We start from the raw sequence: 72089 nt of genomic DNA on the forward strand, positions 1-72089 counted from the left end.
ATGGTTATTTATATGATTGTTTCTTTAAGGCTTATGTATATTGTCCATTATATGCTATAAAATAATTTGAAAGTAAATTTAAGGTATGTTTTACATAGTTTATTTTTTGGAAAAAAATATTGAAATGACTTATGAAATTCAGTATACGCTCAACATTATTTTTTTCTGAAATTTACAAATTGTCTACTGAACCTATTATATGGCAGATATTTTCCAAAGTGGTGGTATCATGATATATGCCAACAACAGTTTAGATTTTTTGTTGCTTCTCAATCTAGCTCAGACGAAGTACAATTAGCCTTTATAATTTTAGCCATTCTAATAGATATGTAAGCATGTCTCATTATGATTTTAATTTGTATTTCTTTAATGTCTAAATGTTGAGAAATTTGTCATGTGCTTATAAGCCATCCATATCCTTTTGGTGACATGTCTCTGCAATAATTTTCTTCACATGTAAAATTGGATACTCAGTTTGGTTATTAGTAAGGTTTTTTATTTTTAGTCATTTTTTAATAATCAGAGTAGATGTCCATTATCACATATATAATTTGCAAATCCCTTTTCCATCTTTACGGTTTCTGAATGGAGCTTTGATAGCTGTGTCTTTCAAGAAAGTGCTACTTCTTTCCTGGTACACGGATGCAGACTAGAACATTATCAATGTTGACCTTTGCAAAGAAAATCATGGCTTAAGATATATGTAGTATGCGGTTGTTGGGAGTGTTCCGTAATATCAAGCATATCTAGTTAGTTGATAATTTTGTTCATGTCTTACATATCTTACCAATTTGATGACCATTTGTCTATATAATCTTAAAATAAAGGTGTTGTAATTTTTTTCCATTTCTCTTCTAAACTAGAAGTTATGATTTTTGTTCTTAGTTTTTCCCTATATATCCCCAAATCTGTTATTAAGTATTAAAAGTCAAGAATTATTATACTCCCTGAGGAATTCATCCTTTTACTCTTCTGTGTTTTTGACTTGATCTTTATGTCTGATAATGAAATTTGCTTTAAAATCACTTTTCATTATCTTGATATAACCACCAAAGTTATAGTGTGATTAGTGTTTATATAGCATATTTTTTCTTTTACTTTTTAAAGCACTTCAATATTTAATCCTGACAAAAAAAAACAAAACAGCTTTTTAGCTCTGGAAGCACATTTCTAAATTATCTTTTTTTTTTTAAATGAAGCAGTAGCAATTTTTGTTAAGGGACCTAAAGTGAAAGTAGGTTTAGAAATTTATTTATTTATTTATTTATTTAGGAAAAGATTTTATTTTGTTTATTGACAGCAAGAGAGAGAAAGAGAGAGAGAGAGAGTGGAAGCGCACAAGCAGGGGGAATCACGTGCAAAGGGAGAGGAAGAAGCAAGCTCCTTGGGGTGCAAGTAGTCCCATGCAGGGCTGGAGCCCTGTACACTGGAATCATGACCTCAGCCAAAGGCAAACATCTGCTTAAACAACTGAGTCATCCAGGCACCCCTAGAAAATTAAAAAAAAAAAAAGACCTTTTAAAAACATTTTGTTTCTTTCTTTTTTTAAAAATATTTTATTTATTTGACAGACAGAGAGATAGCAAGAGGAACTCTAAGCAGGGCAGAGGGAAAAGGAGAAGCAGGTTTCCCACTGAGCAGAGAGCCTGATGTGGGGCTCCATCCCAGGACCCTGGGATCATGACCTGAAAAGAAGGGACACTTATAGGGGAAGCCACCCAGACACCTCTTTTCTTTGTTTTATTAAAAAACTGATTTATTAAAAACTGGCAACTGATGCTTCCCAGCCACGAGGAGCATATTATCCATTGATTAAATCTTTGATAACAACCTATTTAAAAAGGTGTGTAAATATATACTTACTCAGATTTATACACTTTGTGTTTTCTTCATAGTTTTCGGCTGGACCCCATGGTGACAACACTGCTTTCAGCCTTTGCCTTCCCATCTTTTGATACCAGGTATTTGGTCAGCAAAGCAAATTAATATCAAAATTAATAAGCCCTTGGCACCATTATCGCTGGAGCAGGGGTTGCTCTTAGCCAAGGCCCAGAGCAGTTGACCTCCCCTCGCTAGTGCTATAGCCCCAGGGACTAGGTCCCTGCCACCAGAATTCAGTCTTACATGTTATGCTAAGCAGACAAAACCAAAACAGGAAAGCTCCGACACCTTTCACTGGCATTCCTCATTTCCCACTCCCAACGACGTCCAGGCAGTACCAGATGCCAGGGAGGGGTCTTGGTTCAACATATGGGCGGGAAGGAAGTAGCCACGAGCAAGTACCTTCCTCTCTGTGCCTTTCTTTCATGAGCAGGTTGTAAGGAGGAGGAAGAGGAAGGGGAAGAGAGGTGAACTTCAAGGGGTGAAGGCCTCAGGTAGGCAGCTGGCTCCTGCCAGTAGGAAAGGGACAAAGGAGAAGGCAGTGAGTCTTGCAGGGAGGGTGGGGGGTAAGGGTTACAGCTTATGACGGAATCTGGACAGGAGTAATAGGGATACTAGTCATTTGAGTCCACCATTGGCAAGCTGGGCTGGGTGTCAGGGCAGATAGGCCTCCCTGGGCAACGGCACATGAGAGAAGGTGGAATTCTTCTCTGAGGAGCAGGTTGAGCTTCAGGTGTTGGGAAAGCATAGACAGTATTGTTCCAGGGCCAAGGACAGGTCCAGGTACTCCTGGTTGGAGGTCAAGGCCACAGTATGATCCAGGTCTTCTACCAGCAGCTTGAAGGAACCACATGCCAGCCACCCCTCATTATTGTGTATAACTCTCTGGTGCACTTATTGGCTTATCCATCAAATGACTCCTTCAGCAGCTTGAAAACCACCTCCACAGGCACTCTAGGATATGGGAGGCTTCCAGATTGAAGATTTTGCACAGGATCACCCCAAAAGACCAGAAGTCACTCTGGTGGATGTAGCTCTGGTCAAACATGGCCTTAGGGACCATCCACTTCACAGGCAGTCCACTGTTGGTTGTCTTTTTATAGTTACTGATGTGGTGATATCTCTGGCAAGGCTGAAGTCTGAGATCTTCATCATGTTGTCCTTTGTCACCAGCACTTCCCTGGTGGCCAGGTCTTGGTGTATGCACTTCTTGGAGGCAAGGTACTCCATGCCTCAGGCTACCTGATAGGCACAGGATACCAGGTCCTTGGAGGAGAGTTGCTCTGCTGCATTGTGGCTGATATTGTAACAGTACTCCAGGTCAGGAGGCCTCTGGGCCTGCAGGTACTCCTGTATGTTGTCTTTGGAGGCCTATTCCATGAGAGTGTACGAAGGACCATCCTGTGTGCAGAACCCAGCAGGTTGATGGTGTCCTTGTGCTGTCCAATCATCTTCATCATCTCCATTTCTGAGATTAGGTTAACAGGTCTTTCTCTGTTGCATCTGACTTCAACATCTTCACAGACACTTTAGTCAAATGGTTGGATTTGTCTTTGTCCAACCCAAAGGCCTCCTCCAACACCACCTGCCCAAAGTAGGCCTGTCTTAGGGGTCTGCCTAAACTGCCTACAACCAGCCTGCCTCAAGGCAGTTATGAACTCTAGATTATCCTCAAAAACTTTAAACCACAAGCTAAGAATTCTCTTCACTAGGTCTCTGTCGCAGGTCTAATTTTCTTATCTTTCATTATTTATCTTTTTCCTAATTCTTATTTTCAGTATAGTTTATTTTGCTTCCAGGTGTTTCCCCTGGTTTCTGTATGCTGTTTCATAGGGAAGAATTATCCTGTCATAAAATTATTTCTTGAGCATTCATTATATCTCTCAGTTAAAATGGGTTCTTTTATGGTATTGATTCATTTGAGTTTTCTCAAAATGGGAAGAATTTTCAAAATGGTGTTTTCCTCAAGGTTCAGAGTATGTTTTCGCCTCATCATTACTCTTTTTGAAATTCACTTTACAAATTCTTGTCCCTCTTTTTATCTTTTTAAAATAAAATGTTTTATTTTTACTATTTTTTTATTTGAGTATAGTGATATTCAGTGTTACATTGGTTTCAGGTTTTCAATATCTCCATACATTATTCTATGATCACTATAAATACAGCCACCATCTGTCACCATATAACACTATTATAATATCATTGATTATATTCTCTATACTGTCCCAGATCTCTTTTTAAAACATCTAATTTTTATGTTTTCTGTTATTCCAATTTTCAACCATCATTTTACATGGCTACTTTAATAAAATATGCCTGATTACACACTTTTTGCTGAAAACCATAGCATTTGATTTATAGTCGTCTTCTTCTTCCTCTTTTTTTTAAATTAACATATAATGTATTATTAGCCCCAGGGGTACAGGTCTGTGAATCGCCAGGTTTACACATTTCACAGCACTCACCACAGCACATACCCTCCCCAATGTTCATAACCCCACCACCCTCTCCCTACCCTCCCCACCCCCCAGCAACTCTCAGTTCGTTTTGTGAGATTAAGAGTCTCCTATGGTTTGTCTCCCTCCTGATCCCATCTTGTTTCATTTACTCTTTTCCTGTCCCCCAAGCACCCACATTGCACCTCCATTTCCTCATATCAGAGAGATCATATGATAGTGTCTTTCTCTGGTTGAATTATTTTGCTAAGCATAATACCCTCTAGTTCCATCCATGTCATCGCAAATGGCAAGATTTCATTTCTTTTGATGGCTGCATAGTATTCCATCGTATATAGATATATATACCATTCATTTGTTGATGGACATCTAGGTTCTTTCCATAGTTTGCTATTGTGGATATTGCTGCTATAAACATTTGGTGCACATGCCCCTTTGGATCATATACTAGTCTTCTTTACCTCTATCAGAAACCCAGGAAGCTTTATTTATTTATTTACTCACATAAACACATGATTCAACACAACGTTTTTTGTTGTTCAAATGTATTATAATGTCTTACCGCTTAACACTATGCTTACTGTTCTCTTTCACTGTCTGACTAAATCCTCATCATCACTATGCCATTTAATGACAAAGAACAATTGAACTCAGAGTTCTCTCCATATCAGGGAATGAAGACTCCACCCTTCTGTTTGTGCAGGTAAAATACATGTTGATATTGTCTGTCCTGCACATACCCCATCCTGTTCACCGGAATATTCACCATCAAAATATATACAAAATAAAAACCATACCTCACCACTTCTATTACCACCCAGCATGCTAAAAACACCATCATATGTTCCTGAATTATTGACTTGATTGATAGCCCCACTTCCACACATACTGCACTCCTTTCTCCCTGCAAATTTATTTTGGTACAGCAACTTAACCTAAAAATCAAGTCAGATGGTTTTATTCTGCTGTTGAAAGTCTTTTGGTATCTTCCCCTTTCATATTAAATAAAAACTGAAGGCGTTTCAATGTACTAGAAGGTCATACATCAATACGTTCTTCCTCTCTCCACCACTATGAACTCCTCATTGGCCTCCTTGCTTTTCCTCAAAAGTAACAGACAAGCTGTTCACCCAAAGTCTATATACTTACTTGCTCTGCCTAGAGCAATCTTTTCCTTTAATATTTGTATAACACCCTCCTTCACTTCCTGGGTCTTTGTGCAAATAACATCTCCTAAATGAGATATAACCACCCAACACAAAATAAAATTAACTTTCATCCCAGCATTCTCCAATGGCTTTTACCTTTCTTGTATTTCTTTGTAACACTTATCACCATCAACCATCAATCATTATTCTATTACTGGTTTATTTCCTTATTTGAGACAGAGAGAGAGAGAATTGGGAGGGTGCGCAGAGGAAGAAGAAAACACCCCACTGCCTAGAAAGCCTGCTGCAGAGTTACATCCCAGGACCCTGAGATCATGACCCAAGCCAGAGGCAGTCACTCAATGGACTGAGCCACCGAAGCGCCCCTCTATTATTGGTTTATTTCACTATTATATTTCAAAAGAATGTAAGCTCTTTGTGGTCAGCTATTTTATATGTTTTATTAATTGAAGTATTCTCAGAAAGGTAGCTGGCAGATTGTAAGGGCTCACTAAACTGTATTTTGTTGTTATTATTGGGCTCCTTTATGGGCTTTACCTCTTACGCTAGAAGTCTATCCTTCAGATGTAAGCAATAAGAATAGAACCCTGCTGCCGGGTTCAAATGAGTAAAAAGCCTGTATTAAGTGGATATTTTAAAAGCTAAATGAATGGCTTAATAGTTGTATATAGGGAGAAAGGGAACATATTTTCCACAGTTTAGAAGTGGAGTTCTTTTATAGAGTTCTTGTACAAGCCTACACTCTTGAACGATAATGGGCAGTTGTACATTACAATTATACAAACACTTTGGTATTTATATCATTTTTTTGTAATTCATGACTGGATCATTTGATTCCTTAGGAGCATTACAGCATTTCAACTTTTCACGTTCAATAAACTTATTGGGGTTGCTACCTTTTTTATTCAAATGGAGAAATAGTCATGATTTAATCTAAATAAAGTGTTACTGATTGTGTTGTTTTCTAGGAATGAGTCGCACATGCTAGTTTAAAACTTTTGTTAAATTCCCAAGTCTGTCACACCCATCTTAACTCCATTTAAGACAAGTTATCGACAGATGGCTTTCTGGCATTGGTTGCATGATATGAAATCTAGTATAACTAAAAGTTTTTGGTTTTAGTAGCATATAAATCAATTTAGAAAAATATATGTATTTGAATATAAGATAAAGTTTTAAATTATTTGGCAATAGTAAACTAAACTTTTTTTTGTAAATTTTTATTTTCTAAAATTTCATTGAGCTCTTTTGCATATTGAAACAAGTTACAAAAAGTTAAGGTTTATTTACCGCAATTCAAAATTATTAGGAATATAATCATAGAGGTTGAAGTATTTAAAATATTGAACCCAAAATATTTTATTAGGTAAATTCATGAATGCTGAGCATTCACTGTTAAAATATACTAATACTATTGATAGACTGGTAGAAGCCTAAAATCAAATATTTATTAAATATTTATATCCATATCTTTTCATGGCTTGGTAATTCATTTCTCTAGCATTAAATAATATTCCATTGTTTGCATGTACTATACTTTATTTGACCTTTCACCTGTGGAATGATATCTTGGTTGCTTCCAAGCTTTTGTCAGTTATGAATAAAACTACTATAGATCTCTTTGTGGGTATAGATTTCATCTTCTTTGGATAAATACCAAGAACTGCTACTGCTGAATCATCTGGCAAGAAAATGTTTAGTTTTGTAAAAAACTGCCAAGTTGTTTTCCATTCTTTATTCTCAATAGACATGGAAGAACATTCCTGTTGCTCCACATCCTCACCAACATTTCATGTTCTGTTTTCAGTGTTCGGAATTCTGGGTATGTACGGGAGTCTCTTTTTTGTTTTAATTTGCATTTTCCTAATGACCTATGATGTGAAGCATCTTTTTATATGCTTATTTGCCTTCTGTAATATTTTCTTTTGTGAGGTATCTGCTAAGGTCTTTGGCTCATTTTTACTCAGGTTTTTCCCCCATTGTTGAGGTTTAAGGGGTCTTTGTGTATTTTTGATTAACAGTCCTTTGCCAGATGCGTATTTTGCAAATTTTTTCTCATAGTCTGTGCTTTGCCTTTTCATTCTCTTGGCATTGTGTTTCACAGAGTAGACATTTTAAAATTCAGTGCTTGTGCTTTTGTAGCTAAAGTTATTGCCAAAACCAATGTTATTTAAATTTTCTTCTATATTACCTTCTACATGTTTTATGTTTAGGTTTATAATCCAATCTGAGTTAATTTTTGTGAAGAGTGTATGATATCTGCCTGGATTTATTTTATTTTATTATTTTATTTTATTTTATTTTAATTTTATATTTTTACATTTAGTTTCACCATTACTCCAGAACCATTTGTTTAAAAGATTGTATTTTGCTCTCTTGTATTGCTTTTGCTTTTATATTAAATATAAAATATAATTGATAATATATATTCTGTTCCTTTAATCTAGTCTTTCTGTGGTATTACAATATCTTGCTTACAATTATCGTTATGATCAACTTTTTTTAAAAGATTTTATTTATTTATTTGACAGAGAGGGATCACAAATAGGCAGAGAGACAGACAGAGAGAGAGATGAGGAGAAGCAGGCTCCCTGCTGAGCAGAGAGCCCAATGCAGGACTCGATCCCAGGCCCCTGGGAACATGACCTGAGCCGAAGGTAGAGGCTTAGCCCACTGAGCCACCCAGGCGCCCCATCGTTATGGTAAACTTTGAAGTCAGTCCTCAGTCTTTGTTCTCCTTCAACACTATGTTGACTATTGTGAGTCTTTGCCTCTTCATATAAACTTTAAAGTAAGTTTGTTAATATTAAAAAACAAAGAACTTGCTGGAATGCATTAATTGTATAGATAAACTTGGAAACCAGTGACCTCTTGAGCTTAGCAGGAGATAGACCATGGTCATCAGTTGTCACAGTGGTGCCTCTGGCAGAGCCTTTTGCAAATCCCTAGGTAAAATGAGACCTCAAGGATCTGAGAGATGTCTAAGAAGTACTTGATACATCCCTTGGGTATGGTTTATTGAAGTGTCCACCTGTCTGAAAGCTCGGGAATCTAGATAAAGGAGGGAAAATTAGTGATGATAAAACATATCACCAAACATGAATAAATTTTGTAAAACTAATTGTCATGGCTCATATACAGTATGACCAACAGAGGGACAATCAAAAGGAAAGCATCAGTTATGTTTATTTTGAAATTTTTTTATTCAAAATAAAGCAATGTGAGGGGAACACACTATGAGAAAATTACCATTTTTTAAATAGTAAATATCTTACCAAATGGAATAGGTTTTATATTCTAAGTAGTATATTGAACAGTAAAACATTGGGGCGCCTGGGTGGCTCAGTGGTTTGGGCTGCTGCCTTTGGCTCGGGTCATGATCTCAGGGTCCTGGGATCGAGCCCCGCATCGGGCTCCCTGCTCCGCAGGAAGCCTGCTTCCCTCTCTCTCTCTGCCTGCCTCTCTGCCTACTTGTGATCTCTGTCTTTCAAAAAAATAAATAAAATTTTTAAAAAAAAAAGAAAAGAAAATTAAAACATTAAAAAATAAAATTTTAATTTTAAAAATTATGTAATTTTTAAAAAAGGTTAAAAATAGCAGAACCATTTTTCTTATAACTGGAAAATACATTGTGTATATATCTATAAAAATAACTTGTCATGGGGGCGCCTGGGTGGTCCAGTGGGTTAAAGCCTCTGCCTTCGGCTCAGGTCATGATCCCAGGATCCTTGGATCGAGTCCCACATTGAGCTCTCAGCTCAGCAGGGTTCCTGCTTCTTCCTCTCTCTCTGCCTGACTCTGCCTACTTGTGATCTCTGTCAAATAAATAAATAAAATCTTTTATAAAAAAATTTAAAAAAATAACTTGTCATGTCTGGAATCAGGAGCATATGGAAAAAAATAATATCTGAGGACAATACTTCTGCCGTTTTGTGCCTTGTTAATATTTTTAAACAGTCAGGCAACTTTTAGCTTTATTGAAATACCTGCTAAGATACCAGCAGTGCCTTTTGGAGCCCTATGACTATAAAAATTAATTGCAAATATTCAAAATGTTTACTATGGTGTCACTATTTAGGGCCACCACCAAGTATGTTTCAGAAGCAAGCATAACTGTTACTCTTCTGTAAGGCAAAAGGGCATATTTTCAGGAGTTCCATCTGCTGTACCAGGAGGTGAATCAAGTAATGATTTTGTCTATAAAATAATTCACTTTTCAATCTAACATTCCTTATTCCACATTATAATAATAAAAACTAGGAGGAGACTAAAACAAACAAACAACTACAACTACAACAACCAGCTTTTCCTTCAGTGGAAAAGTAAATATAACCTTATGAGTAGCCTGAAATTTATTTTTAAATATTTTTAAGATAAACGTTTTTGTTAGAAAACCATATATTTTATATTACTAAGAAATAACAGGCAAAGTTTTATTAACTTCTAAAAGTCTAGTTACTTCTATTTATCTATTAACTCATCTCTTTTTGAAGTAGAACATGATCACACCTATTGTATCTACCCAAGTTTGTATGCTTTGGTTATTTTATGTTTGCTATTTCCTTGATTAATTTTTACAATATTTGATACATAATAGTATCTTTAAGTCCATCTATGGTTTCACAGAATTTGTTTGAATCTCATAAAAATGTACCATACTTTTTGCACTGCCCTTGTTTTACTTCTCTATTAACTTTCCAAGATTTATTCACTTTAGAGTGTGTAGCTATCATTTATTTTTATTCCTCCATAATGCTATGTTTACAAATTTGTATTTATCTGTACTTTTAAAACTATCTTAATTATAAACCATTTCTCATCTCACGTAACACTCATGTTACTTCTACACTTATCAGATATTATGTAACTGAAAACCACAACTCAGCAACAATATAGCACCATTTTTCAAAATTAAATGGCTTACCAGAATTCTTTAATTCTATCCTTTATTTGTATTAGATGACCCTTTATTCTGGTATTTGGCATTTTTCATATGGAGGAAAGCTTATAAATTGATATTCCATAAATAGAAGGAAGAATGGCCATATGCCTATATATCAGGTGTCCTGTTTTCACTCCCTTTGTGGAGCACCTACCCTGGAGGTCATGTAATAACCAATGACCAAAAAACAAACAAAAAACCCAAACATCCAGGTCGAAGTGCCATCCCTGACTGGAGATTAGTAGACTGCTCAACAGTTCCTGGGCAAGCATCTCAGCCCAGGCCTGTGCTGGGGAAGCTGGAGCTGGCTTTGGGCGCAATCAGGAAGCCAGCAAACTGACCGGAGAGTGCAGCCACGGTGAACAGGACTGATGATCTTTTAGCAGCCAGGCCACGCGCGGACACCCGCTCAGGGAGCCAGGCTAGGAGGCTGCCCAGCGCCTGAGCTGGCAATGCTTACAAGCCCCCTGGGGCTTCGCCCCGCGCCCCAGCACCGGCCTGGCCTCAGGAGGGAGGGGGGCGGGGCGGCGCAGAGAAGGGGCTTTGCTAATTGCCAAAACGGGAAGTGAGCTCGCTGAGGACTCAGGAGGGATGGGGGCGGGGGCGGGTCGAGGGCGGCCAGGAGAAGGGACTTTGCTAATTGCTGAAGTGGGAAGTGAGCTCAAGGAGGTTGTGGCGGAGAGTCTGGGAGGAGGTGGAGCGGCTGGAGGAGGAGGGGCGCGCAGCGCCGCGGTGCTGTGCTGCGGCTCAGTTGGGACTGCAGGACCCACCGGACTCGCCGCCCATGCGCTCCCGCGTGAGGTCCTGCTGTCCCGCTCCTGCTGCCTGCTGCCCCTTCCCGCCCCAAGGCTTCTCCTGACCACCCTCTGTGCACAGGTAAAGTGACACCGCGCCTCACCCTCACCTGGAGCAGAAAGCGGGGGACGCGACCTGGGGGCGGGGAGGGGGGTTGTTGTAACCCAGCCTCCCGGGAACACCAGGGCACCGGGACCACCCCGGACGCTGGGCAGAATCCGGGTCCGCATGGGGTCGGGCTGGGGACAGCGCCTTGCGAGGTGCCCCCCGCCAGCGGGCGTGCTAGCCCCCATTATTCGGAACCCCCACAGCGTGTGCTGAGGACCCCCTTCCCTCCCCCGCCGTGGCCCCGCTGCTTTTGTTCTGGACTTGGGATCCCAGGTGGAAACTAGTCCCTCAGACCTCCCTGGCAGCAAGGAGGGCAGGGAGGGATTCTTGGTTTTCTGCCCTGGCTCTTCCTCTCTCCCCATTCAAAAGCCTTCCGGCTTCCCTTTCCTCTCCTCATTGTCAGTTTTATTAAATGGTTTTCGTCTGCATGTTGACCCGAAGAGCTATTTTATGAATGAATATCCAGGAAACTGAGTTGGAGCCCACCTGTGAGAGCCCACCTGTAGAGGCCTTTCATTAGAATGGTCTCTGGTTCTAGCCTCAGTTCAGAATACTGCATGTATCTGAGGACCGAGTCCAGATGTTTCTTTCATCTCTGACTTGAATTTGAAATCCTCCTCAGACTTCAGCTTCCAGGATTTCTCCAGTCCTTGCTCTCCCACTGTCTTGGTGGGGATCCGCCATGAGTGTTGAACCCAGGAATGAATGAATGATATATACCCCAGATCGCTGGGGCTTTGTCTTGTTTTGCTGAGGTTGGAAAGGCTTGGGCGAGACCCCCTGTATGCAGATACAGAGCTGCATGCAATTGCTTAAACGTGTTCCCCACTTAATTGCTTGGGCATTGAACATTTCGCCCTTAACCTGTGGCTTGAGCAGTTAGGAGGAGACAATCTGGAGGTGAATCAGAAGATGGCTGAATCCACATGGTGGTGGTCTGGGTTTGGGAGATTTTCCTGGAGATTCAAACGAAAGATCTAAATTCTTCCAGTGGGGAGTGGTAAACATTTTATGGATGGGAGATTGAAAATAAATGGTCTGGTTAACCTTTCCCTCCCCCTCAAAACCCATGATTTGAAAAAACAAAAAGGGAAGTGAAGGGAGAAATCCTCCCACTCCCATCCCCACTCACCTCCATAGCCACCTCCTCTTCCAAGAACCTAACAGACAAGGTGCCAAGAAGTGTTAGGTACCAGCAGTGGTCTCAGATCTCATTCAAGGATCATGGTGAAAGGCATTCAAAGAGATTGTGGGGGCACAGGGATCCAATTAAGGGGGACAAGTTTAAGGTTTGCCTGGTCCCCTAAAAATTAATGGCACTAGAGAAGATGAGCTTTGGGAACTATAGCTTAATGGATACAATGTGTAAAAAGCTTCAGTGAGTCATGGTGGGAAGAGGCCATGAGGGCAGCAAATACAGTCTTAGATGATGTTATTAATAGCACTACAGGCTCTAGATTTCCTGTGGTGGCAAGACCAGCCCAGCCAAAGTGGATACTCACAACCTGGAACAGAGGGTCTTGGAGATCCCAGCACGTGAGGTATGATGAGAGGGTAAAATGATAGGAGGTGTCCTTTGGAAGGACTGTCTCCTTGACTTTAAAAGGGAGAACCCAAATCTGTAGGTGAAATCTTTTTGGCTACAAAGAGGGCCGAGGCCTCCTAAGGTCAAGGTCTCCTCGTCACTTGCAAAGATGTCGAAGAACATATTCAGACATTTCAAAGATGTCCTCATGTCCATCGGTTCCCACTCTGGAATTCTATCAATAAGGTGAGAGTTCCTCTAGTTGAAAAAAAAGATCTAAAATGACGTCCCTTTCTCATGTAATTTCTGTAACCTCCAGGACACACCCACCTCCCCCTTCCAGCTCTGTAATGAAGCCACAGCTGGTGCCAATTTGTGGAACTCCTTAAAGGCTATTCTCCATTATATACCCCCTGACAAAGTTCCCATGCTCCCTCACCTGATTTCCTGCACTCACCTCCCACCTGGTGTGTTCACACCTGCAAGTGCCTTTTACCAACCCCTTTGCCAAAAGGCAGCCAGAGTGACCTTTCAAAGACCTATCAGTTCCTGGCATTTGTCTCCATAGAAATCTGCACTGATCTTCTAACAAATTCCCAGTCCTCCAAAGGCACCCATAATCCTCCCATCAGTCTCTTCATACCCCTCCAACTGACTGATGCCTGTTCTGCCCCATCTCTCTGCCCTTCAACCACACTGCCTCCCTCTTCCTGTGGAGACCCCTCATGGTGCCTGCCTCCAAGCACAGGTGATTCCCATTGATGGGAAGACCCTCTTCCTCTCCCCCATCTCCCCACTCCAGTTACTCCCACTTATTCGTGAGCTAACTAGCCCCATGGTACACACTCTCCATGCAGCCTGCTCTCTCTTTTCTAGCACTGGCCTCTGTTTCTAGCTGTGGTTGTGTCATGGATGTCCCTCCCCAGCCAGCCTCCAAGCTCTCCTTCCCTTTAGCTCCAACACCTGACACAGTGCCTGGCACGTAGTAAGCCCTGGCTAGCTTCTAAGAGCCTCACTGAGGGACTGAAAGCATTTTAAAAAGGTCACCACGTAGGCTCCAAACTGTAGGCAGAAAAAGCTTTGCCTGGATTGACATTTTAGAGACGTATTCGTCAAGTTGGATGTGTTCACTGACTTTACCTTGTAAAATTAAAAAAAAAAAAAAAGGACCTCTGTATCGCTTCGCATCTAACGAAGGCACATGTATACTATTAGACCACGTTATGAGCTTAATGGAAGGAGACAAGATGTTTTCGCTAAGAAAATGTATAAGACTGTTGAGGTCAAGTGGGAGAAAACAGTCCGTTTGTTGGAGCATTGCTATCTTACTCTATCACAGCCACTCATAAAAATCTGACACGGCGTGAGTCAGAATTGTCTGTTGGAGATGAGTTAGATCTGGCTCATGTTCTTACAGACATGAAAGCCAGGAACGAAGAAGGAGGCTTTGAAAGCCTGGGTTGAGGAGGCGGTTTGGTTCACTGCGATGAGCTAAGTGCCCAGGGCTAGGGGCAGACATGCGGGCCTGTGTCCTTCCTTTGTTCTGGGGTCCCTCTTGCACCATGTGGTGAGGCTGGTGGCTGGGAGCAGCTCAGGACAGGACCCGGTGGCATCTTACCTCTCTCACCCTCCTGTGGGCTCCAGTGGGCTCCAGTAGGTCCCAGGGGAAAGCCTGCCTTCCTTGAAAAGCCCAGTAGCACTGGGAGCAGAAACTGGGACCAAAGAGTGAGCACCCTGTTTGACAAGCTGGACCAGCCACCTCTTCTTCAGATGCAGAGGGAACCCTGGCATGCTGACTCCTCCCTTCTCCCTTTCCCCTTTCCTCTCTTCCTCCCTCTTCCCTTCCCCTCTCTCCTTCCCTGGTGGTGCCCTTTCCCAATGCCCACTTCATCCCTTTTCCTTTCTACATGCCTGACTTCTAGAGTTTCTTCTCTTTCCTCCCCATTACTTCCCTTCATCTGGATCTCCTCTTTGTTCCCTTTGTCCCAGCTCTCTGCTCCTCCTCCCCTTCCCTGGGCCCTGTTCAGCTCCATCCCGACTGCAGGCAGAGCTGGACTAACATGCTCACTTGCTAGCTCAGTCACCCTCCAGAGAAGTCACTCTTCGGTAGCCACCTTCCTGACCCCCTGGTCCCTTCTCCACTTGTTCAGATATTGCTCTGAAGTCTGAGGAGGACAGAGCAGGGCTGCCACAGAATCAGGCCAGAGGAGAAACCAAACCATGTGTCCACACTGTCGCCCAGCACTGCTGCTCTGAGAGTTTTCAGAGTCCTCAACAGGGTTAGGATTTAGGGGCTTCTTCAGAACCGGGAGTGAAAACAACCATAGGTCAAAAGAAAAGCTATGGCCCCCACACAAAAATAATAATCACAAATGAAAACTATGTTAACTCTGAAGTCCCAAAGTCGAAGAATTGCCTTGAATCTGTCACAAGAAAGCACCCAAGGCCTCACTCTCTGGGTTCTGGGTGGCCTGGAATGGCAGGAGGCTCTGACCCGCGCTTGGGGGTGCCAAACAATGGGGGCTAGCCCGCCCCTTTTCGGGGCGGGAATACCTCGTGCAGCGCTGTGCCTGGACCGACCCCTGGGGGTCGGGTGGAGCGCTGCGTCCAAGGTGGTCCCGGTGCCATGGGGTTTGCTGGAGGCTGGGCCCCGCCCCCCCCAGCTCGTGGCCCCCGTTTTCTGCTCCAGGTGAGGGCGCGGCGCGGTGTCACTTTACCTGTGAGCAGAGGGTCTTCTGGAGAAGCCATGGGGCCTGGAGGGGCAGCAGGCGGCGGCGGAACGGGACAGCGGGGCCTCGGGGGCTAGGCTGGAGCAGGGAGCGCACGGGCGGCGAGGGCGGCGGTATGGTGGGTCCTGCAGTCCCGACTGGGCTGCAGCACAGCACCCTGGCGCTGAGCGCCCCTCCTCCACCAGCCCCTCCACCTCCTCCCAGACTCTCCACTGCGTCCTCCCAGAGCTCACATCCTGCCTTGGCAATTAGCAAAGCCCCTTCTCCGGGCTGCTCCCGCCAGGCCCCCGACCCTCCCTCCTGAGTCCTCAGCAAGCTCACTTCCCACTTTGGAAATTAGCAATGCCCCTTCTCTGCGCCGCCCCTGCCCCCCTCCCTCCTGAGGCCCAGGCCTGCCTGGGGTGGGGGGTGAAGCCTTGGCGGGCTGCAAGTGTTGCAAGTGTTGCCAGCGCCAGTGCTGGGCAGCCTCCTAGCCTGGCTCCCTGAGCAGGTGTCTGCGCCCGGCCTGGCTGTGAAAAGGTCATCAGTCCTAAATGCCGGCTGCACACTTGGGTCAGTTTGCTGGCTTCCAGATTGCGCCCAAAGCCAGGAACCAGCTGCCCCAGCACAGGCCTGAGCTGAGATGCCTGCCCAGGATCTGTCTGAGCAGTCTACTCATCTCCAGGGTGGTCAGGAGAAGCCTTGGGGCGGGAAGGGGCAGCAGGCAGCAGGAGCGGGACAGCAGGGCCTCACGCAGGAGCGCATGGGCGGCATGCTCAAGTGTTGGTATAAAGCTATTATGCTTTTCAAAACCCCGAACAATAATTCATGTATCGTGGTCATTATTTATCATATCACACAGTAGAGAGGTGGCAGAAACGCACTTTCAGGTTAATTTTTTTACAAGGAAGATTGACTTATGAACCTACTTTGTTATTCCCTTTCATTCAATTTCCCTGTACCTCCTTTTCTATGAATTGTAACGGTAAAAAAATTTCCCTTCCCATCATTATTTTTATTGTTGGCACGTTCTTTGTGAACCATAAAGTGTATGCTATAAATGGGAGCGCTTTTCTTTTTTGTGTAGTTTACAAAAAACTAATATTTTTAAAATTTATATTTTATTTATTTTCAGCTCCACACCCAGTGCTCCATGCAAGCAGTGCCCTCTATAATACCCAACACCTGGTACCCCAACCTCCCAACCCCCCGCCCCTTCTAAACCCTCAGATTGTTTTTCAGAGTCCATAGTCTCTCATGGTTCAGCTCCCCTTCCAATTTCCCCCACCTCCCTTCTCGTTTCTAACTCCTCATGTCCATGAAAAACTAATTTAAAAACATTCATCCACCAGAGTACCCAAAGGGCTCCCATATAAACTATCTGTCGTTACATTATGTCCCGATGTGGAGCTCAATCCCAGGATCCTGGCATCATGACCTGAACTGAAGGCAGAGGCTTTAACCCACTGAGCCACCAGCCCCAATGTATTCTCTTCAGTACCAGAATTTGTAACCAATTGACAGATGAAAAAGGAGGCAGTCAAGTGAAAAACAATAGGTCTTAGACCTGCAAGAAATTCGAATTTGATGAATTCAGCTACTCAGGCACTGTTTCACATTTTCAGATCTCTGCAGAAAAGGGGTTAACCTTTTTACTGCATGTAAAAGAGAAGACTATAACACATAATATGTGTAAGCATGTAAATATCAAAATATATCCCATTAGTTGCTAAGACACACAGGGCCTATTTTTTCTCTCAAATTCATGAATATATAGGAGCAATAAGTGAGAAGTGAATGTATACTCTTCACTTCGAAGTCTTTTAGAAATCTAAAATATGACTTTCTATGGTTTGTGTCTCCATATTCCTTTATTGCCAGTTTGAACAAATCCACATGCTTTGATTCAAAGGTAATAAATTCCTCTTATTTGGAAAAATGATGTTTATTTTTGTTCTCTCACCCTTCTCAGGTGGTTTCATTTTAGCACACTTCAGAGTTATAATTTCATGATTATTAAAAACATTTAATATGATCTACATAGATGAAAGAAACTTTTGTTTTATTAAATTATTTGACAAAAAAATCTGTTATTTTAAAAATGTAATTCTTTTGAAGGGTCATTTTAGAGCGTTCAGAGAGGATCTAGGAGTGTGGTATTATGCAGTTTTTAAGTAGGTATGAAATGGTTATTTCTATAATTGTTTCTTTAAGGCTTATGTATATTGTCCATTATATGCTATAAAATATTTTGAAAGAAAATTTAAGGTATGTTTTACATAGTTTATTTTTTGGAAAAAATTATTGAAATGACTTATGAAATTCAGTATACTCTCAACATTAATTTATTCTGAAATTTACCAATTGTCTATTGAACCTATTATATGGCAGATATTACTTCAGACTACACTGGTAAATGAAATACTTGGCTTTGTAGAACTTTTATTTTCATGGGTGAGACAATTAAAATCTATAAACCTTAATAAAAATTGCATAGTGCATTCAAAAATGATGAGTAAAATGGGGAAAAAGAAAAATTCGATCAGGGTGAGAAAAATCAAGGTTGCTAGGCAGGGGATGGGGAGTTAAAATTTTTAATAGGAAGATCAGGGTAGTTACAATGAAGCTGACTATTGAACAAAGGTATGGAAAGGTGATGAATTTGCCCAGAACTATCAGCAATAAGGTCACTCCAGAAAAAGAAATTGGCTATCTTGAAGGACATAAGGTTGGATCATGCCTGGCATATCTGAGGAATAGCAAGGAGGCCACTGTGAGTGACTGAAGAGTAGCAGGGAAAGAGGTCACAGAGGTTAAATGAGTCGCTAGATCATGTAAAAGCTTAGAAGTCATTGTAAAACTCTGGCTTTTATATTTGGAAACTTACTGTGTGATAGAATTTCTGCTAATAACTGAGAGTTCAAATGTCCATAAAATTTCAAGGATTCTTATTCTACTAAGACGGAATAAAGAAAAAGAGTTCATATTTTCACATGGTGTAACAAATGCTCGGAGATCCAAGTGTAGGAAGCTATGGGAGCACAGAAGAAGGCACTAAAATCACACCAATATATTTGATGACTGTGACTATATATAAATTTGTATTTTCTAGATTTTTTATAGTCATGGAATCACACAGTATATACTATTCATTGCCTGGCTTTTCTTTGAGAAAAGCATCATTACTTTGAGAATCTCCAATTGTAAATAGTTCATTTTGATGTTGAATAGTAATCTCTTTAATGAATAGATCATAATTTGTCTTTGCTCTATTGATGGACATTGATGAACATTTCCACTGTTTTCAATTCTTACAAATAAAGCTGCTATGAAATTCATATACAAGTCCTTGTATGAACATAGGGTTTGTTTCTCTTGGTTAAATGCCTAGAAGTAAAATGGCTATTTGTGTAACTGCAACATATTTTGCATTTAAAAAAATTTTCAAACTATTTTCCAAAGTGGTGGTATCATGATATATGCCAACAACAGTTTTGATTTTTAGTTGCTTCTCAATCTAGCTCAGACGAAGTACAATTAGCCTTTATAATTTTAGCCATTCTAATAGATATGTAAGCATGTCTCATTATGATTTTAATTTGTATTTCTTTAATGTCTAAATGTTGAGAAATTTGTCATGTGCTTATAAGCCATCCATATACTTTTGGTGACATGTCTCTTCCATTATTTCCTTCACATGTAAAATTGGATACTCTGGTTATTAGTAAGGTTTTTTATTTTTATTCATTTTTTAATAATCAGAGTAGATGTCCATTATCAGATATATAATTTGCAAATCCCTTCTCCATCTTTACGGTTTCTCAATGGAGCTTTGATTGCTGTGTCTTTCAAGAAATATGCTACTTCTTTCCTGGTACACGGAGGTATGACTAGAACATTTGCAAAGAAAATCATGGCTTAAGATATATGTAGTCTGCAGTTGTTGGGAGTGTTCACCATCCTTGCCTCTCACTCATCTCTCACTGCCCACACATTCAGATATAGGGGAATATTGATTGACAAAATATTAATTGCCAAATAACACTAGTTGGAGAATAAGAAAAATGCAGGCACCTGATTATATAATATTACTTAAATAAAATATGTTTTTATAAGTGCTATTGGAAGTAAATTCCTCAATATTTTAATCACACAGAATGATGGAATCCTAGATTTTTTTTTCTTGTATTTACTAAGAAAATGATCATGCCTCAAGTATATTAAAATGGAATAGGGAAAATTAAAAATTGTTTTAAGTTGATTTGCGTGTGTTGTGCATATGTGAGAGAGAAAGTGAGAGAGAAAGAGAAAGAGAGAAAAAGAGAAAGGGAAAGACAGAGAGGTGGCTGCAGTGAATTGATGAGTTGCAGGATAGATTGTAAAGTTTTGTCTTTTGCTTTCTACATTTCCTTTTCCTTAGGTTCAATAGAACAATCAGTAATATCTCAGATGCCTGCTGGTAACATCAGCAGAAAGAGTTAGAGGTTCCCAGAAAATTAAAGATGAGATATAGTTTTCCTGACATGAGAAAAGTCATTTTTTGTCCCCAGCTATTTTCAAGGATCTATACCCCACCTGTGTACTTGCCCAAGCACACTTCTTCCAAAACTTCCTGGGAGGTTCTTACAAAGAAATGCAAAAACCTCACTAGTTAAGGATTTTGAGGGAACAAGGCAATGGGAAAACTAACAGTCACCACCAGACCAGGAAATAGCCTAAGCTATTGAGACAATAAATCAGTGGTAAAACTCCTAGTGCTATTTCAAAAGTAATCAAGGCCTTGCATTCCTTGTTCCAGAAAATGAGCCCAAGACCCCATCTAGTTTATATTTGCTCTTGAAGCCTGCAGAGTCCCTTTCCCTTGTCCAACAGTTACCTCTGCTTTATTCTAACGTTGAAGTTTCTGCCCTCGGTGGAATACAAGCTTCATTCAGGTGAACATGCAATACATATTGCACAAATACATATGTGGATGTGCATGCATCCACAACCTTATGACCAACCATACACGGGATAATAAAACTCTCCCTTCTGAGTATTCATCTTAAATACTAAATAAAAATCTCTCTCCTGTTCAAACAGGCTTTGGAACTTATTCCCTGTGATCTCCTTGTATGTTGTAAACAAAGATTCCTTTGTTTGACAACTCCACCTGTTTCTGTGATTCACCAAAGACTGACCTGAGTTAGTTCCGTTACTGTAACGGCTTTCACTACTCTGATTCTACCTCTGCAAGTCTCCAAATTTAATTATTTTTTTCTCCCAATTCCGCATGTTCTTGGCTTTAAACTGCAACTCTGAAGAGATGATTTGCTTGTTTAAAAAAAATCAAGCAAAGGGAGTAGTAGTCAACATTGTTACTTTGTACTTCCTGCCCTAAGGGGCTCTCCTGTTGTTTCTCTTTGACTTCCTGGACTGAAACGACAGAAATTTGGCAATACATCACTCCCCAATCCAGATTACTGACAGAACAGTTTAGACTCTTAGAAAAATATTAGTTTAAAAGATTACATAATTAAATACTTAAGCATGTAGTGTAATATAGTGGTTTACAAGAAATATATTTTGGTCATCTGAATATTTGGTTTTCAACCATGGCTACTGACTCACAGCTCCTAAAACTCTTGGAATTTCCTGTGATAAGGGTGAGAGAGGTGTGTTTTGTTATGTTAATGAAGTGACCTTCAGACCTCACTCAAGGCAAGGGCTCTTTGCCTGAAGGACCAACCACTTGGTGAAAGCCTTCATAACTTTTTGCCCAACATGCCTCCCCTTCCTCCCAATTCAGGATTATCTGGGGAGGGAAGAGGAGCTGGAGATTAGATCAGCAAATGACAATGATTTAGTAAGTCATGACTATGTCATGAAGCCTCCACAGAAAACCTGAAAGGACTGGGTTCAGAAAGCTTTTAGTTTGTTAAATGTATGAAAAGGCAGGAAGAGTGGCAGTCTTACAGAAGGTAATAGAAGCTCTGTGCCCATTCTCCATACATTGCCCTGTGCACTTCTTTATCTATCTATTGATTTAAATCTTCTATTATATCTTTTAATAAGCTGGCAAACACAAAGTAAGTATTTTTCTGAGTTTTGTGAGTCCCTGTAGCAAATTAAAAGAATGAAAGAAGTAGGCCACTGGGACCTCCAACCTGTAGTTGCTCAGTCACAAGCACAGGTAATAACCTGGAGCCTACAGTGAGACTGGCATCTGAGATGGGGTTGGAGATAGTCTTGGAGGACTGATCCCTTAACTGATGAATTCTTACGCTATGTTCAGGTAGATAGTGTCAGAATTTAGTTGAATTCTTGGAGATCCTGCTGTTGTCTGAAAATTATTTGGCATTGTTGGTATGATGTCCTAAAACCCAAAAAGATATAGCTACCTCAAAATAAGAATAAGGTTGACAGCTTATATATAATAAGTGAGTATATCAGGGATTTAAAATATACCCAATAAATAATGTAAGGAAATAAGGAAAGATTTTGAAATAAAAACAAGAATAAGAACCTAGTGGTACTAATAGATTAAATATATGTAATCTAGTTGAATTAAGAATACAATGGATAGAATACATAATGGATTCAATAGAGATAAGAAGTCACTTAAGGATATAGTCATCTGGATACCAGCAAAGCATTAAAATTATCAATATAAAAGAGGTGTAAGATGTAGGTGATGTGTGTGGAACAAAAGCTAGAGAAAAAATTAGATTTCCTTACTACTCATAGCCTGTTGACAAGTCCTTGAAGTTCCTCTGGGGACTCAGCTGCTTCCATGTGGACACATCCACTCAGGGCAAAAAGCATTCTTAGTCCACCCCCCCCCAGGATACTGAAAATCTACTTTCACATGTAAAAATTACTTTGGAAACTTCTTTATCTCTACTCCCCACCCCTACCCTCAAGATATACATTGGCAATCATGTCCCAAGCATATACCCATTGATACACATCAGAAGAGTCTCTTCCCTAGTTTTTACTAAATAGTAATAAATGACCTTTCCCTAACAATAGCTAGCCCCCTCAAGGTCCTGGAAACCTTGTTTATAAAATACCTTGGAGGCCTGTGCTATCCCTAACCTCCTCCCAAATTGAAAGTATATAATCAGCCACTCTTCATGACCCTCTCTCTCTACTCCAAATAAATAAATAAATATTTTTTAAATAAAATAAAATAAATGACTTTTTTTAAATGAAAGAAGAAAAAGGAAAGAAATATTTGAATATTAATGTACATCTGTTTCTCAAGCATAAAATAGTCAAGACACTGGATTAAAACTTACATACAAGAAAAGAAAGAAAATATTCATAACTATAGTTGACTCTATGAATCCCAAACTTTGTCTTTGGGCATACATACCAAAGACAAAAAAAAATCATAAGTGTTAGAGAGAAAAAAAATAATTCATTAATAAAGAGACAAGTATCAGACTGACAGAAATTTTTTAAATAACATCAGATATAAAAAAGAATGAAGTAATAGCTTTATTTTCTTGAAAAAAATAATCACAAATGTAAACATTTAGATTCTTATAAAATGTCATTGGAATAGGAAGGCATAATAAAAAAAATTGTCAGGAATACAGACCACAGTTAATTTGCCTTAATTTGTGTAGGCAGCACTTAAATACTAATATTATTTTAACATTTAAAATGTATCTATGACCTATGGGGTAGGGGAAAAGAGGATGACCAAGTCATCTTGAAATAATTCAGTTTTATGAAAAAAGTAAAAAGATCGAAAAAAAGACTTGAAGAAATGAGAGATAAAACATATGCATAATAAAAATAAATAAATAAACAACTGGAGTGCCTGGGTGACTTAGTCGGTTCAAGTGTCTGCCTTCAGCTCAGGTGATGATCCCAGGTTTCTGGTATTGAGCCCTGCATCAGGCTCCCTGCTCAGTGGAGAGTCTGCTTCTCCCTCCCATTGAGAAAAAAAAATTTGACTTATTTATTTGAGAGAGATAATCTTTAAATTTTACTTATTTATTTGAGAGAGAGTGAGAAAAGAAAAACATGCACACAGCAGGGGGAATAACAGAAGGAGAGGGAGAAGCACCCCACTGAGCAGGGAACCCCCTGCGGGGCTCTATCTCAGGACCCGGGTATTATGACCTGAGCTATAGGTAGACACTTAACTGCCTGAGCCACTCACGTACCCCCAATGAATACAATCTTTACAAATAATAATAATAATAATAATAATAATAAATAATATTACAGATAGTATGATTTTTTTAATGTAAGACTTGGTATAAAAACAGGATGACATACTTGTCTAATTATAGCAAAAGACTTTGATAAGTGTAGATGCAGTAGTACATAAAAAATTTAACTTCTTTCATTAACTGATAATTTAATTAGATTAAATGAAGAGACATCAAAATTTAGAGAATCTAATAGTCCTGATCTATTAATAAATGTAGCCATCCTGACCCCAAAACAATAGTCTTCAGTAAGTATATAAGCATAAGTTGAACATTTACACAAACAGGCCATTATTTAGGCCAGAAGTATATGCCAATAAATTCCTAGAGTTAAATATCAGGCTATATTTTCCAAGAATAAGGCAATAAAATTAGAAAACAATGACCAAAATATTAAATTCATATTATTGGAAGTTAACTTCATACCTAAAAAGAAATAATACAGCTAATTCAGAAATTTTTAGAATTACAGTACTTTGGTAATATCAACTCTCAAAATGAGTAACGGACTGGTGGGGCTAGGGAGGAAGAGATCCATAGGGAACTTTGTGAACAGGCTCTCAGAAATCCCCAAAATGTGGTGTGGTAAAGAGATAAATTGGACCACCCTACCCCGGGAAGAGCACCCTGATCTAGGCATGTGGGATGGAGGACCACCCTGCCCTAGGTGTATGGGGTGGGTCATGTGGGGTGGGTGTCTCTATGATAAACACCTGTAACCAAAAAAGAATAATCAGACCCTCAAAAGGAGGTAAGCCATTGCAGCAGTTATTGATAGAGATGTTAAAAGGATTAAAGTTGCCTGGTTACCTTTTTATAAAAAATAAACCCTGAAGGCACTCATTGTTAACTGTGTGGGGACATTGATGCTGCTTCATCTCTGGAGTTAGTCAATTGATGCTGAGAATTCATATCAAAGAATTGATAGTAGCTGTTAAACAGAAACATGTAATTTAGGGGAAAAAAAAGAACAGAAGGAAGAGAAAGGCCAAAAGTCAAAAGCATATTAATATAAAATTTAATTAGATAAATAAAGCTGGTATTCCTGAAGGGGCCTAATAAAAGAGCTGCAAAGAGCTGATAGGATTAGGAAAATTGTCCACTCCTGGTCATTTCATAATTTTAAACTATTCCTTATTAATAAATATACTTAGCTCCAGAAACACAACCACATAAGGACATTTCCACCAAGTTTCCTCTAACAGCATTTACAAATTAGACGTTCAAACAATATAGTTCGTTACATGTTGCATCTGTATCTTAAAGTTTAAACACTTTCTGTGACACATTTTCTAACAATGAAAATTTATATATAAGGTATATATATGTATATATATATATATATATACATACCTTATCCCTAAATGGAAATATATATATATATATATATAGAAACCTTATCCCTAAATGAAACCTTTCTTTGTTTATTAGCTTAAATAGGTAAATTAGCAACAACAACAACAACAAACAGCTAATATTATAGAGGTAGGAACAATTTACCTTTTCATTCATTGCTATTTTCTAAAAATTCCTATTTTATTTTTTTCTCAAGTCTGTCATAATAATTTTCTAAATCTCCTGCCTTATTCAATTTTTTTCTTTTAGTGGAAATCTCTATTTCATATTTATTTTCTCTTCCTCCACTCTTTGCTCTAATAATTCAATGTATTATTAGATTTTCTGTTTTTATCCAGATATATCTTTTCTTTCTTTCTTTCTTTTCTAAATAATTTCATTTGCTGGCATTTTACATCAGTACATGCTTTCTTATGGATGTTAGAAATGTCTGTGGAACTACTAGAAGAAAAAACTTTTTTACCTTTAAGAAGTTTACAGTCTAGAGTGCCTGGGTGGCTCAGTTGGTTAAGTGTCTTCCTTCAGCTTAGGCCATGATGCCAGGGTACTAGGATCCAGTCCTGCATCAGCTGCCTGCTCAGCAAGGAGTCTGGTTCTTCCTCTCCTTCTGCCCCTCCCTCTCTCTTTCTAATAAATAAATAAAATCATTAAAAAAAAGACTTACTGAAATCTGAGACTGAATTACTAAATTCAGTCTTAATATAAGACAGCTAAACAAAGCAATGATCACAACTGGAAAATTTAGTCAGATCATGGTTTAACATTTTTGGTTGACACGGGACCTCTTTCAGTAACAACTTCCCTAAATATCAATTTCTTTTTAAGGCAAAAAATTTTGACAAGAAATCCAGATCCTTCTCATCATTTTCATATCAATTTAATGTGACATCCTCGGAGTATGTAATCAAATATGTAATTATTCTATCTGTTGCCTTGTATATTGCCTGTATCTTTTTCAGACTCAAAGTTCCATTGAGGTAGAGTTTTTTTGTTCTGTTTTTAAAGCAGAGATTTTTAAAGTGTTTGATATATACAAGATGCTTAATAAGTGTTTACAAAACCCATGTATTTCAGAAGCCTTAAACAGGCCTTAAAATAATGTAGGTGATATTAGTAGTCATATCAAACAGTTTGTAGGTTTCAGTCATGTAAATAACTACATTTCTCAGAGACAGCGAAACATACAAATGATCTGGGTCCAGTAGGATAATGCTAGCATGTGTTGTAAATTCTCTTATATGACCTTATTCTTGCAAAAATTGGTTATGTGGCAGAAAAAAAGGTATCACTATCTTATACTTTATGATTTAAAGAGATTTATGTAAGTTGTTAATTTCTTACACTACCCCTTTGTTTCAGTGGACCCAATTTCCGTGGTAATGGTGAGAGGAAAGTAGGCAATTTAGGCAGCAGCAAAAATCTCCTACAAGGCACTATAAAATAAGGCTTGTTCTAGATCATGGGTCTGTCCAAAGGGGAATGTTAGGGGGTAGAATGGATGATGGGTGCATTGTGGACTTATAACTATAAGATTAATACTGTTATGCCCCAATAATGGGTCTATGATTAAAGGAGCGAGACTGATGTAAAGCGAAGGTCAAGCAAAGCCTTATTTCATGCCAAGCATCAAGAATCTAACCGAACGTTCAGAGCCACACCTCTTATGAGAGAAGGCAACCCTTCACTGTTTCACAGTCTAGCTTTTAATGTCAAAGGCCATGAAGTCAGGCCTGGCCACGCACAGGTGACCAATGATATTTTAACACACACAGGAAACTCCACAGTGAGGCTAGGTGACCAATTGAGGTTCAATTTACCCTAGTATAGACATTTGACCCAGCCTATTACACCTTGATTAGGATTGGTGCCAAAATGGTTCCCAAAGGGCAGAGGAGTGGGGCATACTCCTTAGTATCTAGGGAGACAATATGCAAACACAACCCCCCCTCCCGCTGATTGATGTCTCCACCTGGCCTGACCCACCCTTGTATATGGGCTTTGTTACCTGGAGCTGATTCCCAGGTCTTGTTTTTAAGTGAATTCCCTGGGGGAAGGGGAGCAAGGACAGTTTCAGGGTTAACCTCAATGAAAGCCTCTTGCTAAAATATAAAAATATAAAATAGGTCCTTACATTACAACAACTCAGTAGGGAAAGTCCCAGTGTGGTGATCAAAGAAGTGATGTAACTTGCATTGCGCATTTTATTTTTAAAACGTGTAAGTTGTATTTTTCCCTGCCATGACATCATACTTTATCTTCATCTCTGTCTACTAGTTTAAAACTAGTTAAACAAACTCGACAATTTTTTAAAAAATATTTTATTTATTTATTTAAGAGGAAAAGGAGAGAGAGAGAGAGGGAGAGAGAGAGAGCGAGAGCATGAGCAATATGGGGCTCGATCCCAGGACTCTTGAGATCATGATCTGAGCCAAAGGCAGACACTTAACTGACTGAGCAAATGAGACTCCCACAAACTCAACAATTTTATAAAATTTTTATTTGTTGGGGTGCCTGGCTGGATCAGTCAGTAAAATATGTAACTCTTGATCTTGGGGTTGTACGTATGAAAACCACCTTGGGTGTAGAGGTTTTTAAAAATAAAATCTTTTAAAATTTTTTTTCATTTTTTTATGTAAGCCATTGTATGGCAGTGTTGATCACTATATTGTACACCTGAAACTAATATTAACCTTATTTTAACTAACTGGAATTTAAATAAAAACTTTAAAAATAAAATAAAAATAATAATCATAAAAATAAAAAAGAGGAAAAATTATTTGGCAGGCAATATTCTTTTTTTTTTAAAGATTTAATTTATTAATTTAACAGAGAGAAATCACAAGTAGATGGAGAGGCAGCCAGAGAGAGAGAGAGAGGGAAGCAGGCTCTCTGCTCAGCGGGACTCGATCCCAGAACTCTGAGATCATGACCTGAGCCGAAGGCAGCGGCTTATCCCACTGAGCCACCCAGGCGCCCGGCAGGCAATTTTCTTAATTGCATTATTATTTATTATTATTTATTATTATCATAGTCTGTGTGTGTCGGTGGGATGTGGCTGGTATTCCAGTGAGTGCCATATCTGTGTTACACTGAGGTCCATGTCTGTAGTCAGTCTTTTTTTTTCTTTTAATTTATTTTCAGTGATCTAAAATTCATTGTTTATGCACCACACCCAGTGCTTCATGTAATAAATTCCCTCCTGAATACCCACCACTGGGCTCACCCAACCACCTGCCACCATCCTCTTCAAAACCCTCAGTTTGTTTCTCAGAGTCCACAGTCTCTCATGGTTTGTCTCTCCCTCCGATTTCCCCCAGCACACTTCTCTCCATCTCCCAGTGTCCTCCACGTTATTCCTTATGTATTGAGTCTTATAAAAACTTTTATTTCTTTCCCTATTCTGCTTTGCATATGCTTACCTTAGATGTTAAAATGTTATAAACCTCTCCTGCCTGGTCCATTTTCTCTCTCTTCTCTCATGATTTCTCATGCTCTCCCTGCCAACCCCACATGCCTTACAATATCTGGATATGACTAATTTCTTCCTGAGCTACTTTATTCTACTCTGCCATATGGTTGCCCTTCCCTCTTCTGTACCATAACTTCTATCCCCTGCATTTGTGCTTTAACAATACCTAATTCTTTTCACTACATCTGTATCTTTGAGGTCAATACTCAGTAGTGCAATCGCTGGGTCATAGGCTAGCTCTATTTTACTGGAAAGAAGGGCCATATGCACCCCAGTGTTCATAGCATCAATGTCCACAATAGCCATTCTGTTGAAAGAGCCAAGATCCCCTTCAGCAGACAAACGGATAAAGAAGATGTGATCTATGGATACAATGGAATATCACTCAGCCATCAGAAAGGATGAATACCCAACTTTTGCATCAACATGGATGGGACTGGAGGAGATTATGTTAAGTGAAATAAGTCAAGCAGAGAAAGTCAATCATCATATGGTTTCACTTATTTGTGGAAGCTAAGGAATAGCATGGAGGACATTAGGAGAAGGAAAGGAAAAATGAAGTGGGGGCATTGGAGGGGGAAATGAAACATGAAAAACTATGGACTCCAAGAAACAAACTGAGGGTTTTAAAGATGAGAAGGATGTGGGGATGGGTGAGCCTGGTGATGGGTATTAAGGAGGGCACATATTGCATGGGGCACTGGGTGTTTTACACAAACAATGAATCATGGAACACTACTTCAAAAACTAATGATGTATTGTATAGTAACTAACATAACATAATTAAAAAAAATAAAGGAGGGGAACAATACCTAACACTCAATCTTTGCTAGTTTCTTGTTTACCTCCTTTTAAAAGTAAGCTCATTAGTGGTTTTTTGTTTGTTTGTTTGTTTGTTTGTCTCAACTAAAAGAAGAAAAATAATACACATTATTTTGAAAACATTTTGAACAGTGTACAAACGTTAGTCAAGTCCACAATGTCTCATCTCTTCTTCCTCATAACATGGCTAAGTTGAAAAACCCTTTATCTGGGAAAAGATCATTCTCCTGCCACCTTGTGTAAGATTTTGGCTTTAGCTTAGATTATCCTTTCTTTCCTTTTCTGAAAATAAGTTGAAAATATTAATAGCCTCAGTTTCTTCTTCCAAAATATGACTGCTTCTTTATCAAGTGCAAAAGCAACCCATTTTGACCATAGTAAACAGCTTGGACCTACATTTTTGGCTCACTGTTTTAGTGAGACAAGTGAAGTGAAGATGACACACCATTTCCAAATGTATTCATAATTGGTAGACCATACTTCTAACTTGAAGCTTTGTTGCCATTAAACTACGACCAGACTCGCTATAATTACAGAGGTAAATTCTTTATATTTACTATATTTGAAATTACCATATAATACCAAAATAAAATTATGATTATGTGAAGAGTCTGTAATATTAAGAAGATGACTTTGAAATTATTGCTTATCTAAATGAAATTTCCCATTTTATAATCTTGTATAAGCTTCCGTTGTCATTTCCTATTTAAAATCTATTAGAAGGCACTCTTATTTTCCCTTAAGTGGGAATTCAAATGTGGAACAAATTCATCCCAAAGGAACAGATTCTATATTCCACTGAAGACCAGGTGGCTTCCATGTGGCATTTTGCCTCTTGCATATTGTTCATCTCCTACAACAAATGGGGGTATGCTCTTTAGTAAACTAATTCAACTCAATTAGAGACATTGTCTTCAAGGGATAACATCATAGAGACTAGAATCAGAATCATGCTTTTGGGAAAATTGGGCCTAGGTTTTTTGTTTTGCTTTGTTTTGTTTTAAGATTTTATTTATTTATTTGACAGACAGAGACCACAAGTAGGCAGAGAGGCAGAGAGAGAGGGGGAAGCAGGCTCCCTACTGAACAGAGAGCTTGATGCAGAGCTCGATCGCAGGACCCTGAGATCATGGCCTGAGCCGAAGGCAGAGGCTTAACCCACTGAGCTACCCAGGCGTCCCTGGGCCCAGGTTTTGATGGCTTCTTTCCTCAATCTTATAAAACCTATTTGAACTCTACTGGATGCCAGAACTGCTTAAAAATATTTGGTCCCTTGTAATTTTAACCTTCCAGTATTCAATGCACCTGATCCATGTAATATCCTATAGTATTTTTGTCAAATGAAGACTCTCAAAGTGTGTTTCTTGGGAGACACTTTTCAATTGGTTGCTTACATTTCTGCATTTATTATTTGTTCTAGACCATCCTTTTTTTTTAAAAGATTTTATTTATTTATTTGAGAGAGAGACAGTGAGAGAGAGCATGAGAGGCGAGAAGGTCAGAGGGAGAAGCAGACTCCCCATGGAGCTGGGAGCCCGATGCGGGACCCGATCCTGGGACTCCAGGACCGTGACCTGAGCCGAAAGCAGTTGCTTAACCAAATGAGCCACCCAGGCGCCCAAGACCATCCTTTGAAGATGGTTGTATTGAATAGACTTGGAAGACAGAAATAGTATCTTTTTTTTTTTAACTTAACCTGTTGTGTTTGCAAATATTATCTGCCTCTGTTTTGATTATTCTTGTGGGAACTGATGCTCAGAACTGATATATAACTCCCACCCCTACACACACACACACACACGCACACACACAAACACACAAACACACACACAAATACTGTTAATATTCTGGCTACCTCTATTGCTGTGAATAATAAACTATATTATTTCTGAGCCATGAGTCTGCGTCTTCTATCAACACCCAAGAAACCACGGCAGACTCTTACACCAGCTTTCAAATAAGGGAAAATAATCTCAGATGCTTTATATTTTTTGATAGTGTTACCTACTTCTGAACATATGACTGAACACATATAAAGCTGGAGCCATGACCATTTAGAGCTTCTTCTGTGGAAGAACTATGCATTCACTAGTAAACAAAAGTAGTTTTATCTTTTTTTTTTTCCTCCTGGACACCATTTCCTCTCTCACACTGTTGCTCAAATTGGATGGAGTCTAAGGTCCTTTGAGGAAATTTTTGTTTAATGACTCAAAATAAAATAGGAAGTGTCTAAAGTGCTAAATGTAATTCTAGATAAAAAGTATAAGATCATGCCAGAAAGGATAGTAATTTTATCTAACAACTGCCTGTTCACCCCTTATTTGATCATTAACTAATCTCCAAATTCCTGACTAAATCCCTTTTGTAAGCCAGAATGTGAGCTAAAAACTGGGATTTTAAAAAAGTTTTCATTTTAAATCCAGTTAGTTAACATATATGGTTGTATTAGTTTCATGTGTACAATATAACATCTAGCACTCGGTGCTCATCATGACAAGTGCTCTAATTAACCCCCATCACTTATTTAATCCATCACTCCTTTCAGATCCTCTCAAGTAACCATCGGTTTATTCTCCGTAATGAAATGTCTGTTTCTTGCGTTCTTTCTCTTTCTATGTCTTATTATTTCCCCCTTTGCTTGTTTGTTTTGTTTCTTTTATTCCATATATGAGTAAAGGTATTTGTCTTTCTCTGACTGACTTATTTCACTTTTAGCATTATACTGTCTAGTTCCAGCCATGTTATTGCAAATGGCAAGATTTCAGTCTTTTTTATGGCAGAATAATATTCCATTGTATATACATACCACTTATTCTTTATTTATTCATCAATTGATGGATACTTGGGCTCTTTCCATATCTTAGCTTTACAAATAATGCTACTATAAACATAGGGGTGCTAGCATCCCTTTGAATAAGTTTTCTTATATTCATTGGTAAATACACACCAACAGGATTGTTGGATCACAAAGGACTTCTATTTTTAAATTTTATGGAAATTCCATACTGTTTTCAAATATGGCTGTATCAGTTTGCATCACCACTAACAGTTCACAATTGTTACTTTTTCTTTTTTTTTAAGATTTTATTCATTTGACAGAGAGAGATCACAAGTAGAGAGAGAGAGGAGGGAGCAGGCTCCATGCCTGGCAGAGAGCCCAATGTGGGACTTGATCCCAGGACCCTGAGATCATGACCTGAGCTGAAGGCAGAGGCTTAACCCACTGATCCACCGAGGCAGCCCCCACAAGTGTTACTTTTTCACATCCTCTCCAACACCTTTTGTTTCTTGTAGTGTTGATTTTAGCCATTCTGACAGGTGTGAGGTGGTATCTCTTTCTAGTTTTGCTTTGCAATTTCCTGATGATACATGATGATGGACATCTTTTCATGTATCTACTGAACATTTGAATGTGTTCTTTGGGGAAACACTTGTTCATGTCTTCTATCCATGTTTTTATTGGATTATTTGTTTTTGGATGTTGACTAAAAACTGGATATTAAGTAACACACAAGACAGTTTTCCTTGAGCTTAAATTTTATTTGCATGAGTGTCATTAACAGGAAAAAATATGCATATGTGTATGTACAAGTGTGTTTATGTATACATCTATCTATCTATCCTCTATCCCCTGTCTTCTAATTGTGGTAAATCTTGTAAAGTGGGAAATGGGATAGTCTGAAGAAATGTGCTGCTGGATATGTTGGGTAAGCAAATTTAATTGCACTCAGATGCATTGGATATAAGTGAATCACTCAAATGAGTTATTTAATATTATATAGAAACAAATTAAAATTTTATGTAGTTGAAAATAATAGGTAGTTAAAATAATTTTTGTTGTTTGTTGTTTTTGTGTCTTTTTTTTGTTTATATATACTATGGTGTGAATGTTTATGTCTCCCAAAATCATATTATGAAATCTAACTCTGGAAGTGATAGTATTAAAACATAGGGGCCTTTGGGAGGTGATTATGTCATAAGTGGGATTACAGTCCTTTTAAAGGAGACCCCAGAGCGTTCTCTTGATTCATTCATCATGTACGTTTACAGTGAGAAGATAGCCATCTATGAGGAAGTGGGCTCTCCCTGGATCTGCCCATTCCTTAATCTTGAACTTTTCAGTTCTAGAACTGTGAGAAATAAATTCCTGTTCTTTATAAGCTATTCAGTCTATATCATGTCCGTTATAGCAGCCTGCATGCAGAAGAACACTATGACCTAAAACGAGAGCAATAAATATAAAGTTTCAGTAAAGTCAGTTGGTACAATGTTTTTTTTACTTAGAGAAGACATGCTGCTTCATGTTAAACCTTGATATTGGATATGTTTCTTGAAGGGCCACTTCTTACTCCTTTGTGTGTTTTCCACAAAGTCCAGGATGATGCCTTACATAAAGGTAATATTTTATAAATACTGTTGGAAATATATACTTCTCTAAAATCTTATTTTGCCTACAGATTACTTGGATCCACTTTGCCTTGTGTAGAATATTTGAAATATATTAAGAACAGAATGTCTCTCTAAATAACATTTAGAATCATCATTAGTTTATGACTCCTGACTCATTTGTTTATGCAGTGATACTTACTGTAAGAACACTGAAGTTTGTAATATAATTTTTGAATTAATCACCAAGCTAGTTTATTATAACTTATGAAAAAATAATTTCTCATGTTGGTTTAATTCTGCTCTTATGTTATGGTCATGACATTTTCATTAAAATAAAGTAGAAAATAGAAGTAAATAATAAATGAAAAATAAAAAATAATAAATAAAAAAATAAAAGTAAAACTCTTGTGAAATGTTAAACTTTTCTTACTTATTTTGTTTTGCTTTTCCTCTACGATGCTGGCAAAGCTGTATTTTGCAGATAGATTCAATTTTCTAGTTGCTAGGTTTGTTACTTTTGCTAAAATTTTCAAAATATAAGAAGTTGAATAGTCATGGATTGTTTATTAAACTCCTTATCTACACATATAAAAATAAAACAATGATGGTGACCTGGGTATTTCTAAAATTGTATTCTGTTTTTCCATATTATGTTTTACAATGTAATTAATAAAGATTTTGCATATATTAACACCCATCCCCTTCTATCTCATCTGTATGTCCATTACAGAGCATGTATGATTTCTATTCATTGCTATGTTGTGGTGAAGAGATTGTCTGAAGTAGTCCTATATTTATGCAGGTAGATCTTAAGCTACGGTGCTCTTGTTTATTTGCTTGTTCGTGATCAGTATGTCTGAAAGATGGTAACTATTGCATCAGGTATGACGATTAAAAAATATTATTGGTGCCTGATACACTGTGATGAAATAGGTAAGTCGATTCATAATTTGTTAATTAAATTAGAAAAAAATTCCTTTGGATTTGTCCTTTATTAAGAGTTTTTTGTTTTTTAACAAATTGCTTGGGATGTTTTTTGTGTAATATATATCACATGCCTCAACCTTTAAATTTGAATGTAGAAAAGAGTTATCAGAATGAGCCTAGAAAATATTGTTATGAAATATTTGTGTTCTGTTATATTATGTTAACTTAGGAAATAATGGTAGTTATTTTTATTAGCATTTCCTACTTTCCACATGCCCTTACAGATGAGATATCATGTTTTTCCTACTCTTTTTATCGTGGTTGTTATATTCTTCATGATCAATAACAATCGATGAAAATTCATAACATTAATTTTCTTTGGGAAAGTGATATTTTAGCAAGAATCCATGATCAAAAATTTTAGCTGTTGTTCTTCTAGGAGATGAGACTATCAATGTTCCCGAAATTTCAAGAAATAGAACTTATTAATTGTGTTGGTTGATGTTTATTGTCTCTGAACTTAGAGGTGCATAATTCAATTTAAAATTTATTTTGGGGGCGCCTGGGTGGCTCAGTGGGTTAAAGCCTCTGCCTTTGGCTCAGGTCATGATCCCAGGGTCCTGGGATCGAGCCCCGCATCGGGCTCTCTGCCTAGCAGGGAGCCTGCTTCCTCTTCCCTCTCTCTCTGCCTGCCTCTCTGCCTACTTGTGATCTCTATCTGTCAATTAAAATAAATAAAATCTTTTAAAAAATGGAGTGGAACTTACGGGGGTGCTTATCTGAAATTGAGGGACATTATAAAAAAAATAAAAAATAAAATTTATTTTGAATTGAAAACAAGATCTTACTGAAGTTTAGGCATCCCACTTTATATCAGGCCTCCAGTACATTATAATTTATTTATAGAAAATTTCATAAACATGAATGTCACTTTTCCTATTGCATTTATACTGAAACTGCAATTTCTCAAAGATGTCAGATCTGAAAAGCACTACCTTTCTATAACTTCTGTTTCCTAGAAGGAATGGATATACCATTTTAGCACAATTATCCAACAGTATTCAAAACCACCATGAATTTTAAGACATAGTTTTTACACCCTAAAAATCAAGTATGAAAATGTATAAACAACCAAATCTCTATCTGTAAATGAAATACTCCCACACAGACGTGTTTTAAAACTTTCTAACTTAAGGGATTTGATAGCACAGACTCAGGGTAGTAGTTTCAGTGCCTACAGTATACTTTCAGGGAGAGAGTAATGTAGGCTCTGAGTCCCTTTCTGCCTAGAGATGACCTAATAGTGGTTCTGCCATTGTTTGTCTGTTTTTGAAAATACGTTCCTGGGCGTCATTCAGAAAATGCAGAGTTTGGCAATCTATATAAATTAAGGATGATCTTTTTGAATGTTTGTCTTTCACTACATCAAATTAACATAATTGGACAGAAATTCCACTAAATTAAGCATTGTTAGGAAACGTGTAAATTGGAGCTGCTCAAATTAGTTGCTCTTTGAACTATGTGCTGTTGGTTCAGGATTAGATAAGGAGTTTGAAGGAAAACCTAAATTATTGCTTCCTTTTTTGAGAGAGTCTTAGCATATTTTCTTAAAATTAGCTGAAATAAACAATGTGTTTAGTCGCAAAGTGATTTGCATTTTTGCACAAACTCCCTATCTCCTTGAGAATTATAACAAATATTTCATGAAACATCATTGATCTTTACTTTGTGACACTGCTGTAAAGTACATTCAGAGTTGCCAGTTAAAAGTGTTAGTGTTGAGATGAAATGTCATGCATTTTTCTTCACTTCCATGCAAATGAACACAGTAATTTATTAAGACACAATGAAGAAAAAAAAATTGACAATGAGTTCCAGATTTTAAAAATCACTTGCCATTCAATCCAAATTGTGAGTTTGATCGGTTACCGAACACTTTATAATGCACCCCCGGTAATTTTACAGAGATTATTTTTTTCTTACCAATTCTTGATTATTCTGTCTTGCAATGCAGAGAAAGCTAACTAAATTAAAATAAACTTCCGTTAATTTTGATTGTTATAAACTTAAAACTGATTAATTTCCATATACAGAGTTTAAAATGTTCACAATTTACATTAAATATATATTCTGTGTGTACCTTGGAAAAATTATACTGAAATTTGAAATTAAAATGATGTTGTATATAGCTGCAAGAAGCCGCCTGTCCCATTTCATCTTACTATATAAGTTTTGTCAGGTAATTTATAAAATCCCTACTGCATAACAAGTCTATTTTTATTGGAATGGGTAGTAATGTTTCTTCTTATTTCTAAATAAGAGTTGGTCTATGAGTGCATCTGCAACTGTATTTTTCCTAAGTGGCTTCATGGTCTTGAACTGAGAAATCTCAGAACATTAAACATCAAAATAATATATTTTGACATAATTAGACATCAAGGAAATGCAATTAAAATGACACTGAGATATCACTACCCACTTACCAGAATGGCTAAAACTAAATATAATGACAAGACCAAAAGAAAAATTATACCATTTGATGATACACAATGGCAAGTTGTACCATAACTTAACCATCTCAGACTAGTGAAGTGTTAAATTTGTTTTTCTAAGGAATGTTTTGGGTCACTTACCACTTTTCAAGGATATAAAGTGCTACCATTTTACTTAAAACTGTGAAATTTGGTCAGATTTAAATTTCAATTTATGTTAAAACATTCTGTAAACTGTGTTAAACTTTGACATTTGTTCCCTCTGTTCAGTCAATAACACTATATCATATTCTGAAAAATACGCTAATTTTCATTTTGAAAAATATCCCTTTTTCCTCTTATGGTAATTATTAATATGAATTAATAGTAGAATTTGATATGGTTCCATATGCCCATAAATACTTTTATTGTATATTATCAAATTTAATAATGAATATAATGTACTTCTTTGGACAATTTTTAAAGACCAGTCTACTCTTAAAACAAAAAAATGGAGACGCACTTCTTTAGTTCACACAAATTTCATTTTATTATATATAACCTCAGATAAATTTCAACAAATCATAATTTATTAAAATTATGTCTACTTAAAAATCTCATAGAGAGTAAAACCATCAAAAATAAAAATAAACACACACAACACACACACATCACCCATGTATTGGCAAATTACAGTTGCTGTAACAATACATTAGGCATTCCACTGTTGAGGGCTATCAAAATTTCCATCAGTGACAAGAAGATTTGTATCCAAATGGACTGATTTTCCAGAATCCAAGAAAAAGTCTCCTAGGGTTTATTTAAAGATAAATATTTGAACAAATACTTCTTAAATTTAGGAAATTCAGAACATACGATTAAGGAATATTTTCAATCCTTCCTTCAAAATGTGCCTTTGAGTACATAATTCTGTTTTCTCTATCTAAATTGAGCTGTCCTCCAAGGAAGTTTTCTAAAATGTGTATCTCTGTGTGATAAATGTTCTAAGACCTAACATGCTTCATTGTATTTTTACTGTGCTCTCAAATTTAATCAATAATTTGGCTTGATGTATAATATCTAGTTTCAAATATCTTTTCCATCTATACAAACACCCAGCTGTCTCCTTTATATGCTATTACTATTGAGAATTCTGCTGTCAGTATTATTCTTGTACATTTTAGGTGATCTGTTCTTCTCTTGGGCATCATTTATGCTCTTCTCTGTTTTTGATATTCTTAAAACTTACCATAAAGTATATGAGTGGTTTTGTGTGTGTGTGGTTCTTGTTTTGTTTTGTTTCTGATTTCTCATGTTTGGCATTATTTTAAGTCTAGTATCTTTTATCTTTCTTTAATTCTCCAAAATTTATCTCAGTACTTATTTAAATATTTTCTTTATTTTTTTTTTCTCTTCTGCTGCATTTGGGCAAAAGTCATTAATTTGTTTGTTTGTTTGTTTTTCCCAACTCATTTATTCATTTTACAGCTATATTCATCTTAGTCTCCATTTATTGTATTCATTATTTCAACAATTTTCACTTAATTTATATTCACAGTATAGTATCTTTTCTTTGTATATGTATATCATTATTTTATCATATACTTTTAAGCTATTTTAAAAAATATTTTATTTATTTATTTGACCGTGAGAGATCACAAATAGGCAGAGAGGCGGGCAGTGAGAGAGGAAGGGAAGCAGGCTACCTGCTGAGCAGAAAGCCCGATGTGGGGCTTGATCCCAGGACCCTGAGATCATAACCTGAACCGAAGGCAGCGGCTTAACCCACTGAGCCATCCAGGCGCCCCTTTTAAGCTATTTTTTTAAAGTACAGTCATTCTTTTTTTTTTTTAAGATTTTCTTTCTTTATTTATTTGACAGAGAGAGATCACAAGTAGACGGAGGGCAGGCAGAGAGAGAGAGAGAAAGAGAGAGAGAGGGAAGCTGACTCCCTGCTGAGCAGAGAGCCTGATACAGGACTTGAACCCAGGAACCTGAGATCATGACCTGAGCTGAAGGCAGTGGCTTAATCCACTGCGCCACCTAGGCGCCCCTAAGCTATTTTTTTGATTCCTGTTCCAATAACACTTGGATTGCCATATAAAGTTAACCACATCATCTTTTTTAGGTAAGTAATTGTACTTTTTATGTGCATAGTTATTTTGGTCCATGAGTTCAGCTCCTCTTAGGATCATCAAATCTCTGTAAAGTCTGGGTATGCTAGGATTTTCTAAGCAACAATAAAATACATTGAAACCTGGTAGCTTAATTATAATAATGTTTTCTTTCTCAATCATTCACAATAGTATTACATTCTGAGTAGCTTCCTTCTATTTTGCAGCTATAGTGTTTGGAAAAACTTGAATTGTGATATCACTGTGATAATGTGAATTAGTCAGGGTTTTTCAGAGAATCGGGAAGATAAAAAAAGGAAGATATTCTCCAGGGCCAACTCTAGAAGTGACTATTAAAACATCTGTCCAAATTCAATTGAACAAAACTCAGAAATGCCATCTCCAGTGAAATACAAAGAAGATTATGTATAGTTCTGGGCACACACATCTCATTTGACCCAATGATGTATATCAATGAAAGACTGAAGGCCAATCACCACTCCATGGGAGAATTTAAAAATAAATTTACTAATGAGGCCAAGAATTCAGAATCACAAATAATTCAGAACTAATAATAACTGCCTTCACTTGATGTAAGATAAATCCTACGATCAAGTTTCAATTTTAAATTCTTACAATTTTAAATTCTTAAATCCTTATGAAGAAGCATCATTTGGAGGGAGCAGTTTTCATAATTTATCATCCATCAGCCTTTTTTTTAAAGATTTTATTTATTTCTTGGACACAGAGAGAGAGAAAGAGAGAGAGAGAGAGAGATCACAAGTAAGCAGAGAGGCAGGCAAGCAGGGAGGGAAGCAGGCTTCCTTTTGAGCAGAGCCCGATGTGGGGCTGGTTCCCAGGACCCAGAGACCATGACTTGAGATAAAGGCAGAGGCTTAACCCACCACCCACGTGATGAGAGAGCCACTCAGGTGCCCCTCATCCATCAGTCTTAATTGATTGGAGGAAAATGTGTGGAGGAATAATGCCTTAGGGAGCTAATCTCTCTAAAGAATTTTCAAGTCTTTACCCCTTCAAGGTTTTTGTACAGTTCTGATAGCCTCTAAACATCCAGCTGATTTCTACTGTGACAGGCCTGTTAAAACCTGTCTTCAAACCAGGAATAGAGCTTGAAACATACCAGTCAAGAGCACCTTTGAGTCTTTTAAGGAATTTATCATCATTTCTTTGTTTTTGGTTAATATCTGAAATAGTTCCATATTACACTTGCATAATTCCTCCAGAGCTGACTTTGAAGGAGGCATTCAGTTCCAGCTAGTTCCATATTTTGGCAAGAACTATAATTCTATATATAAAAAAAAAACATATTTTAGGGCGCCTGGGTGGCTCAGTGGGTTAAAATCTCTGCCTTCGGCTCAGGTCATGATTCCAGGTTCCTGGGATTGAGTCCCACAGTGGGCTCTCTTCTCAGCAGGGAGCCTGCTTCCATTCCTCTCTCTCTGGCTGCCTCTCTGCCTTCCTGTGATCTCTGTCAAGTAAATAAATAAAATTTTTAAAAAAACATATTTTATACCAGTTATTCATGTTTATTAACAAAGATATCACAATACAAATAATACAAACAGTTGCTCTTTATTAATACCTTCAACCAAGATCAAAAAATATGTCATATTTTCTACAAAAATTTTATATCATCTGATAGGTCAGATATATATAAAATTACATTTAAAGTTTTAAAAATATCAGCAAATATTTTCATTTAAATGCAAATTTGAAAAAAAATCTACTTTTCCAAACACGACTTTTCATCCTTTTTTTTTTGAATTTTGTCGACAATTGATAAAATGTTTAGCGAGACTATAAATGTTAGATCAAAAAAAATGATTAATAGATGTAGGTTCAAATTATAATGTTCCATTAAAAATGATTTAGTCTTTGATGAACATCTTTTTGGTAATATGTTGTATCCAGATATAGTAAATTAATGATATATATAAAATTATAGGGAAATGACACCTTCCGTTCCATTATGAGTAGAGCTTTTAAAATGCTATTTGTCACAACCTGTCATCTTGTCATTATGTAGCATTATGTAGCATTTAAAAAATGTATACTCTTCACTTCGAAGTCTTTTAGAAATCTAAAATATGACTTTCTATGGTTTGTGTGTCCATATTCCTTTATTGCCAGTTTGAACAAATCCACATGGTTGGATTCAAAGGTAATAAATTCCTCTTATTTGGAAAAATGATGTTTATTTTTTTTCTCTCACCCTTCGCAGGTGGTTTCATTTTAGCACACTTCAGAGTTATAATTTCATGCTTATTAAAAACATTTATTATGATCTACATAGATGAATGAAACTTTTATTTTATTAAATTGTTGGCCAAAAAATCTGTTATTTTTAAAAATGTATATCCTTTGATGGGTTATTTTAGAGCGTTCAGAGAGGATCTAGGAGTGTGATATTATGCAATTTTTAAGCAGGTATGAAATGGTTATTTATATGATTGTTTCTTTAAGGCTTATGTATATTGGCCATTATATGCTATAAAATATTTTGAAAGTAAATTTAAAGTATGTTTTACATAGTTTATTTTTTGGAAAAAATTATTGAAATGACTTATGAAATTCAGTATACTCTCAACATTAATTTATTTTGAAATTTATCAGTTGTCTACTGAACCTATTATATGGCAGATATTACTTCAGACTACACTGGTAAATGAAATACTTGGCTTTGTAGAACTTTTATTTTCATGGGTGAGACAATTAAAAGCTATAAACCTTAATAAAAATTGCATAGTGCATTCAAAAATGATGAGTAAAATGGGGAAAAAGAAATATTCGATCAGGGTGAGAAAAATCAAGGTTGCTAGGCAGGGGATGGGGAGTTAAAATTTTTAATAGGAAGATCAGGGTAGTCACAATGAAGCTGACAATTGAACAAAGGTATAGAAAGGTGATGAATTTGCCCAGAACTATTAGCAATAAGATCACTCCAGACAAAGGAATTGGCTATCTTGAAGGCCATAAGGTTGGATCATGCCTGGCATATCTGAGGAATAGCAAGGAGGCCACTGTGAGTGACTGAAGAGTAGCAGGGAAAGAGGTCACAGAGGTTAAATGAGTGGCTAGATCATGTAAAAGCTTAGAAGTCATTGTAAAACTCTGGCTTTTATATTTGGAAACTTACTGTGTGATAGAATTTCTGCTAATAACTGAGAGTACAAATGTCCATAAAATTTCAAGGATTCGTATTCTAGTAAGACAGAATAAAGAAAAAGAGTTCATATTTTCACATGGTGTAACAAATGCTCGGAGATCCAAGTGTAGGAAGCTATGGGAGCACAGAAGAAGGCACTAAAATCACACCAATATATTTGATGACTGTGACTATATATAAATTTGTATTTTCTAGATTTTTTATAGTCATGGAATCACACAGTATATACTATTCTTTGCCTGGCTTTTCTTTTCTCAGCATCATTACTTTGAGAATCTCCAATTGTAAATAGTTCATTTTGATGTTGAATAGTAATCTCTTTAATGAATAGATCATATTTTGTCTTTGCTCAATTGATGGATATTGATGAACATTTCCACTGTTTTCAATTCTTAAAGCTGCTATGAAATTCATATACAAGTCCTTGTATGAACATAGGGTTTGTTTCTCTTGGTTAAATGCCTAGAAGTAAAATGGCTATTTGTGTAACTGCAACATATTTTGCATTTAAAAAATTTTTCAAACTATTTTCCAAAGTGGTGGTATCATGATATATGCCAACAACAGTTTAGATTTTTTGTTGCTTCTCAATCTAGCTCAGACGAAGTACAATTAGCCTTTATAATTTTAGCCATTCTAATAGATATGTAAGCATGTCTCATTATGATTTTAGTTTGTATTTCTTTAATGTCTAAATGTTGAGAAATTTGTCATGTGCTTATAAGCCATCCATATCCTTTTGGTGACATGTCTATGCAATAATTTTCTTCAAAATTGGATACTCTGTTTGGTTATTAGTAAGGTTTTTTTATTTTTTTTCATTTTTTAATAATCAGAGTAGATGTCCATTATCAGATATATAATTTGCAAATCCCTTCTTCATCTTTACGGTTTCTCAATGGAGCTTTGATAGCTGTGTATTTCAAGAAAGTGCTACTTCTTTCCTGGTACACCAATGTATGACTAGAACATTATCAATGTTGACCTTTGCAAAGAAAATCATGGCTTAAGATATATGTAGTATGCGGTTGTTTGGAGTGTTCTGTAATATCAAGCATATCTAGTTAGTTGATAATTTTGTTCAAGTCTTACATATCTTACCAATTTGATGACCATTTGTCTATATAATCTTAAAATAAGGGTGTTGAAATTTTTTTCCATTTCTCTTCTAAGGTAGAAGTTATGATTTTTGTTCTTAGTTTTTCCCAATATATCCCCAAATCTGTTATTAAATATTAAAAGTCAAGAATTATTATACTCCCTGAGGAATTCATCCTTTTACTCTTCTGTAATTTTGACTTGATCTTTATGTCTGATAATAAAATTTGCTTTAAAATCACTTTTCATTATCTTGATATAACCACCAAAGTTATAGTGTGATTAGTGTTAATATAGCATACTTTTTCTTTTACTTTTTAAAGCACTTCTATATTTAATCCTGACAAAGAAACAAAACAGATTTTTAACTCTGGAAGCATCTTTCTAAATTATCTTTTTTTTTTTTTTTAAATAAAGCAGTAGCAATTTTTGTTAAGGGACCTAAAGTGAAAGTAGGATTAGAAATTTATTTATTTATTTAGTAAAAGATTTTATTTTGTTTATTGACAGCAAGAGAGAGAGAGGGATAGAGAAGAAGAAGCTCACAAGCATGGGGAATCACGTGCAAAGGGAGAGGAAGAAGCAAGCTCCTTGTGGTGCAAGTAGTCCCATGCAGGGCTAGATCCCTGTACACTGGAATCATGACCTCAGCCAAAGGCAAACATCTGCTTAAACAACTGAGTCATCCAGGCACCCCTAGAAAATTTAAAAAAAAAAAGACCTTTTAAAAACATTTTGTTTCTTTCTTGTATTTTTTTAAATATTTTATTTCTTTGACAGACAGAGAGATAGGAAGAGGAACTATAAGCAGGGCAGAGGGAAAAGGAGAAGCAGGTTTCCCACTGAGCAGAGAGCCTGATGTGGGGCTCCATCCCAGGACCCTGGGATCATGACCTGAAAAGAAGGGACACTTATGGAGGAAGCCACCCAGACACCTCTTTTCTTTGTTTTTAATATATGGCAACTGATGCTTCCCAGCCACGAGGAGCATATTACCCATTGATTAAATCTTTGATAACAACCTATTTAAAAAGGTGTGTAAATATATACTTACTCAGATTTATACACTTTGTGTTTTCTTCATAGTTTGGGGCTGGACCCATGGTGACAACACTGCTTTCAGCCTTTGCCTTCCCATCTTTTGATACCAGGTATTTGGTCAGCAAAGCAAATTAGTATCAAAATTAATAAGCCCTTGGCACCATATCTCTGGAGCAGGGGATGCTCTTAGCCAAGGCCCAGAGCAGTTGACCTCCCCTCGCTAGTGCTATAGCCCCAAGGACTAGGTCCCTGCCACCAGAACTCAGTCTTACATGTTATGCTAAGCAGACAAAACCAAAACAGGAAAGCTCCGACACCTTTCACTGGCATGCCTCATCTCCAACTCCCTCGACGTCCAGGCAGTACCAGATGCCAGGGAGGGGTCTTGGTCCAACATATGGGCGGGAAGGAAGTAGCCACGAGCAAGTACTTGCCTCTCTGTGCCTTTCTTTCATGAGCAGGTTGTAAGGAGGAGGAAGAGGAAGGGGAAGAGAGGTGAACTTCAGGGGGTGAAGGCCTCAGGTAGGCAGCTGGCTCCTGCCAGTAGGAAAGGGACAAAGGAGAAGGCAGTGAGTCTTGCCGGGAGGGTGGGGGGTAAGGGTTACAGCTTATGACGGAATCTGGACAGGAGTAATAGGGATACTAGTCATTTGAGTCCACCATTGGCAAGCTGGGCTGGGTGTCAGGGCAGATAGGCCTCCCTGGGCAACGGCACATGAGAGAAGGTGCTCTTCTCTGAGGAGCAGGTGGAGCTTCGGGTGTTGGGAAAGCATAGACAGTATTGTTCCAGGTCCAAGGACAGGTCCAGGTACTCCTGGTTGGAGGTCAAGGCCACAGTATGATCCAGGTCTTCTACCAGCAGCTTGAAGGTACCACATGCCAGCCACCCCTCATTATTGTGTACATCTCTCTGTTGCACTTATTGGCTTATCCATCAAATGACTCCTTCAGCGGCTTGAAAACCACCTCCACAGGCACTCCAGGATATGGGAGGCTTCCAGAGTGAAAATTTTGCACAGGATCACCCCAAAAGACCAGAATTCACTCTGGTGGATGTTGATCTGGTCAAACATGGCCTTAGGGACCATCCACTTCACAGGCATTCCACTGTTGGTTGTCCTTTTATAGTAACTGATGTGGTGATATCTCTGGCAAGTCTGAAGTCTGAGATCTTCATCATGTTGTCCTTTGTCACCAGCACTTCCCTGGTGGCCAGGTCTTGGTGTATGCACTTCTTGGAGGTAAGGTACTCCATGCTTCAGGCTACCTGGTAGGCACAGGATACCAGGTCCTTGGAGGAGAGTTGCTCTGCTGCATTGTGGCTGATATTGTAACAGTACTCCAGGTCAGGAGGCCTCTGGGCCTGCAGGTACTCCTGTATGTTGTCTTTGGAGGCCTATTCCATTAGAGTGTACGAAGGACCATCCTGTGAGCAGGACCCAGCAGGTTGATGGTGTCCTTGTGCTGTCCAATCATCTTCATCATCTCCATTTCTGAGATTAGGTTAACAGGTCTTTCTCTGTTGCATCTGACTTCAACATCTTCACAGACACTTTAGTCAAATGGTTGGATTTGTCTTTGTCCAGCCCAATGGCCTCCTCCATCACCACCTGCCCAAAATAGGCCTGTCTTAGGGGTCTGCCTAAACTGCCTACAACCAGCCTGCCTCAAGGCAGTTATGAACTCTAGATTATCCTCAAAAACTTTAAACCACAAGCTAAAAATTCTCTTTACTAGGTCTCTGTCGCAGGTCTAATTTTCTTATCTTTCATCATTTATCTTTTTCCTAATTCTTATTTTCAGTATAGTTTATTTTGCTTCCAGGTGTTTCCCCTGGTTTTTGTATGCTGTTTCATAGGGAAGAATTATCCTGTCATAAAATTATTTCTTGAGCATTCATTACATCTCTCAGTTAAAATGGGTTCTTTTATGGTATTGATTCATTTGAGTTTTCTCAAAATGGGAAGAATTTTCAAAATGGTGTTTTCCTCAAAGGTTCAGAGTATGTGTTAGCCTCATCTTTACTCTTTTTGAAATTCACTTTTCAAATTCTTGTCCCTCTTTTTATCTTTTTAAATTAAAATGTTTTATTTTTACTATATTTTAATTTGAGTATAGTTGATATTCAGTGTTACATTGGTTTCAGGTTTTCAATATCTCCATACATTATTCTATGATCACTACAATATAGCCACCATCTTTCACCATATAACACTATTATAATATCATTGACTATATTCTCTACACTGGCCTATATCTCTTTTTAAAATCTCTGATTTTTATGTTTTCTGTTATTCCAATTTTCGACCATCATTTTACTTGGTTACTTTAATAAAATATGCCTGATTACACAATCTTTGCTGAACACCATAGCATTTGATTTATAGTAGACTTCTTCTTCTTCTTCTTCTTTTTTTAAATTAACATATAATGTATTATTTGCCCCAGGGGTACAGGTCTGTGAATCGCCAGGTTTACACATTTCACAGCACTCACCACAGCACATACCCTCCCCAATGTTCATAACCCCACCACCCTCTCCCTAACCTCCCCACCCCCCCGGCAACTCTCAGTTTGTTTTGTGAGATGAAGAGTCTCTTATGGTTTGTCTCCCTCCTGATCCCATCTTGTTTCTTGTACTCTTTTCCTATCCCCAAAACCCCCCACATTGCACCTTCATTTCCTCATATCAGGGAGATCATATGATAGTGTCTTTCTCTGGTTGACTTATTTTGCTAAGCATAATACCCTCTAGTTCCATCCATGGCAACGCAAATGGCAAGATTTCATTTCTTTTGATGGCTGCAGAGTATTCCATCATATATATATATATATATATATATATATATATATATATATATATATATATATGCCATTCATTTGTTGATGGACATCTAGGTTCTTTCCATAGTTTGGCTATTGTGGATATTATTGCAATAAACATTTGGTGCACGTACCCCTTTGGATCATATAGCAGTCTTCTTTACCTGTATCAGAACCCCAAGAAGCTTTATTTATTTATTTACTCACATAAACAGATGATCCAACACAACGTTTTTTAATGTTCAAATGTATTATAATGTCTTACCGCTTAACACTATGCTTACTGCTCTCTTTCACTGTCTGACTAAATCCTCATCATCACTATGCCATTTAATGAGAAAGAATATTTGAACTCAGAGTTCTCTCCATATCAGGGAATGAAGACTCCACCCTTCTCTTTGTGCAGGTAAAATAAATGTTGATATTGTCTGTCCTGCACATACCCCATCCTGTTCACCAGAATATTCACCATCAAAATATATACAAAATGAAAACCATACCTCACCTTAAGGTTGCTTAAGATTCTCTCTTCTTATGCCTTTCCTTCCAGCCCTCACCTCCCATGCTGTCTTTCTCTTAAATAATAAGCACTGCTGAACTATATTAGATTCTGTACCTTCTCTCCAGCCATGAACCTATCACTGTCTTTAACTCTTGAAAACTTTATTATACAAATTAATGTGGTGAAGGAAGCAATATGAGAAAGCCTATTAATCTGATGAGCATAGAACTGAACAAACCCTATAGATACTTTCCCTTTGATTTCTAACCTATCAATACCTACAGTGAGTCACATACACTCAAGATTATTGTTTTTATTGTATACTTCATATATTCATTAATTTTTGACTCGTTATCATTTTGTTGAAGTGTTAAACTATGGTAATAAACAAACTTTTAATTAACTTTTCCTCCTAGGATACAAATATAACTTGCACTTGAGCTTTAGCTAATTTTATGTTCTAAAATTGCCAAAACAAAATGATCAAGGTTTCTAGATTATTTACTGTATTTTCTACTATATAATATTGTTCTATCTCTTCTGTATAAAGAAAATGAATGCTTGGGGCTCTTGGGTGCCTCAGTGCGTTAAAGCCTCTGCCTTCTGCTCAGGTCATGATCCCAGAGTCCTGGGATAGAGCCCCACATCAGGCTCTCTGCTCAGCAGGGACCCTGCTTCCTTTCCTTTCTCTCTGCCTGCCTCTCTGTCTACTTGTGCTCTCTGTATGTCAAATAAACAAATAAAATCTTTTAAAAAAGCAAATGAATGCTTGATAACTAAATGAATGCTTTACTGAACAAATTAAATATGGCAATAGCATTTTATTTTATCATGCTTTACATATTAAAGTATAATATTATATCACTAGTCTACAAATAATCTCCTCACATAGTGATTTGGAAGCTTTTAGCAAAAGAATTCTTCCTCCTGATTGTAGTATAAAAGCCACAGAAATATTCAGAAGACTCCTAGGATAGAAAGTTAAATCCAGTTATCCGTGATGCCTTGAGTAAGACCTGACCTATGTATGTCCTGGGATGCACTAGTAACTGTTACATGTGATAGGATTATATTGAATATATACAGTTTCATTTACTTCACAAAGGAGATATAAATTTGAGAATAAAATATTTGATGAATCTATAAAGTCTATATCTATTTGTAACCAATGTGGTAGAATTAAGATGGTAATTTGAAAAAAAAATTTCATTGAACACATACACATATTCAATTGTTTTTATATATATAAACAGCATTATTTATTTATGTAAATAAATGCATTGTCAGTAAAATCCATTTACTTATCAATCATAAGGGTAATTTTAAGTACTAAGAATAAGAAATATGTGAAAAGATAAGCGTTCAAGAGTGCAGTTTGTGGTAATTAATACAACATGATAGGCTCATAAAAAAGATATATTACTTGAACTTAAAAGCTTCTATAATTAAGCGATGACCACTTGAAATTTGTAATTAGTCTTGCTGCAGTTTTTCCTTGCACTTATTGCCCTTCCCCAGAAGTTCATTAAGAATTTCTGTGAATGTCCTTATGTTTAATCTCATTCATAGATTCCACTGCTGCTCACAAAACAAAGCCAAAAAGAGAGGTAACTCTATGTGGCACTCCATCCACAAGCAATACATTTATAAATAATTAAAAAGCTCTCTACTTCATTTGTTACACATTCAGCTGATAATTTAAAAGAGTAACTGAGGCCATTTTATCAGCACTTTTAATAGAATGCGACTCAGAAACTTCACAGTGTTATTTAAGAAGAAATGCTCATGTGTTAAGGTTCTTATTTTTTTTTTAAATCAACAAAATAATTTTCAAATATTAAAAGCAAATGTCTCCTTTTCCTCCAAGTTTCCTTGCTATGTCAAAGTTATAAATAAATACATTACAATCGTATTTTGAGTAGTAGATAAAAACAAATGTTCTGAAACTGTCTGTGGGTTGAGTGTCTGGGTTAACTAGTATAAATATCTGAACTCAAGGTATTTAGACTGTATTAGATGGTTCTTTTAGACTATTTAAAAATACATGCTCAGATAATGACAACATTATTTTATTCATTTTAATAAATAAATTATTTTATTTAATTATGTTTAGATATTTATTTATTAAATTAATGATTTAATATTTAAAAATCTAAATTTGAAATATTTTAAATTCTAAAAAATAGTTATTTAATTAAATCGATATATTTAATATAAATATTTAATAATTTATTTAATCATTATTATAATTATGCAATACATTATGTATTGTGTAATAATTGCATTTTAATAAATAAATAAATGTATTATTTACATTATTTTATTTTACTTTATTTAGTTGACAAAGAGAGGGAGAACGCAAGCAAAGGGAGCTGCAGGCGAAGGGAGAGGAAGAAGTAGGCTCCCAGCTGAGCAGAAAGTTCAAACTGGGGTTCCATCCCACGACCCTGGGATCACCACCTGAGTCGAAGGCAGATGCTTAACTGACTGAGCCATCCAGATGCCCAAGGCTTTGTATTCTTCGCTTCTAAACATTGATGCTGCTTCATCTCTGGAGTTAGTCAATTGATGCTGAGAATTCATATCAAAGAATTGATAGTAGCTGTTAAACAGAAACATGTAATTTAGGGGAAAAAAAAGAACAGAAGGAAGAGAAAGGCCAAAAGTCAAAAGCATATTATTATAAAATTTAATTAGATAAATAAAGCTGATATTCCTGAAGGGGGCTAATAAAAGAGCTGCAAAGAGCTGATAGGATTAGGAAAATTGTCCACTCCTGGTCATTTCATAATTTTAAACTATTCCTTATTAATAAATATACTTAGTTCCAGAAACACAAACACATAAGGACATTTCCACCAAGTTTCCTCTAACAGCATTTACAAATTAGACGTTCAAACAATGTAGTTCGTTACATATTGCATCTGTATCTTAAAGTTTAAACACTTTCTGTGACACATTTTCTAACAATGAAAATTTATATATAAGGTATATATATATATATATATATATATATATATATATATATATACATTATCCCTAAATGGAAAAAAAATATATATATATAGAAACCTTATCCCTAAATGAAACCTTTCTTTGTTTATTAGCTTAAATAGGTAAATTAGCAACAACAACAACAACAAACAGCTAATATTATAGAGGTAGGAACAATTTACCTTTTCATTCATTGCTATTTTCCAAAAACTCCTATTTTATTTTTTCTCAAGTCTGTCATAATAATTTTCTAAATCTCCTGCCTTATTCAATTTTTTTCTTTTAGTGGAAATCTCTATTTCATATTTATTTTCTCTTCCTCCACTCTTTGCTCTAATAATTCAATGTATTATTAGATTTTCTGTTTTTCTCTTTATCCAGATATATCTTTTCTTTCTTTCTTTCTTTTCTAAATAATTTGATTTGCTGGCATTTTACATCAGTACATGCTTTCTTATGGATGTTAGAAATGTCTGTGGAACTTCTAGAAGAATAAACTTTTTACCTTTAAGAAGTTTACAGTCTAGAGTGCCTGGGTGGCTCAGTTGGTTAAGTGTCTTCCTTCAGCTTAGGCCATGATGCCAGGGTACTAGGATCCAGTCCTGCATCAGCTGCCTGCTCAGCAAGGAGTCTGGTTCTTCCTCTCCCTCTGCCCCTCCCTCTCTCTTTCTAATAAATAAATAAAATCATTAAAAAAAGACTTACTGAAATCTGAGACTGAATTACTAAATTCAGTCTTAATATAAGACAGCTAAACAAAGCAATGATCACAACTGGAAAATTTAGTCAGATCATGGTTTAACATTTTTGGTTGACACGGGACCTCTTTCAGTAACAACTTCCCTAAATATCAATTTCTTTTTAAGGCAAAAAATTTTGACAAGAAATCCAGATCCTTCTCATCATTTTCATATCAATTTAATGTGACATCCTCGGAGTATATAATCAAATATGTAATTATTCTATCTGTTGCCTTGTATATTGCCTGTATCTTTTTCAGACTCAAAGTTCCATTGAGGTAGAGTTTTTTTGTTCTGTTTTTAAAGCAGAGATTTTTAAAGTGTTTGATATATACAAGATGCTTAATAAGTGTTTACAAAACCTATGTATTTCAGAAGCCTTAAACAGGCTTTAAAATAATGTAGGTGATATTAGTAGTCATATCAAACAGTTTGTAGGTTTCAGTCATGTAAATAACTACATTTCTCAGAGACAGCGAAACATACAAATGATCTGGGTCCAGTAGGATAATGCTAGCATGTGTTGTAAATTCTCTTATATGACCTTATTCTTGCAAAAATTGGTTATGTGGCAGAAAAAAAGGTATCACTATCTTATACTTTATGATTTAAAGAGATTTATGTAAGTTGTTAATTTCTTACACTACCCCTTTGTTTCAGTGGACCCAATTTCCGTGGTAATGGTGAGAGGAAAGTAGGCAATTTAGGCAGCAGCAAAAATCTCCTACAAGGCACTATAAAATAAGGCTTGTTCTAGATCATGCATCTGTCCAAAGGGGAATGTTAAGGGGTAGAATGGATGATGGGTGCATTGTGGACTTATAACTATAAGATTAATACTGTTATGCCCCAATAATGGGTCTATGATTAAAGGAGCAAGACTGATGTAAAGCGAAGGTCAAGCAAAGCCTTATTTCATGCCAAGCATCAAGAATCTAACCGAACGTTCAGAGCCACACCGCTTATGAGAGAAGGCAACCCTTCACTGTTTCACAGTCTAGCTTTTAAGGGCAAAGGCCATGAAGTCAGGCCTGGCCACGCACAGGTGACCAATGAGATTTTAACACACACAGGAAACTCCACAGTGAGACTAGGTGACCAATTGAGGTTCAATTTACCCTAGTATAGACATTTGACCCAGCCTATTACACCTTGATTAGGATTGGTGCCAAAACGGTTCCCAAAGGGCAGAGGAGTGGGGCATACTACTTAGTATCTAGGGAGACAATATGCAAACACCACCCCCCCTCCCGCTGATTGATGTCTCCACGTGGCCTGACCCACCCTTGTATATGGGCTTTGTTACCTGGAGCTGATTTCCAGGTCTGGTTTTTAAGTGAATTCCCTGGGGGAAGGGGAGCAAGGACAGTTTCAGGGTTAACCTCAATGAAAGCCTCTTGCTAAAATATAAAAATATAAAATAGGTCCTTACATTACAACAACTCAGTAGGGAAAGTCCCAGTGTGGTGATCAAAGAAGTGATGTAACTTGCATTGCGCATTTTATTTTTAAAACGTGTAAGTTGTATTTTTCCCTGCCATGACATCATACTTTATCTTCATCTCTGTCTACTAGTTTAAAACTAGTTAAACAAACTCGACAATTTTTTAAAAAATATTTTATTTATTTATTTAAGAGGAAAAGCCAGAGAGAGGGAGAGAGAGAGAGAGAGAGCGAGAGCATGAGCAATATGGGGCTCGATCCCAGGACTCTTGAGATCATGATCTGAGCCAAAGGCAGACACTTAACTGACTGAGCAAATGAGACTCCCACAAACTCAACAATTTTATAAAATTTTTATTTGTTGGGGTGCCTGGCTGGATCAGTCAGTAAAATATGTAACTCTTGATCTTGGGGTTGTACGTATGAAAACCACCTTGGGTGTAGAGGTTTTTAAAAATAAAATCTTTTAAAATTTTTTTTCATTTTTTTATGTAAGCCATTGTATGGCAGTGTTGATCACTATATTGTACACCTGAAACTAATATTAACCTTATTTTAACTAACTGGAATTTAAATAAAAACTTTAAAAATAAAATAAAAATAATAATCATAAAAATAAAAAAGAGGAAAAATTATTTGGCAGGCAATATTCTTTTTTTTTTAAAGATTTAATTTATTAATTTAACAGAGAGAAATCACAAGTAGATGGAGAGGCAGCCAGAGAGAGAGAGAGAGGGAAGCAGGCTCTCTGCTCAGCGGGACTCAATCCCAGAACTCTGAGATCATGACCTGAGCCGAAGGCAGCGGCTTATCCCGACAGGCAATTTTCTTAATTGCATTATTATTTATTATTATTTATTATTATCATAGTCTGTGTGTGTCGGTGGGAAGTGGCTGGTATTCCAGTGAGTGCCATATCTGTGTTACACTGAGGTCCATGTCTGTATTCAGTCTTTTTTTTCTTTTAATTTATTTTCAGTGATCTAAAATTCATTGTTTATGCACCACACCCAGTGCTTCATGTAATAAATTCCCTCCTTAATACCCACCACTGGGCTCACTCAACCACCTGCCACCGTCCTCTTCAAAACCCTCAGTTTGTTTCTCAGAGTCCACAGTCTCTCATGGTTTGTCTCTCCCTCCGATTTCCCCCAGCACACTTCTCTCCATCTCCCAGTGTCCTCCACGTTATTCCTTATGTATTGAGTCTTATAAAAACTTTTATTTCTTTCCCTATTCTGCTTTGCATATGCTTACCTTAGATGTTAAAATGTTATAAACCTCTCCTGCCTGGTCCATTTTCTCTCTCTTATCTCATGATTTCTCATGCTCTCCCTGCCAACCCCACATGCCTTACAATATCTGGATATGACTAATTTCTTCCTGAGCTACTTTATTCTACTCTGCCATATGGTTGCCCTTCCCTCTTCTGTACCATAACTTCTATCCCCTGCATTTGTGCTTTAACAATACCTAATTCTTTTCACTACATCTGTATCTTTGAGGTCAATACTCAGTAGTGCAATCGCTGGGTCATAGGCTAGCTCTATTTTACTGGAAAGAAGGGCCATATGCACCCCAGTGTTCATAGCAGCAATGTCCACAATAGCCATTCTGTTGAAAGAGCCAAGATCCCCTTCAACAGACAAACGATAAAGAAGATGTGATCTATGGATACAATGGAATATCACTCAGCCATCAGAAAGGATGAATACCCAACTTTTGCATCAACATGGATGGGACTGGAGGAGATTATGTTAAGTGAAATAAGTCAAGTAGAGAAAGTCAATCATCATATGGTTTCACTTATTTGTGGAACCTAAGGAATAGCATGGAGGACATTAGGAGAAGGAAAGGAAAAATGAAGTGGGGGGATTGGAGGGGAAAATGAAACATGAAAAACTATGGACTCCAAGAAACAAACTGAGGGTTTTAAAGATGAGAAGGATGTGGGGATGGGTGAGCCTGGTGATGGGTATTAAGGAGGGCACATATTGCATGGGGCACTGGGTGTTTTACACAAACAATGAATCATGGAACACTACTTCAAAAACTAATGATGTATTGTATGGTAACTAACATAACATAATTAAAAAAAAAAAAAAAAGGAGGGGAACAATACCTAACACTCAATCTTTGCTAGTTTCTTGTTTACCTCCTTTTAAAAGTAAGCTCATTAGTGGTTTTTTGTTTGTTTGTTTGTTTGTTTGTTTGTCTCAACTAAAAGAAGAAAAATAATACACATTATTTTGAAAACTTTTTGAACAGTGTACAAACGTTAGTCAAGTCCACAATGTCTCATCTCTTCTTCCTCCTAACATAGCTAAGTTGAAAAACCCTTTATCTGGGAAAAGATCATTCTCCTGCCACCTTGTGTAAGATTTTGGCTTTAGCTTAGATTATCCTTTCTTTCCTTTTCTGAAAATAAGTTGAAAATATTAATAGCCTCAGTTTCTTCTTCCAAAATATGACTGCTTCTTTATCAAGTGCAAAAGCAACCCATTTTGACCATAGTAAACAGCTTGGACCTACTTTTTTTGGCTCACTGTTTTAGTGAGACAAGTGGAGTGAAGATGACACACCATTTCCAAATGTATTCATAATTGGTAGACCATACTTCTAACTTGAAGTTTTGTTGCCATTAAACTACGACCAGACTCGCTATAATTACAGAGGTAAATTCTTTATATTTACTATATTTGAAATTACCATATAATACCAAAATAAAATTATGATTATGTGACGAGTCTGTAATATTAAGAAGATGACTTTGAAATTATTGCTTATCTAAATGAAATTTCCCATTTTATAATCTTGTATAAGCTTCCGTTTTCATTTCCTATTTAAAATCTATTAGAAGGCACTCTTATTTTCCCTTAAGTGGGAATTCAAATGTGGAACAAATTCATCCCAAAGGAACAGATTCTATATTCCACTGAAGACCAGGTGGCTTCCATGTGGCATTTTGCCTCTTGCATATTGTTCATCTCCTACAACAAATGGGGGTATGCTCTTTAGTAAACTAATTCAACTCAATTAGAGACATTGTCTTCAAGGGATAACATCATAGAGACTAGAATCAGAATCATGCTTTTGGGAAAATTGGGCCTAGGTTTTTTGTTTTGCTTTGTTTTGTTTTAAGATTTTATTTATTTATTTGACAGACAGAGACCACAAGTAGGCAGAGAGGCAGAGAGAGAGGGGGAAGCAGGCTCCCTACTGAACAGAGAGCTTGATGCAGAGCTCGATCGCAGGACCCTGAGATCATGGCCTGAGCCGAAGGCAGAGGCTTAACCCACTGAGCTACCCAGGCGTCCCTGGGCCCAGGTTTTGATGGCTTCTTTCCTCAATCTTATAAAACCTATTTGAACTCTACTGGATGCCAGAACTGCTTAAAAATATTTGGTCCCTTGTAATTTTAACCTTCCAGTATTCAATGCACCTGATCCATGTAATATCCTATAGTATTTTTGTCAAATGAAGACTCTCAAAGTGTGTTTCTTGGGAGACACTTTTCAATTGGTTGCTTACATTTCTGCATTTATTATTTGTTCTAGACCATCCTTTGAAGATGGTTGTATTGAATAGACTTGGAAGACAGAAATAGTATCTTTTTTTTTTAACTTAACCTGTTGTGTTTGCAAATATTATCTGCCTCTGTTTTGATTCTTCTTGTGGGAACTGATGCTCAGAACTTATATATAACTCCCACCCCTACACACACACACACACACGCACACACACAAACACACAAACACACACACAAATACTGTTAATATTCTGGCTACCTCTATTGCTGTGAATAATAAACTATATTATTTCTGAGCCATGAGTCTGCGTCTTCTATCAACACCCAAGAAACCACGGCAGACTCATACACCAGCTTTCAAATAAGGGAAAATAATCTCAGATGCTTTATATTTTTTGATAGTGTTACCTACTTCTGAACATATGACTGAACACATATAAAGCTGGAGCCATGACCATTTAGAGCTTCTTCTGTGGAAGAACTATGCATTCACTAGTAAACAAAAGTAGTTTTATCTTTTTTTTTTCCTCCTGGACACCATTTCCTCTCTCACACTGTTGCTCAAATTGGATGGAGTCTAAGGTCCTTTGAGGAAATTTTTGTATAATGACTCAAAATAAAATAGGAAGTGTCTAAAGTGCTAAATGTAATTCTAGATAAAAGGTATAAGATCATGCCAGAAAGGATAGTAATTTTATCTAACAACTGCCTGTTCACCCCTTATTTGATCATTAACTAATCTCCAAATTCCTGACTAAATCCCTTTTGTAAGCCAGAATGTGAGCTAAAAACTGGGATTTTAAAAAAGTTTTCATTTGAAATCCAGTTAGTTAACATATATGGTTGTATTAGTTTCATGTGTACAATATAACATCTAGCACTCGGTGCTCATCATGACAAGTGCTCTAATTAACCCCCATCACTTATTTAATCCATCACTCCTTTCAGATCCTCTCAAGTAACCATCGGTTTATTCTCCATAATGAAATGTCTGTTTCTTGCTTTCTTTCTCTTTCTATGTCTTATTATTTCCCCCTTTGCTTGTTTGTTTTGTTTCTTTTATTCCATATATGAGTAAAGGTATTTGTCTTTCTCTGACTGACTTATTTCACTTTTAGCATTATACTGTCTAGTTCCAGCCATGTTATTGCAAATGGCAAGATTTCAGTCTTTTTTATGGCAGAATAATATTCCATTGTATATACATACCACTTATTCTTTATTTATTCATCAATTGATGGATACTTGGGCTCTTTCCATATCTTAGCTTTACAAATAATGCTACTATAAACATAGGGGTGCTAGCATCCCTTTGAATAAGTTTTCTTATATTCATTGGTAAATACACACCAACAGGATTGTTGGATCACAAAGGACTTCTATTTTTAAATTTTATGGAAATTCCATACTGTTTTCAAATATGGCTGTATCAGTTTGCATCACCACTAACAGTTCACAATTGTTACTTTTTCTTTTTTTTAAGATTTTATTCATTTGACAGAGAGAGATCACAAGTAGAGAGAGAGAGGAGGGAGCAGGCTCCATGCCTGGCAGAGAGCCCAATGTGGGACTTGATCCCAGGACCCTGAGATCATGACCTGAGCTGAAGGCAGAGGCTTAACCCACTGAGCCACCCAGGCAGCCCCCACAAGTGTTACTTTTTCACATCCTCTCCAACACCTTTTGTTTCTTGTAGTGTTGATTTTAGCCATTCTGACAGGTGTGAGGTGGTATCTCTTTCTAGTTTTGCTTTGCAATTTCCTGATGATACATGATGATGGACATCTTTTCATGTATCTACTGAACATTTGAATGTGTTCTTTGGGGAAACACTTGTTCATGTCTTCTATCCATGTTTTTATTGGATTATTTGTTTTTGGATGTTGACTAAAAACTGGATATTAAGTAACACACAAGACAGTTTTCCTTGAGCTTAAATTTTATTTGCATGAGTGTCATTAACAGGAAAAAATATGCATATGTGTATGTACAAGTGTGTTTATGTATACATCTATCTATCTATCCTCTATCCCCTGTCTTCTAATTGTGGTAAATCTTGTAAAGTGGGAAATGGGATAGTCTGAAGAAATGTGCTGCTGGATATGTTGGGTAAGCAAATTTAATTGCACTCAGATGCATTGGATATAAGTGAATCACTCAAATGAGTTATTTAATATTATATAGAAACAAATTAAAATTTTATGTAGTTGAAAATAATAGGTAGTTAAAATAATTTTTGTTGTTTGTTGTTTTTGTGTCTTTTTTTTGTTTATATATACTATGGTGTGAATGTTTATGTCTCCCAAAATCATATTATGAAATCTAACTCTGGAAGTGATAGTATTAAAACATAGGGGCCTTTGGGAGGTGATTATGTCATAAGTGGGATTACAGTCCTTTTAAAGGAGACCCCAGAGCGTTCTCTTGATTCATTCATCATGTACGTTTACAGTGAGAAGATAGCCATCTATGAGGAAGTGGGCTCTCCCTGGATCTGCCCATTCCTTAATCTTGAACTTTTCAGTTCTAGAACTGTGAGAAATAAATTCCTGTTCTTTATAAGCTATTCAGTCTATATCATGTCCGTTATAGCAGCCTGCATGCAGAAGAACACTATGACCTAAAACGAGAGCAATAAATATAAAGTTTCAGTAAAGTCAGTTGGTACAATGTTTTTTTTACTTAGAGAAGACATGCTGCTTCATGTTAAACCTTGATATTGGATATGTTTCTTGTAGGGCCACTTCTTACTCCTTTGTGTGTTTTCCACAAAGTCCAGGATGATGCCTTACATAAAGGTAATATTTTATAAATACTGTTGGAAATATATACTTCTCTAAAATCTTATTTTGCCTACAGATTACTTGGATCCACTTTGCCTTGTGTAGAATATTTGAAATATATTAAGAACAGAATGTCTCTCTAAATAACATTTAGAATCATCATTAGTTTATGACTCCTGACTCATTTGTTTATGCAGTGATACTTACTGCAAGAACACTGAAGTTTGTAATATAATTTTTGAATTAATCACCAAGCTAGTTTATTATAACTTATGAAAAAATAATTTCTCATGTTGGTTTAATTCTGCTCTTATGTTATGGTCATGACATTTTCATTAAAATAAAGTAGAAAATAGAAGTAAATAATAAATGAAAAATAAAAAATAATAAATAAAAAAATAAAAGTAAAACTCTTGTGAAATGTTAAACTTTTCTTACTTATTTTGTTTTGCTTTTCCTCTACGATGCTGGCAAAGCTGTATTTTGCAGATAGATTCAATTTTCTAGTTGCTAGGTTTGTTACTTTTGCTAAAATTTTCAAAATATAAGAAGTTGAATAGTCATGGATTGTTTATTAAACTCCTTATCTACACATATAAAAATAAAACAATGATGGTGACCTGGGTATTTCTAAAATTGTATTCTGTTTTTCCATATTATGTTTTACAATGTAATTAATAAAGATTTTGCATATATTAACACCCATCCCCTTCTATCTCATCTGTATGTCCATTACAGAGCATGTATGATTTCTATTCATTGCTATGTTGTGGTGAAGAGATTGTCTGAAGTAGTCCTATATTTATGCAGGTAGATCTTAAGCTACGGTGCTCTTGTTTATTTGCTTGTTCGTGATCAGTATGTCTGAAAGATGGTAACTATTGCATCAGGTATGACGATTAAAAAATATTATTGGTGCCTGATACACTGTGATGAAATAGGTAAGTCGATTCATAATTTGTTAATTAAATTAGAAAAAAATTCCTTTGGATTTGTCCTTTATTAAGAGTTTTTTGTTTTTTAACAAATTGCTTGGGATGTTTTTTGTGTAATATATATCACATGCCTCAACCTTTAAATTTGAATGTAGAAAAGAGTTATCAGAATGAGCCTAGAAAATATTGTTATGAAATATTTGTGTTCTGTTATATTATGTTAACTTAGGAAATAATGGTAGTTATTTTTATTAGCATTTCCTACTTTCCACATGCCCTTACAGATGAGATATCATGTTTTTCCTACTCTTTTTATCGTGGTTGTTATATTCTTCATGATCAATAACAATCGATGAAAATTCATAACATTAATTTTCTTTGGGAAAGTGATATTTTAGCAAGAATCCATGATCAAAAATTTTAGCTGTTGTTCTTCTAGGAGATGAGACTATCAATGTTCCCGAAATTTCAAGAAATAGAACTTATTAATTGTGTTGGTTGATGTTTATTGTCTCTGAACTTAGAGGTGCATAATTCAATTTAAAATTTATTTTGGGGGCGCCTGGGTGGCTCAGTGGGTTAAAGCCTCTGCCTTTGGCTCAGGTCATGATCCCAGGGTCCTGGGATCGAGCCCCGCATCGGGCTCTCTGCCTAGCAGGGAGCCTGCTTCCTCTTCCCTCTCTCTCTGCCTGCCTCTCTGCCTACTTGTGATCTCTATCTGTCAATTAAAATAAATAAAATCTTTTAAAAAATGGAGTGGAACTTACGGGGGTGCTTATCTGAAATTGAGGGACATTATAAAAAAAATAAAAAATAAAATTTATTTTGAATTGAAAACAAGATCTTACTGAAGTTTAGGCATCCCACTTTATATCAGGCCTCCAGTACATTATAATTTATTTATAGAAAATTTCATAAACATGAATGTCACTTTTCCTATTGCATTTATACTGAAACTGCAATTTCTCAAAGATGTCAGATCTGAAAAGCACTACCTTTCTATAACTTCTGTTTCCTAGAAGGAATGGATATACCATTTTAGCACAATTATCCAACAGTATTCAAAACCACCATGAATTTTAAGACATAGTTTTTACACCCTAAAAATCAAGTATGAAAATGTATAAACAACCAAATCTCTATCTGTAAATGAAATACTTCCACACAGACGTGTTTTAAAACTTTCTAACTTAAGGGATTTGATAGCACAGACTCAGGGTAGTAGTTTCAGTGCCTACAGTATACTTTCAGGGAGAGAGTAATGTAGGCTCTGAGTCACTTTCTGCCTAGAGATGACCTAATAGTGGTTCTGCCATTGTTTGTCTGTTTTTGAAAATACGTTCCTGGGCGTCATTCAGAAAATGCAGAGTTTGGCAATCTATATAAATTAAGGATGATCTTTTTGAATGTTTGTCTTTCACTACATCAAATTAACATAATTGGACAGAAATTCCACTAAATTAAGCATTGTTAGGAAACGTGTAAATTGGAGCTGCTCAAATTAGTTGCTCTTTGAACTATGTGCTGTTGGTTCAGGATTAGATAAGGAGTTTGAAGGAAAACCTAAATTATTGCTTCCTTTTTTGAGAGAGTCTTAGCATATTTTCTTAAAATTAGCTGAAATAAACAATGTGTTTAGTCGCAAAGTGATTTGCATTTTTGCACAAACTCCCTATCTCCTTGAGAATTATAACAAATATTTCATGAAACATCATTGATCTTTACTTTGTGACACTGCTGTAAAGTACATTCAGAGTTGCCAGTTAAAAGTGTTAGTGTTGAGATGAAATGTCATGCATTTTTCTTCACTTCCATGCAAATGAACACAGTAATTTATTAAGACACAATGAAGAAAAAAAAATTGACAATGAGTTCCAGATTTTAAAAATCACTTGCCATTCAATCCAAATTGTGAGTTTGATCGGTTACCGAACACTTTATAATGCACCCCCGGTAATTTTACAGAGATTATTTTTTTCTTACCAATTCTTGATTATTCTGTCTTGCAATGCAGAGAAAGCTAACTAAATTAAAATAAACTTCCGTTAATTTTGATTGTTATAAACTTAAAACTGATTAATTTCCATATACAGAGTTTAAAATGTTCACAATTTACATTAAATATATATTCTGTGTGTACCTTGGAAAAATTATACTGAAATTTGAAATTAAAATGATGTTGTATATAGCTGCAAGAAGCCGCCTGTCCCATTTCATCTTACTATATAAGTTTTGTCAGGTAATTTATAAAATCCCTACTGCATAACAAGTCTATTTTTATTGGAATGGGTAGTAATGTTTCTTCTTATTTCTAAATAAGAGTTGGTCTATGAGTGCATCTGCAACTGTATTTTTCCTAAGTGGCTTCATGGTCTTGAACTGAGAAATCTCAGAACATTAAACATCAAAATAATATATTTTGACATAATTAGACATCAAGGAAATGCAATTAAAATGACACTGAGATATCACTACCCACTTACCAGAATGGCTAAAACTAAATATAATGACAAGACCAAAAGAAAAAATATACCATTTGATGATACACAATGGCAAGTTGTACCATAACTTAACCATCTCAGACTAGTGAAGTGTTAAATTTGTTTTTCTAAGGAATGTTTTGGGTCACTTACCACTTTTCAAGGATATAAAGTGCTACCATTTTACTTAAAACTGTGAAATTTGGTCAGATTTAAATTTCAATTTATGTTAAAACATTCTGTAAACTGTGTTAAACTTTGACATTTGTTCCCTCTGTTCAGTGAATAACACTATATCATATTCTGAAAAATACGCTAATTTTCATTTTGAAAAATATCACTTTTTCCTCTTATGGTAATTATTAATATGAATTAATAGTAGAATTTGATATGGTTCCATATGCCCATAAATACTTTTATTGTATATTATCAAATTTAATAATGAATATAATGTACTTCTTTGGACAATTTTTAAAGACCAGTCTACTCTTAAAACAAAAAAATGGAGACGCACTTCTTTAGTTCACACAAATTTCATTTTATTATATATAACCTCAGATAAATTTCAACAAATCATAATTTATTAAAATTATGTCTACTTAAAAATCTCATAGAGAGTAAAACCATCAAAAATAAAAATAAACACACACAACACACACACATCACCCATGTATTGGCAAATTACAGTTGCTGTAACAATACATTAGGCATTCCACTGTTGAGGGCTATCAAAATTTCCATCAGTGACAAGAAGATTTGTATCCAAATGGACTGATTTTCCAGAATCCAAGAAAAAGTCTCCTAGGGTTTATTTAAAGATAAATATTTGAACAAATACTTCTTAAATTTAGGAAATTCAGAACATACGATTAAGGAATATTTGCAGTGCAGACTATATTCAATCCTTCCTTCAAAATGTGCCTTTGAGTACATAATTCTGTTTTCTCTATCTAAATTGAGCTGTCCTCCAAGGAAGTTTTCTAAAATGTGTATCTCTGTGTGATAAATGTTCTAAGACCTAACATGCTTCATTGTATTTTTACTGTGCTCTCAAATTTAATGGGAAGAATTTTCAAAATGGTGTTTTCCTCAAGGTTCAGAGTATGTCTTAGCCTCATCTTTACTCTTTTTGAAATTCACTTTACAAATTCTTGTCCCTCTTTTTATCTTTTTAAATTAAAATGTTTTATTTTTACTATTTTTTTATTTGAGTATAGTTGATATTCAGTGTTACATTGGTTTCAGGTTTTCAATATCTCCATACATTATTCTATGATCACTACAATATAGCCACCATCTTTCACCATATAACACTATTATAATATCATTGACTATATTCTCTACACTGTCCCATATCTCTTTTTAAAATCTCTGATTTTTATGTTTTCTGTTATTCCAATTTTCGACCATCATTTTACTTGGTTACTTTAATAAAATATGCCTGATTACACACTCTTTGCTGAACACCATAGCATTTGATTTATAGTAGTCTTCTTCTTCTTCTTCTTTTTTTAAATTAACATATAATGTATTATTTGCCCCAGGGGTACAGGTCTGTGAATCGCCAGGTTTACACATTTCAAAGCACTCACCACAGCACATACCCTCCCCAATGTTCATAACCCCACCACCCTCTCCCTACCCTCCACACCCCCCCGGCAACTCTCAGTTTGTTTTGTGAGATGAAGAGTCTCTTATGGTTTGTCTCCCTCCTGATCCCATCTTGTTTCTTGTACTCTTTTCCTGTCCCCCAAACCCCCCACATTGCACCTTCATTTCCTCATATCAGGGAGATCATATGATAGTGTCTTTCTCTGGTTGACTTATTTTGCTAAGCATAATACCCTCTAGTTCCATCCATGGCAACGCAAATGGCAAGATTTCATTTCTTTTGATGGCTGCATAGTATTCCATCATATATATATATATATATTCCATCATGTATATATATATATATACCATTCATTTGTTGATGGACATCAAGGTTCTTTCCATAGTTTGGCTATTGTGGATATTACTGCAATAAACATTTGGTGCACGTGCCCCTTTGGATCATATAGCAGTCTTCTTTACCTGTATCAGAACCCCAAGAAGCTTTATTTATTTATTTACTCACATAAACAGATGATCCAACACAACGTTTTTTAATGTTCAAATGTATTATAATTTCTTACTGCTTAACACTATGCTTACTGCTCTCTTTCACTGTCTGACTAAATCCTCATCATCACTATGCCATTTAATGAGAAAGAACAATTGAACTCAGAGTTCTCTCCATATCAGGGAATGAAGACTCCACCCTTCTGTTTGTGCAGGTAAAATAAATGTTGATATTGTCTGTCCTGCACATACCCCATCCTGTTCACCGGAATATTCACCATCAAAATATATACAAAATAAAAACCATACCTCACCACTTCTATTACCACCCAGCATGCTAAAAACACCATCATATGTTCCTGAATTATTGACTTGATTGATAGCCCCACTTCCACACATACTGCACGCCTTTCTCCCTGCCAATTTATTTTGGTACAGCAACTTAACCTAAAAATCAAGTCAGATGATTTTATTCTGCTGTTGAAAGTCTTTTGGTATCTTCCCCTTTCATATTAAATAAAAACTGAAGGCGTTTCAATGTACTAGAAGGTCATACATCAGTACATTCTTCCTCTCTCCACCACTATGAACTCCTCATTGGCCTCCTTGCTTTTCCTCAAAAGTAACAGACAAGCTGTTCACCCAAAGTCTATATACTTACTTGCTCTGCCTAGAGCAAACTTTTCCTTTAATATTTGTATAACACTCTCCTTCACTTCCTGGGTCTTTGTGCAAATAACATCTCCTAAATGAGATATAACTACCCAACACAAAATAAAATTAACTTTCATCCCAGCATTCTCCAATGGCTTTTACCTTTCTTGTATTTCTTTGTAACACTTATCGCCATCACCATCAATCATTATTCTATTACTGGTTTATTTTCTTATTTGAGACAGAGAGAGAGAGAGAATTGGGAGGGTGTGCAGAGGAAGAAGAAAACACCCACTGCCTAGAAAGCCTGCTGGGGAGTTACATCCCAGGACTCTGAGATCATGACCCAAGCCAAAGGCAGTCACTCAATGGACTGAGCCACTGAAGCGCCCCTCTATTATTGGTTTATTTCACTATTATATTTCAAAAGAATGTAAGCTCTTTCTGGTCAGCTATTTTATATGTTTTATTAATTGAAGTATTCTCAGAAAGGTAGCTGGCAGATTGTAAGGGCTCACTAAACTGTATTTTGTTGTTATTATTGGGCTCCTTTATGGGCTTTACCCCTTACGCTAGAAGTCTATCCTTCAGATGTAAGCAATAAGAATAGAGCCCTGCTGCCTGTTCAAATGTGTAAAAAGCATGTATTAAGTGGATATTTTAAAAGCTAAATGAATGGCTTAATAATTGTATATAGGGGGGAAGGGAACATATTTTCCACAGTTTAGAAGTGGAGTTCTTTTATACAGTTCTTGTACAAGCCTACACTCTTGAACGATAATGGGCAGTTGTACATTACAATTATACAAACACTTTGGTAATTTATATCCTTTTTTTGTAATTCATGACTGGATCATTTAATTCCTTAGGAGCATTATAGCATTTCAACTTGTCATGTTTAATAAACTTATTGGGGTTGCTACCTTTTTTATTCAAATGGAGAAATAGTCATGATTTAATTTAAATAAAGTGTTACTGATTGTGTTGTTTTCTAGGAATGAGTTGCACATGCTAGTTTAAAAGTTTTGTTAAATTCCCAAGTCTGTCACTGATAAAAGCCTTTTGTAGATTAGTAACTTGATCAAAACGGAAAAGTTATGTAACACCAATTGTTACACTATCTTTGTTTCCATCTTGCATTGTAATAACACCCATCTTAACTCTATTTAAGACAAATCATTGCCAGATGGATTTCTGGCATTGATGGCATGATATGAAATCTAGTATAACTAAAAGTTTTTGGTTTTAGTAGCATATAAATCAATTTAGAAAAATATATGTATTTGAATATAAGATAAAGTTTTAAATTATTTGGCAATAGTAAACTAAACTTTTTTTTTGTAAATTTTTATTTTCTAAAAGTTCATTGAGCTCTTTTGCAATAAGAAACAAGTTACAAAAAATTAAGGTTTATTTACCCCAATTCAAAATTATTAGGAATATAATCATAGAGGTTGAAGTATTTAAAATATTGAACCCAAAATATTTTATTAGGTAAATTCATGAATGCTGAGCATTCACTGTTAAAATATACTAATACTATTGATAGATTGGTAGAAGCCTAAAATCAAATATTTATTAAATATTCATATCCATATCTTTTCATGGCTTGGTAATTCATTTCTCTAGCATTAAATAATATTCCATTGTTTGCATGTACTACACTTTATTTGACCTTTCACCTATGGAAGGATATCTTGGTTGCTTCCAAGCCTTTGTCAGTTATGAATAAAACTACTATAGACATCTTTGTGGGTATAGATTTCATCTTCTTTGGATGAATACCAAGAACTGCTACTGCTGAATCATTTGGCAAGAATATGTTTAGTTTTGTAAGAAATTGCCAAGTTGTTTTCCATACTTTATTCTCAATAGACATGGAAGAACATTCCTGTTGCTCCACATCCTCACCAACATTTCGTGTTCTGTTGTCAGTGCTCTGGATTCTGGGAATGTACTGGTGTCTCTTTTTTGTTTTAATTTGCATTTTCCTGATGACTTATGATGTGAAGCATCTTTTTATATGCTCATTTGCCATCTGTAATATTTTCTTTTGTGAGGTATCTGCTAAGGTCTTTGGCTCATTTTTAATCAGGTTTTTCCCCCATTGTTGAGTTTTAAGGGGTCTCTGTGTATTTTTGATTAACAGTCCTTTGCCAGATGTGTATTTTGCAAATTTTTTCTCATAGCCTGTGCTTTGCCTTTTCATTCTCTTGGCATTGTGTTTCACAGAATAGACATTTTAAAATTCAGTGCTTGTGCTTTTGTAGCTAAAGTTATCGCCAAAACCAAGGTCATTTAAATTTTCATCTATATTACCTTCTACATGTTTCATGTTCAGGTTTATAATCCAATCTGAGTTAATTTTTGTGAAGAGTGTATGATATCTGCCTGGATTTATTTTATTTTATTATTTTATTTTATTTTTATTTTATATTTTTACATTTAGCTTCCCCATTACTCCAGAACCATTTGTTTAAAAGATTGTATTTTGCTCTCTTGTATTGCTTTTGCTTTTATATTAAATATAAAATATAATTGATAATATATTCTGTTCCTTTAATCTAGTCTTTCTGTGGTATTACAATATCTTGCTTACAATTGTCGTTATGGTAAACTTTTTTAAAAGATTTTATTTATTTATTTGACAGAGAGAGAGATCACAAATAGGCAGAGACACAGAGAGAGAGATGAGGAGAAGCAGGCTCCCTGCTGAGCAGAGAGCCCAATCCAGGACTCGATCCCAGGCCCCTGGGATCATGACCTGAGCCGAAGGCAGAGGCTTAACCCACTGAGCCACCCAGCCGCCCCATCATTATGGTAAACTTTGAAGTCAGTCCTCAGTCTTTGTTCTCCTTCAACACTATGTTGACTATGGTGAGTCTTTGCCTCTCCATATAAACTTTAAAATAAGTTTGTTAATATTAAAAAAAACACTTGCTGGAATGCATTAATTGTATAGATAAACTTGGAAACCAGTGACCTCTTGAGCTTAGCAGGAGATAGACCGTGGACATCAGTTGTCACAGTGGTGCCTCTGGCAGAACCTATTGCAAATCCCTAGGCAAAATGAGACCTCAAGGATCTAAGAGAATGTCTAAGAAGTACTTGATACATCCCTTGGGTATGGTTTATTGAAGTGTCCACCTGTCTGAAAGCTGGGGAATCTAGATAAGGGAGGGAAAATTAGTTATGATAAAACATATTAACAAACATCAATAAATTTTGTGAAACTAATTGTCATGGCTCATATACAATATGACCAACGAAGGGACCATCAGAAGGAAAGCATCAGTTATGTTTATTGTGAAATTTTTATTCCAAATAAAGCAATGTGAGGGGAAGACACAATGAGAAAATTACCATTTTTTAAATGGTTAAACTTCTTACAAAATGGAATAGGTTTTATATTCTAAGTAGTATATTGAAAAGTAAAACATTGGGGCACCTGGGTGGCTCAGTGGGTTGGGCTGTTGCCTTCGGCTCGGGTCATGATCTCAGGGTCCTGGGATTGAGCCCCGCATTGGGCTCTCTGCTCTGCAGGGAGCCTGCTTCCCTCTCTCTCTCTGCCTGCCTCTCTGCCTACTTGTGATCTCCGTCTTTCAAATAAATAAATAAAATCTTTAAAAAAGAAAAGTAAAACATTAAAAAATAAAATTTTAATTAAAAAAATATGTAATTTTAAAAAAAGGTTAAAAATAGCAGAACCATTTTTCTTATAACTGGAAAATACAATGTATATATATATCTACCAAAAATAACTCGTCATGGGGGCGCCTGGGTGGCTCAGTGGGTTAAAGCCTCTGCCTTCAGCTCAGGTCATGATCCCAGGAACCTTGGATTGAGTCCCACATCGGGCTCTCAGCTCAGCAGGGAACCTGCTTCCTCCTCTCTCTCTCTGCCTGACTCTGCCTACTTGTGGTCTCTGTCAAATAAATAAATAAAATCTTTTATAAAAAATTTTTTAAAAATAACTTGTGATGTCTGGAATCAGGAGCATATGGAAAAAAATAATATCTTAGGACAATACTTCTGCCATGTTTTGTGCCTTGTTAATATTCTTAAACAGTCAGGCAACTTTTAGCTTTATTGAAATACCTGCTAAGATACCAGCAGTGCCTTTTGGAGCCCTATGACTATAAAAATTAATTGCAAATATTCAAAATGTTTACTATGGTGTCACTATTTAGGCCCACCACCAAGTATGTTTCAGAAGTAAGCATAACTGTTACTCTTCTGTAAGGCAAAAGGGCATATTTTCAGGAGTTCCATCTGCTGTACCAGGAGGTGAATCAAGTAATGATTTTTGTCTATAAAATAATTCACTTTTCAATCTAACATTCCTCATTCCACATCATTATAATAAAAACTAGGAGGAGACTAAAACAAACAAACAACTACAACTACAACAACCAGCTTTTCCTTCAGTGGAAAAGTAAATATAACCTTATGAGTAGCCTGAAATTTATTTTTAAATATTTTTAAGATAAACGTTTTTGTTAGAAAACCACATATTTTATATTACTAAGAAATACCAGGCAAAGTTTTATAAACTTCTAAAAAGTCTAGTTACTTCTATTTATCTATTAACTCATCTCTTTATGAAGTAGAACATGATCACACCTATTGTATCTACCCAATGTTGTATGCTTTGGTTATTTTATGTTTGCTATTTCCTTGATTAATTTTTACAATATTTGATACATAATAGTATCTTTAAGTCCATCTATGGATTCACAGAATTTGTTTGAACTTCATAAAAATGTACCACACTTTTTGCACTGTCCTTGTTTTACTTCTCTATTAGCTTTCCAAGATTTATTCACTTTAGAGTGTGTATTTTATTTTTATTCCTCCATAATGCTATGTTTACAAATTTGTATTTACCTGTACTTTTAAAAATATCTTAATTATATACCATTTCTCATCTCACGTAACACTCATGTTACTTCTACACTTATCAGATATTATGTAACTGAAAACCCCAACTCAGCAACAATAGAACACCATTTTTCAAAATTAAATGGCTTACCAGAATTCTTTAATTCTATCCTTTATTTGTATTAGATGACCCTTTATTCTGGTATTTGGCATTGTTCATTTGGAGGAAAGCTTATAAGTTGATATTCCATAAATAGAAGGATTATTTATGATTGATTAATTATTTTCATTTAGAATGCATAGAATATGGTTGATTTAATATTTCTTTCTTACTCTCTGCCTGGAACATAGTGCTATCTATGTAATAGCGACTAAAATATTAAGTTAATCACCTAGACTTTAAACTGCATATTAATAGGAATAACATACAGAACTCTTCTCAGATTGGGACACCTGGGTGGCTCAGTCATTTGAACGCCTGAGCCTTTAGCTCAGGTCATGATCTTAGGGTCCTGGGACTCAGTTCTGCAACAGATTCCCTGCTTAGCCAGGAGTTTGCTTCTCCCTCACCCTGCTGCTCCCCCTGCTTGTGCTCTCTCTCACTCTCTCTCTTACAAATAAATAAAATTAAAAAAAATAAATTCTTCTCAGATAGCTAATATAGAATATCGTCTTTGTATTCATCAAAGGGAAAGTGCCGGGGCGCCTGTGTGGCTCAGTGGTTAAGCCGCTGCCTTCGGCTCAGGTCATGATCCCAGGACCCTGGGATCGAGCCCCGCATCGGGCTCTCTGCTCAGCAGGGAGCCTGCTTCCTCCTCTCTCTCTCTGCCTGCCTCTCTGTCTACCTACGATCTCTGTCTGTTAAATAAATAAATAAAATCTAAAAAAAAAAAAGGGAAAGTGCCATATAATAATGAAATGCAGACTACTTCAAATTTATTTTTTAACCAGTAAGAAAGTACTGGAAACAAGCCAAAAATGTCTTCAATGAATTAAAGAAATAGATTGATTTTCAATATCTTAATGTTTATAAAATAAATTGCAAGACTTTTATACTAGATATCAGTGTAAATATTCATTATACAAGGATATTCTAAAAATAAAACCGAGAAAACTACTTGACATATATGATGACAAAATCGAGTTTGACAAAAGTCAGTTTGGGTAAAACTTACAACACCTCCCACCTGAAACTCTTGTTCTATAATTTAATTATTTTAATTTACAGAAATACAAAAGTAATATATCAGAGAAAGTATACTGATAGCTTTGAAGGTATGCTCTGGTTGTGCCCTGTTTACTATTGAAAGGGGAATCCAATATGTGATGCTTATGGTGTGACTATATTAAAATTCAACAAGTTCAGAAGCATTCGAGGAATAGAATAAAGACAAAAGATGACCCTTACTTATCCTAAAGATAGACAATGGTATATATGTGCTAGTTGGGGAGAGAATCCAGTCAGTAGATGGAGGATGTGGTAGTGGAAAAAAAAAAGACACAACGTTTTGGTTGAAAGGTTAGCACTCTATTTAACAAAGTAAAATTGTGTGTTAATAG

This window comes from Mustela nivalis (assembly GCF_964662115.1).
Source record: "Mustela nivalis genome assembly, chromosome: 5".
Classification (NCBI taxonomy): Eukaryota; Metazoa; Chordata; class Mammalia; order Carnivora; family Mustelidae; genus Mustela; species Mustela nivalis.